This window comes from Sabethes cyaneus, chromosome 1 (genome assembly GCF_943734655.1).
Source record: "Sabethes cyaneus chromosome 1, idSabCyanKW18_F2, whole genome shotgun sequence".
In the NCBI taxonomy this organism is placed as follows: domain Eukaryota; kingdom Metazoa; phylum Arthropoda; class Insecta; order Diptera; family Culicidae; genus Sabethes; species Sabethes cyaneus.
The window spans coordinates 14,500,694-14,554,305 of record NC_071353.1 but is presented as its reverse complement, the minus strand read 5'-3'; the positions used below and the strand labels follow the sequence as shown (position 1 = coordinate 14,554,305).

Sequence of the window (53,612 nt, the reverse complement as noted above, 5' to 3'; positions counted from 1 at the left end):
CTGGAACTTGTGTGATCTGGTCGCCCTACTCTTTGTTATTGTTTTGGTGGTTTGATTCAGTTGGAAGTTGGAAGCAGCGAATATTTCATTCTCCGATCGGATTTCTATCATAATCGTTGAGAAAGCGCAATGTGAAACAGATTAAACACGCTAGATCAGGACAAGCAAATCGCGTTTATGCGCATTGTCTGCATAAGCAAATGATCCATTTGAACCATTTTTAATTTGCACGTTGTGCAAACCAACGGGGTGCAAATTAAAAAGTGTTCAGATTAAAAGCGGTCAAACGAACGGGGGTCCACGGTATACGAACTCATCAACCACTTCCAGTTCATCGCCGTCAATAGTCACTGTCCGTGGGAGGCAAACGTTACTTTCTCGGGAGCCTCTCACTACCATATATTTGGGTTTCGGCGCATTAATTTGTAACCCTATCCTCCTATCCTCCGTTTTTAGTCTGGAGTAGATGGCCTCCGCCGTTCCACGGTTTCTAGTAATAATGTCGAGGTCGTGTGCAAAGGCTAGGAGTTGGCTACTCTTGCTGAAGATCGTTCCTCTCGTTTCGATGCCCGCTCGCCGGATCACACCTCCAATAGCGATATTGAATAATATAGGCGAATAAACGCAAAACTAATGAAGCCCATGCGACTCCTACATTTGGCTGTCTGAACTAGGAAAATGATGATCAGTTACAAATTTTCGCTGGACGGATATACAAATCAAAACATTTTTCAATTAAATCTCAGTAAAATGAATATTACGAACATTGAATTTTCTGCAGCGGGTTAGAAATCTTATTAACCAGCTAGCGCACTGGTGGTTGCAAATGAAATGTGTACTTAGGACAAGTAAATTGAGATCCGGATTTAGTTTAGGTGTGTGTGGTTATGTTTATAGGTTCCAGACCGAAAAATTTAGATCCAGATATATTCATGAAAGTGTTCTATATATTGTTTAAGGTAATTTCAATGATTTTAAGCAAAATTATAACAATATTTCATACAAGGCATGTTGAATCAATGTCCTTATTGTTTAGTATTTATTATGTAATAAAATTATAAATGGTTTTAAATAAAATGCAGGCAAATAAAAATTATAGTAAGTATATATGTTATTTTCTAACCCAACCATAACATTTGATTGATTCCAAAGCGCGCAGTTTTAAAAAAAATTCAAATTCGCTTCTTATGATTTTAGTTTTCTATGTGTTTTGACAGCTCGAAATAAAAATATCATCATTTTTACCGCGGCGCCAACTACTTGTCGAATGAAGCTTTTGTTCACCTATACAGGACAGTCTATCAGGACTTGGACTTGGACTTGAGGACTTGAGAGTGTCCCCGAAACGCGCAAGTGGCACATCACTCGTTTCAGAGTAGATATGATCAGCCGCGTCAGTTTATCCGGAAAACCATACTCCACGGCCCCCATAAAGCCCGCCTTATACTGTCCTACGAAATCTCTTGCTATTGGGGATAGACGACGCAACAAAATCTGGGAGAGCACCTTGTAGGCGGCGTTGACCAGCGTAATGCCGCGGTAGTTACAGCAGTCTAGCTGGTCGCCCTTTTTTTAGATGGAACAGACTACGCCTTCCATCTACTCCTCCGGTAGTTTCTCTTCTTCCCAAATCCTTGATATCAGCCAGCGAAATGCCGTTGCTAGCGGTTCTAGGCCATTTTTGCAGAACTCAGCCGGGACTCGGTCCTTTCCGGCGGCTCTATTATTCTTCAGCAGACCGATTTCTCGCCGGATCTTTTCGAGATCGGGAGCCGGTACGCTGTTGTCGTTTGTAGGTACTCCGAGGTTAACTTCCATTGCGTCTCCTGCTGCTATATCGCCGTTGGGGTGCTCATCGAAGGACTGCTTTCACCTGTCGACCACCTCGCGTTCGTTTGTGATTAGATCCCCGAGGGCCTTGCGAGTTTGGTTCATTTTCTCGTGAAACTTGCGGGTGTCATTAGCCCGGAATAGTTGTTCAAGCTCCTCACGATCTTTCTCCTGCTTCTGGCGCTTTTTCCTCCTCATGATCGTAGTCAACTCATTCTTCGCTCGTCGATACTTTGCCAAATTCTCTCTAATGAATATGCTCAGATAGTTTTCCCAAGCTCTTTTTTTCCTTTTTATCGCTTCTTGGCATTCCCCGTCAAACCAATAATTTCGTGCACTCGAGGTCCACCACTCCACACCTAGCACCGCGGTTGCGGCCTTGTTGACGGCCGAGCGTATCCTACTCCATCCGTTTTCAAGGTTCGAAGCATCTAGCTCCACAGAGGAAGGCAGAGCTTCACCCAGTACGCGCGCGTAGTTTTCGGCAGATCGCGGGTTGTCTAGTTGCCGAATGTTTAGCCGAGGAAGGCGACTTTGTCGCGAGGTATAAACCACCCATAGTTTTGAGCGCACATGTACTCTGCTACTAGGTAGTGGTCCGAGTCAATATCCGCACTCCGTAGGGAGCGTACGTTGGTGATGTTCGAGAAAAACCGGCCCTCGATGAGAATATGGTCGATTTGGTTCGAGGTTCGTTGGTCAGGTGATCTTCAGGAGGCCTTGTGGATATCTATGTGGAGAAAGAAAGTGCTTTTGATCACCAAGTCTCGGGAAGCCACAAAGTTGATGCATCGCTGGCCGTTATCGTTCGTATCAGTGTGCAGGCTATGGAATCCGATCACTGGTCTATACATTGCTTCCCTGCCAACCTGGGCGTTCATATCCCCGATGACGATCTTGATGTCCTGTCGTGAGCAGCTGTCATACGTTGCCTCCAGCTGCGCATAGAACTCTTCCTTCTCGTCGTCGGGTCTACCTTTGTGTGGATAATGCCCGTTTATGATGATGTAGTTGAAAAACGGCCTTTTATCATCAACATGCACATCCTCTCGTTGATCGTTTTCCAGTCCATTACGCGATCCTGCATTTTGCCCAACACTACGAAGCCCGTTCCCAGCTCGTTGGTCGCTCCACCACTCTGGAAAAATTGTGCTTTGCCGCCGCGGATCCTCCACACCTTCTCGCCTTTGCAACAGATCTCCTGCAGTGCAACGATGCCAAAACTTTCGGGGTTCTAGCTGATCGAGCAGCACCCTGTCGCCACCAACGAAATTTAGCGATCTGCAGTTCCAAGTACCAAGTCTCCATTCCCAAGTAACAATTTCAGGCTGATCAAACGCTTTATAGCTGATTTTATTCAACCTGTGGCTGATCTATAGTTTAGGTTTAGAAATAAAAACCTTTTTTCAGCTCTTAAACATCTAAATCTGGTGATTTCATCACGCTTCAGGCTTATTGATAGCTGCTTTCGAAACTGCAATGAAGTTTAATAGAAACTTTTTTGCGCGTTTAAATAGCCAATTTGGGCATTGTTGTCAATTATGAGAAATACTTTTGCAATCTGCTTTTCCAGTCGCTTAATCAACGCCTCATCAACCTTTATGCAGCCAAAAAAAAATCTATTTTTAAATTTAAATAAATGGAACGCGACATTTTTATTTTGCCGTGAACATTGTCGAACGCGATATTTTTAATAATTTCGAATAACTTTAATTCGTATAAGAGGGCTAGCTAAATTAAAAATGCATGTCTTTTTTCCGGGAAATGAACCCGCCATCTTCTGATCCATAAGCGCTCACCATATGATCCGCTCCATTTGCATCTGCATCAGAACAGACAGTGAGAATATTTTTACACCTGAAGCCTAGCCCGCCGAGCGTGAAGCAGTCGATAATGTCGTAATACCAGAGACAGACATACAATTGTACCAGCGTTGTACCTGTACAATTGTATGTCTGTCACCGTGTACAACGATAGAATCACGCAAGCAAAGTGGTACAACGGTGGTTTCTGTACCTACCTCTTTCACCGTTGTACGAAGCTACAACTGCTCGATTTTTACTGCGCGCAGCGCCAATGACTACTAGTTGTGATAACAAAAACTAAGCAGAATTTAAAGTTAATTATTATTTTGCAAGATTTTGGCAAAGATTTAACGCTAAATGCTCGGCATCTTGAAATTTGTGTTTACATTTCGTGAATAGGAACAAAAACCAACGCTTAGACCATGCAATTAGAGAATATCAGTGATGAGCACAACCACGTACAACGTACAGCAGTATGTCTGTCACCCTTCCGTTGTACATGTACAACGCTGTACACGTACAACGCTGGTACAATTGTATGTCTGTCTAGGGTATTCTGACAGACTTTTGCTGTCAGTCGAATTGCGAAATTCTATGATCTGACAGTATGTGTGCTGTAAGCCGAAAGAAAACTTGGTAGAAGTTCGTAAAGCCACTTTAAAGGGGTTTGAAAGCTGTGAGCCTAATGAAAGCTTGCATTCTACACTTTAACACCTTTAAGCAGCCGTAAAACGGTTTCATGTTTATGGCTGTTTATAAACAGATTGTTTAGCAGAAAAATCCGCTACAACCTGAATTCGTTAATTGGGCCACGATTGCACTCCAGCTGATTCGCTAATTGGGCCGACTGACAGTTGTTAGAAATTTCTAAACTCGAAAATTCCATACAATTTTGACATTCAAGTTGTCATATAGCCCAATTAGCGAACACCCAATTAACGAACCGCCCAATTAACGAACCACCAATTAACGAAACTTTGCTGTATTAGGCTTGTTTATCAGCTTTTCGGAGAGAATTGGTTTGAAAAACTTAAAGTAGCTTAAATATCGCTTATTTAAACACCATTTGAGTGCTTATTTTATGTATTTTAAGCGATCAACGCTCTAAATCAACCCATAAACAGCCATTGCTCTTGCCATTCAGCTACCGTTGTTACTTGGGAATGTATGATGGGGGATGGGAAGGTTTTTAAACACCGAAAAATACCGGACGTCCTTTGTGAACGACGGTTGGCGGGATGCAACATTGATGTGAAGTGTTAAAAAATCGAGCCTTCGCTGTACTTTGACAGCGCTACGTCTATTCTGCAGTGTTGTTTTGTGTGTTATGTCGTTTTTAGGCTGAGTAGAAATTCAACAAACCGTAATTAAATGTGCTGTAATAAAACTGTGAAATCATTTGTGAATTAAGGCAGAAAAGTTAAATTGCTTGTATTTAAAGTTAATATCCTGCCAGATTCTAGCAGTTAAAATAAACGGACAAATTGACCTATAAAACTATGATTTCGGCGCTTCTGGGTATCAACAAGCCCCAATGACGTGGAAATATTTTGATTAACCACTCTGTGATCAGTGCAGTTTTATAAATACATCTGGTCTCTTTCAGTAATACCTAGTATTATATCAAACTAAAAAAAATGTTCGAGATAAGTGACACACAAAGTACGTGACAGACTACTATTTGCCGTTTGAGTACTACGATTTTTCATATTTGTTTCAGAAATCGGAGTTGGTCTGGCCGGTTTTGGAGTAGCCTTCCTATTTCTGGGAGTTTTGCTTCTGTTCGACAAGGGTCTGCTAGCCATAGGAAACGTAAATTGAATCATATTAGAATGACGGTAGAGATAACTGACACAAGCACAATTTTCAGATACTTTTCATCTGCGGACTTGCCTGCGTGATTGGGTTGGAGCGTACGTTCCGGTTTTTCTTTCAGAAGCACAAGGTAAAAGCTTCGATTGCGTTCTTCGGTGGCATCATGATAGTTTTGTTGGGCTTTCCGTTGATTGGAATGCTGATCGAAACGTATGGTTTCATATTGTTGTTCAGTGGCTTCTTCCCTGTGGCCATTAACTTCCTGCGAAGGGTGCCGGTGTTAGGCAGTTTTCTGAATATGCCCGGGGTCAGCAAGGTAAATAGCAAATAGCCATACATCTCTTTGCCAAAAGGTTATAAAAAAAACAACATACTATCAATTTTAGGTTGTGGATCGACTCGCAGGGGACTCGAATCGAACTACGGTATGATAGCTCTAAGTTCACTAGCATATGTAAGGTTATTTTTGTAAGGAAGGAATCCTCTGCCACCCCATGGGAGCGTGAATCTAACACGTCAATCACCTGCTGGAAAAAGTGTACGTTAACCTAACGAAATACTTCATTTGCAATGTGATGTAAATTACCAAAACCGAATTATCCTTGTTTCGTGCGGCTAGCAATCAATTTAGTGGTAATTCTGCATTTGTTTCTTCTGTTGTTATGTACAAAAAAAGCAAGGTTTCCCTTAAAACGCGATCAAAATTGTTTATGGAATGAAAGGTATTTTTTGATTGCATGAATTTTGATCTAGTTAATATGGCAACGGACACTCGCAATCGAGTGGAGGCGATTAAAATTTCGTAATAGTTTAACTCTGTTTGCGTTTCGTTCTACATAAACCTACTACTAAATGTGAAAAATTATTTTTCAGACAAGGGTATTGATTGGTTAGAAAGAACGCCCTGGTTGAAAGGTCTTATTACGATTGCTGTTTGCTCTTTTGAGGAGTTTCCAACGTGGTGTTTTAGTCTCTAGTGAAATATAGTGTTTGGTGTTGGGTCCAATCTGTTAATCTATTTAAAACGAATTCTTGCTAAATTTTCGTTGTTGTTAAGCTTTAAATAAGGGTCATTGATTTCTAGGATTTCCAAAGCAGTTTTTACATTCAAAACAAAAACTATGTTCAGGAAAATTTATCATTGTGTTCTAACAGATGCAAAGCACACAGGATAAAGTTTCGTAAACATACGTTTTGTTTTAAACATAAAAACTTGAAATTTCAAGAATCAATGACGCAAATTAAGTCAATTAAGTGGCGAAAAACTGGAGGTCACGCAGATAAAAATGCTTATCCATCACCACAAACTACCTATGCAAATGTGATTTATATATAGAAAGATTTTAGAATTTGTGATAATTATTTGTTTTTTTTTGTTTTCTAGGATGCATATTAAAATTCTTCCGGTAAAATGATTACAATACTGCATGGAAATAACTGATTTCATCGATATGTCAAATTTATTTTAATTAGTCGCTTGAAACAACATTTCAGTTCAGTTCAGGTTGTTCAATAAACAGCACGCGATACGAAAGTTTCTTTTTCGTTTTACTTGTTTATTTTTGAAACTAACTTTCTAATCGCAATAATAAATTGCATGTTCAGGTGCATTTTATGCACCACAAAAATCACTAGAATGGTCGTGACTTTTTTGTTTGTCAATATTTTCTAACCAAATCAGTGGGCTTTTCCATAAAAACTCTTCAAGTTTCATAAAATTCGATCGTGATCATATGCCACTTTATCGCGAACTTCCCCACAGACTCACAGTTCCCCCACTCCATCTCACTTCACTTACGAGCCATATTCTTAGTTTTTTTTCCATGTTGGGTATTTTTATCACTGCGACCAATTGTTTGATCTATTGTGATATTGCAAATTGCAATGAAAATTGTCCAATTGATTGCTCATAGAAGTGCTATTTTAGCTTAAATCGCTTCGGTCTCTTCGGCGCACTTATTGCTTGGAATGTAACGAAAAAGTGTGCCGAAGATACCGAAACGATTTAAGGTAAAATATCACTTTTATGCGCGATTACGCACTTTGGATGGTACAATTTTCCTTGCAATCAGCAATATATCCCCCGTTTTATTGCCGTTTTATGTTGTCAGGATGATGCACCACTATCAGAAGGATCAGAAGCGATCGTCATTGTTTGACTAATAGCATTTGTCCAGCCCGGTGATGCACTTCGGATAAAGTGCACTACTGCGCTGAGGGTTGTTCTCCAAATATTAGAGGGTTCTAACAGCCCTCTTCCGAAGAACCTTTTATTGAAAATTGCAGTACATCGGCATAACAGGTGTTTCGAGTCTTCTTTTTCTATGCCACAGAAGCGACATATATCATCTTGAAGTTTTTCCCATTAGCTTCAGATGATAGCGGTTCGGACAATGTCCTGTTTTAAGACCCGTGTAAATGCTTAGATCTTTCTTCGAAAGCTCCAGGATTTTGCGAGTCATTGAAACGTTTGGAGAGATGAACCATTTCGACTGCCTAGCATTGAAAGTGTTATTCCAATTTGATTCCACTTTCGTACTTTCCCATGCTTTTAGCTCCATTTTTAAAGCAGAAGCAGATAAGACACACACAGAAGGGCTCACGTCCTACAAATTGATAAGATGATCCGAGTCTTGCAAGCGCATCAGCTCTTTCATTTCCATCGATTCCACAATGACCTGGGACTGGGACCCAGTACAAGTTGACTTGGTTACGACAAGACAATTTTGGTTCGTAGGGCAGTATCAGGCAGGCGGGCTTTATAGGGCCCGTGCTACTCTGACTCAAATGTTTCCTAGGGGTCATATGGCGAGTTCCATCTTTGCTACAAACATTCTTTCACGCTCAGCTTATTAACAAACTGGCGAAGCTGTTTCACCTATCTATACTTACCTGCTGTACGGGCGAACTTTAACCAACTTCATGAGACCCATTATGATCAATGAGATTCACTCAGTGTCCAAATTTCAACGATTCGAATAATTCGCAATACAATAAAATTTAGCAATAAAAAATTCAAAAGACTTATAGAATCTAAACCGTCTAAATTTGAACAATGACGTCAGGTTAACATTAATCAATCTCGAAAAACTTTTTCGATTCGTTTTATTTTCCCTCGGGCTTTTCACAGATTTAAGTCATTCTGGCATTCGTACATTTGTATGTATTTTGGTATTCGCTGCACTTCACTTCGATCGTCACTCGTTTTGTACAATTACATATGGCACATTCTACATTCGGTGTTTATCGAACACACCAACAACTGCTGGTTTGATAGATAACATAAATGATCGCTTAAAGCTAACCCTATAAGGCAGGTTAGAGAGACATTGACAAAACTGGGGCTAGTTTCTTCGAGAACTAAGAAAGCCGTGCGTTCACATTTTTGTCCTATAAAAATAGCTAGTTCTCTAGACGCAGTACTAATACGTTGACGATTAGCATCTGGGATAAGGAAGAAGGACAGAAGGATGAGGCATCAAAGGAAAGGAACAAAAACCTCGTTAAAAGCAGGATGTTACATTGTAACTGATTGTCTCTAGAGGACCTTCTTGATTTCATCGTACAACACCAGTACGAAGGCACCACCGGTACCGCGAAGTACGTTGGAGAAGGCACCCTTGAAGAAGGCTCCGGTACCTTCCTGTTTGGCAATGGTGGCCCAGCAGTGTAGTGTGCTTTTGTAAATAATTTCGGACTTTGCTCTGCCGGACTGCATCATCATACGACGTCGGACCGTATCGAATGGATAAGAGACGATACCGGCTATGGTGGTGACGACCTGTGTGTAAGGGGAAAGTAGATACTTTAGTGCTTCTTTGAAAAAAATAACCGTGATTTCAATTACCTGAGCAATGGCCCAGCTGACATACCATGGAGTAGTCTTCGGGTTTGGCAACATGCCACGAGCAGTATCGTAAAAGCCGAAGTAAGCGGCACGGTAGATAATAATACCTGTAATAAGTCATGTCAAAGCATTATTCCGAACATTTGTCTGGGCTCAAATCTTACCCTGAACAGATACACCGAAGCCTCGATATAAACCGACAATACCGTCAGTTTTGAAGATCTTTCCAAGACAATCGCCTAGACCCTTGAACTCGCGCTCACCAGAACCCTTACCAACATCGGCGGCGAGACTGTCGGAATGAACAAATAATCAAACGTCAGTTTATCAAAAGAATTAGTAGGTTATTAATTCAGAGCTTACCGAGTACGGGCGAAATCGAGTGGATAGACGAAACACAGTGAGGTAGCTCCAGCCATACCACCGGAGGCGAGGTTACCGATGAAGTAACGCACGAACTGGGTGTTCTTGTCGACACCGCCCAGGAAGACCTGCTTGTACTTGTCCTTGAAGGCAAAGTTCAGTGCCTGCGTCGGGAAGTACCGGATAACGTTGGCCATGTTACCACGCCAGTAGGCGGTAATACCCTGCTCCTTGGGGATGCGCACGAAACAATCAACCATGCCCTTGTACCGATCGGCTTCGGCAATCTGCTTCGAGATGTGCTGCACCTGCAGCAGCAGCTTGACACGCTCGATCGGTGCCACGGCGGTCTTGGAAATGGCCGCCGAGATGCCACCGGCGGCGAAATCCTTCAGGAAGGCAACAGGATCCGCTAGTCCAGACATGTTGGTATTCTAACGTGGGACGTTTGGGTGAGTAGGCTATTGGCGGGGTTGGAGAGCAGACGATTAGACTTTTTTTATGCATGCGGACGAAGTATGTGATACTTTTCACAAGTCACGGTCTCAGAATTTCATGAAACACAGTCATAGTTTATAGATGGATCTTTATGAACGAAAACCAAATGTCACAAAATCGAGATCTCCTAGGGTTACGCACCCTCTTCGTCATACGTAAACACGATCCATACTTTATTGCAAGTTTTTATAAGAATTAATCCACAAGTACTCAAGTTTTTCACTCCAGATAAATCTGACACATCTTGCCTGTACATCCCAAGTAACATTTTGGGTTTTATTACACTCTCATGATGGCACTTAAGACCAAAATTAGTCATGAAGACCGTCATAAGAGTTTATTAAAGCTTACATTGTTGCTTGGGATGTACAACCATTAAACTCGAAAAAATATTTCGGAATTTATGTTTCTCAATGGAACAAAACATGCTCCAGCGGGAGTTCGTCATACGAAAACAGCATTTCGTCATAAGCAAGATTTCTTTCGTTTATCATCTATGCATGTATTCTTTGAGCCGTGTGCAAGAGCTACCCAACTACTATAAAAAAGTGGAAATAGTTTGAATCACAGCTCAAAATTTTAATATTTTCTTCGTCATACTCAAAGCTGGTAGAGCAAGAGCGCACTCATACTCAAAGCTGGTAGAGCAAGAGCTGGTAAGCAAGCAAGAGGGCTTCTATTTTTTGAACAAATAGTGAAAATGGTAATTTTCTAACACAATATTTTCCTCGATAGTGAAGAGACAATCCATAAATATCAATATCAGATTAGTTTGAATGTAATTCGCCTCAAAATTGGTTATATTGCGAAGACCAGCCGTATACGAACCCATCCAGCACTCTACCTTCTCAGCAAACTCTAAGGCAAGTTTTCCGTTTTTCTCGCACATCTTAGAACAAACATTTTCTAAGCAACCAAGAATAAATATTATCAGGAAAAAGTTTTCTTCAAAATTGTCCATGGTGATGGAAAACTCTAAAGAAAAATCGGAACAACTAAATTTTATATTTTTTTTTTCTTGTTCGTCAATTCATAATCTTTTACAGATAAAAATTTCACGATAATGTTTATTGTTGTTCCGGCGATGGCTGAAAAATTGACGACCATCGTTAATCGTTAATAGTTTTTCGGCCATAATTCAGGAACAAAAAGTAACACACAAAATTTTCACCAGTAAAAGATCGGTGAACAAGAAAAGTAACCTCCCAGTTGGCCCAGAGGTACGATACCTGTCGAACAAATCAATCGTTCTATGCTCGAATCTCGACTGAGAGACACTGTAAGAGTCAATTGTCCTGTACTCTAACAGCTGACTGCAAAGTCTGTCGAATAAAAACAGAAGGTCTAGGTGCGAATGCGGAATGTGAATTTGCTTTGCTCGGCTTTGAACAAGAAAAACAAATTTTATTTTATCTTACTCTTTCCATGAGGTAGAACATAACTTTTCTGTTTTCCATGCCGTAGAATATTTTATAAAAAACTTTATTTTGAAATGAGCAATGGAAAATTCTAAAACTTCCCTTGCCATTTTCTGGTAAAATAAATCTTTTAAATCTGGTTCCAATAAGTACGGATCGAAGTAGACTGCGACCACTAACAGGTGTAGAAAATTTTTCGAGTCAAATTTTTCCTGTAGCTAACTAAAACCTAACATTTGAAGTAAGTTTATAGTGCGAATTGTGTAAATAATAAAAATTTAAGAAGAAGACAGACTTTAAGAAGTTGACAGTTACTATTATATTCGGATTTATTTGAAAGATTACTAAATCTATTTGACCCGATCATCAAGATATTTTCCAGCGGCGAGATTTAATTTTTTTCACAAGCACAAGTATGATCAGTGAATCAGTGTTCGAAAAGCAAATTTAGGTACACTAAACCTATGTGAAAAATTTGCAGAAAAACTTTTCTTCCACACGAACATTATTGATGCTGAAGATTGAAATTCTCGCAAAAGCTTTTTTACAAAAAAAGCTCTTCAAATCGCACAACAAAATTTTTTTGACAGAGACGTGCAATTATTTTGATCATGCAAATCTTTGTTATGTAAATGATGTTTAGGTATGTTACTATTCTCAGGTAATTATAATTCCTCCAACTTGCTGATTTTTTTTATAGTCGACACTTGATTGTCACATTCAAAGAAACAGTTTCCCATCCATCTAATGCCTGATTGCAAATTTGAAAGCTATGACTACCGTCGTGTACAATTTTCTTCAGATCATAACTAGGATAATTAGGACTCATCCTAATTGTTCTTGTTCTTGATCTCCCAAATTTTTCTGTTTAGTTTTCAAATTATAGTAATTATTTTTCAATCATCATTATTATTTTTATCCAACAGTAACGTTGTGAAGAAAAAATAAAGTCATAGCCGTTACAGACTCCCAAATACACGTTTTTCTTTACACCGTTAAAAACTGCGGCCCATTTATTCTTTATTTTTCACAAAAAGCTTTCTTCTCAATAAACTTGACTGCCACGATCAACAACGATTAGGTAAATTAGGTTATGCAACTGCACAAATTTGCTCCCGATTATTATGCAACGACGCCCATTTCGCCACCATTGTGTCAAGTGCATCTTGTTACCTCAGCTGTACAACCTTCGTCTTCGTCGTTACGCAACCTGTCTAAGCCTGTTGCTTTTTATTCTCACGATAGTTGCCTATATTTTTCTGCACTTCCTTTCCAGAATGTAAAGAAAACTTATCACATTTCCATTCAGTGTAATCTGCCCACGCAAACAGTCTGTCACTTCTTATGTAATTTTATGCTTTATTTTTTTGGCGCGGAAAAGTGACTATTTCCGGCCTGAGAGCACACTACCACTCACGGTCAGGTCGCGGAGGGGGCTTACCTTGGCGAGTTGATTGGCTCGTTCCTATCAGCTGGGTGGAGTTGCTGTGAAGTGTTCAATCTGCGAGCTGACAAATTGCAGATTTATCCCGCAGGGGCTGTGAAAGCTGTGCTTCTGATGGTTCGATGTTTACTCGAAGACCGCGGGACAGTGAGTAACCGTTGATTGAGGATTTATGCACGGGGTAGTTTCGATGTAAGTTTACTCACGACCTTCGCCTAGATTTCGGCACGAAGGCCAGTGCGCCGATGCTGTGAGAGGAAACCCAGCAGACGAAGTTCACTATCGCCGCACGATCGCGATGCACCTTGGCGACGATCGTGCAGCAGATTCCGAGCGCATCTCGTGCGTTGTTCGTCGCGATCATATGAGCGACGATTGGCGGACGACAACAGCAACAGCTGCCTAGGACGTTGTTATGGTTTTGGCAGAGGTAAAGGGCACCGGGAAGGCCCGCCGAGGCGACGGTTTGTTTTGGAACGTTGTTGGCGTCCCATCGATTGACTATTTTTAAACTGATTGCTTGGGGAATAAGGCAGTAACGTAGTAAATTTGACCTTTGATAAACCTTGCACTTTATAAGCTAAGTCAGTTGGCGCTAGTGGCAAGGCAAATCAAGTACATAGTTATAAAACATACCAAGAAGCCGTGTCTTTCATATCATGAGAGCCCAAATACGCAACAAATATTTTCACTGGCCACAGCTTCCGGATTCCGGATCCCTCCTTTCTCTGACAATAGTTGTCGTTGGCATGACATTAACCTGGAAAACTCGTTTCTGTGTACTGCACCGCTATTTATAAAATCAATTTCAAGTATAGAACTTGACATGCGCCAGTTGCCTTGTACCACCGTGAACTAAATCGACAGTTTACGGTATGTATCAACGATAGAATGGTTCAAAATGTGGATTTTGCTAAACTATTGCATTTGTACTCGCCCGATGAGGATGATCATGGAAAAAATGTAATGAGCTGTAAACTACTTTTTGAAATTGTTTTGACTAGGTTGCACTGACTAGCACTGTGAAGCGCACTAATCGCGCAACGTTACGTTTGTAAACGGATGATCGGGGCCGGATTGGCGTGTTCATAAGGAAAGTGCAAGTTGCCAAGTTGAATGCATTATGAGGCTGCATTGTGCGCGATCGATGCAGTCATCCGCGATCGCGGTCAAATAAATTTAGATCTCTCGTCCGTTAGTTGCCCGTTTCTGCTTTTATGGCAGGAAAGTACCGGTTGCCACGGGTTGTAAGCTTAAAATCGAATGCCGATCCCTGTCAAGGACATTTTAACTTGGTCAACTTTTTTCCTATCATGGAATCGTTTAAATTATGCTGATTTTAAGTGTTTAAACAAAATATTCTTTTTCAAAATTTTTAATTAAAGACAACATTGCGATGCTATCTAGCGAATAATGTGTATATATGTGTGGAACTACCACCTATCTTAGCGAAACAACTGTGTATAGCCATGGGCCTATCTTGACAGACAGGCAATTGTACACGCTTAAAAAATTTAACCCGCGAATGAATAAGATTAACTCAGAAATGAGTGACTTTCAACTCAAAAATGAGTAAAAACCGACTCACTATGACAAAAACTGGAACAACCCAAAAATTTGAGTAATGGCAATTTCTAAATTCTGAGTAGTTTAGGTCGACCTCATAACTGAGTTAAATTTACTCGTAATTTGTGTAAGTACTACCCAGTTTTGGGTGAAATGGCACTCATTTTTGAGTAAATATTGCTCATTAATGAGCTTCTACGGTGGAACTCATAAAAGGAGTAAGAGCTACTCAAAATAGTGTGTAAAATATACGCATGTTTTGAGCTGTTCCACTTTTCGTGAAAGTGGGTCAAATTTTTTAAGCGTGTAGAAACTTCAAGTTTACCAGCTCCTGTATGAAGGGCCAAAAGGGAATTGGTCGACAAGCAGTATCAGTTACACGTATCAGGGATGTTTGCAAATGTCCTCCCAAGAACAAGATCGCATGAATCAACCATTAAGCAAGCCCTCCAATGTTGGACGATGGTGAGCGCATTACTTCTATACTAGGCCCGAGGTCTAATCTTATATCGGAGCCACCCAGAGTCATTTGTGCCTGCTGAGACAGCTAACGACATGCCAGTAAAACTCAGTAGCGAATTGACGCTGGAGATTCCAAGATCAGACAACGTCAAATGATTGGTCATATAGTCACGTAGTAGTCTAATTATCAATGTTGTATAAAATGGTAAACGTTTGAAGCTAATAGTTAAAGATATATGTTTTTTATACCTGTTATTCGGGTATTCATAGTCCGTGCCTCTTATCTTTTCATGATGGATTTTACCCTATTTTAATAGGAGTTCCCAAAATTTTAAATAGATTTGATACATAATTATTGCAATAAGTTATTTTGTCTATTGCTCTTATTTATTTTTACCCTCGCTAACGAACATCAGGGCTGGCAAAGGGTGAACATGTGCATTCCATAACCTCTGTTCATTAACTCCTATTCCTACCTCCTGGGGTACGCAACTTCGGTTGTCGTATGCTAACAGGAAAGGGAGCACGGTGGCTCCCGCCCACATTAAGATGGCAGCCCCATCAGCGGGATAAGGACCTTAGGTTAACAGCCTACTGTACCAGAACATACAAAAAGTTACCGAAAATGAAAGAAGAAATCTCTCCGGATTATTGGCAACGACCTTTAGCATGAAAACACGGATACGAATCGGAACATGGAATATACTGACCCTTGCCCAGCAGGGCAAGCTGGCTCAACTTGCAAGGGAAGCTAGCCGCCTGAAGCTTGAAATCCTGGGGCTGAGCGAGGTCCGCTGGCCGGGTACTGGCGAACACAGGACATCATCCGGGCAAGTCTTGCTCTACTCTGGCATACGAGGTGAAAATGCTACTCGAGAAAGAGGAGTTGGATTCCTACCGAGCCCAGGGGCACATGCGGCCCTGATGAAGTGGGAACCAATAAATGAGCGAATAATCGTTGCCAGATTCAGAACACGGGTTAGGAACCTTACGGCAATCCAGTGCTATGCGCCAACAGATGCTGCCGACCTGCAGAATAAGGAGAGTTTTTACAGCCAGCTGAACAGCGTGGTTGAGAAAATCCCGAAGGGGGACATCCAAATTCACATGGGCGACTTCAACGCGAAGATTGGCTCAAACAACGCGGACCTTGAACGCGTCATGGGACGCCATGGCCTAGGAGAGATGAGCGAAAACGGGGAGCTGTTTACAGAATTCTGTGGTAATAACGACATGGTCATTGGTGGATCGCTCTTCCCCCATAGACCAGTACATAAAGTCACGTGGGTTTCCCGCGACGGCCGAACAGAAAACCAAATCGACCACATCTGCATCAGCCGGAAATGGAGAAGGAGCCTTCTTGATGTACGCAACAAACGCAGCGCTGACATTGCATCCGACCATCGCCTTGTTATCGCTGAGATACGTCTGCGCGTCGCACGTGTCCAACGACGGGAGGAGAAAGTTGGGTGCCGCTACGACGTTCGCCGATTGGAGATTCCTGAGGTGAAAAAGGCCTTTGTTGAACAACTTGAATCTCGAGCCTCGGAGTTGCCACCTGGTGGAACCGTCGAAGAGCAATGGACCGGCATCAAGAACGCCTTCATCACGACCAGTGATGAAACCCTCGGCAAAGCGCGCAGTGGGCGGAGGGAGTGGATTTCGGATGAAACTTGGAGGAAGATCGACGAGCGAAGAGAGGCGAAAGCCGGCATTGAACGAGCGCGGACCAGATCGGCTAAGACAGCTGCCCGTCAACGATACGCCGAACTGGAGAGGGCTGTTAAACGTGCTTATAGGCGGGACAAGAGAGCCTGGACTAACTCCCTAGCCGAACAAGAAACCGCCGCCGCCAATGGTGATATCCGTTTGTTGTACGATATTTCTCGCCGCCTTAGTGGTGCCACGATGAATACAAAGATGCCGCTAAAGGACAGAGCTGGTCAGCTATTGACTGACCTTACAGAACAGCTTAAGCGATGGACTGAACATTTTGAACAACTCTTCCGAGTTTCAAATGTCAGAGACCAACAAAACCAGCAGCGTACGACGCCTACAGTTCGTCGAATAAATCGCGTGAACTCGGAGGCGCCATCGCTGGATGAAATTGTAGCAGCCATCAAGGGTATGAAATCCAATAGAGCGCCAGGGATAGATCGTATTTCAGCCGAAATGCTCAAAGCTGACCCTTCTTTGTCAGCCCAGATGATGCATCAGCTTTTCAGCAATATTTGGGAAACCGCAACTTTTCCGGTGGACTGGATGCAGGGCATATTGGTCAAAGTCCCTAAGAAAGGAGACCTAACGGAATGCGGTAACTGGCGTGGCATCACGTTGCTCTGTATTACTCTCAAAGTACTCTGTAAGGTAATCCTCAACCGGATCCAGGAGAAGATCGACGCTACTCTCCGGCGGCAGCAAGCTGGATTCCGTGCTGGCCGATCATGTGTAGACCATATCACAACGCTCCGCATTATATTGGAGCAGATCAACGAATTCCAGGACTCTCTTCTGCTGGTGTTCGTTGACTTCGAAAAGGCGTTCGACCGACTCAATCACGAAAACATCTGGGGCGCACTTAGGCGTAGAGGAGTTCCAGATAAGCTAGTCCATCTCATCGAGGCTCAGTACGAGGCGTTCTCGTGCAAGATTTTGCACGACGGCATCTTGTCCGACCCCATAAGGGTTACTGCTGGCGTGAGACAGGGCTGCATTTTATCACCGCTTCTGTTTCTCATCGTTATGGATGAGATATTAGTTGGAGCAACTGACAGTAGACCAAATCGAGGATTGCCTTGGAATCCTCTAACGATGGAGCAGCTAAATGACCTCGACCTAGCCGACGACATTTTCTTGCTCGCACAACGCCGAAACGATATGCAGAGCAAGTTAGATGACCTCTCCGAGAGCTCCCAGGCAGCAGGTCTCACAGTCAATGTAGCGAAAACTAAGTCTATGGCAGTGAACACTGACAATTCCACCAACTTTACAGTAGCAGGACAACAAGTTGAGCAGGTAGCCGTCTTTCAATATCTTGGTAGCCAAACAACGCCCGATGGTGGTACCAAGACTGATATAGCCACACGGATCAGGAAGGCCAGGGGTGCCTTTGCAGGTCTGCGAAACATTTGGCGCTCAAACCAGATCACTCTACGTACGAAAACCCGAATCTTTAATTCAAACGTTAAATCCGTACTGCTGTATGCCTGCGAAACGTGGTGCGTCTCAGCGGAGGCAACGCAAAAACTGCAGGTATTCATTAACCGGTGCCTGCGATATATTATTCGTGCCTAGTGGCCTGATAATTGGATATCCAATGAGAAACTCCATCGTCGGTGTCATCAACGGCCAATAGCCACAGAAATTCGTGAACGTAGGTGGAAGTGGATCGGACACATCTTGAGGAAAGGAGCGAACGAGGTTTGCAGAGAAGCACTCGACTGGAATCCACAAGGACAGCGTAGAAGAGGCAGACCCAGAGGCTCATGGCGACGGAGCTTATCCAACGACATCCGGGCTGTAGACGAGAACCTGTCCTGGCGACAGGTAAAAGCCATGGCGGGTAACCGTCAGCAGTGGAGATCTCTGATTTCATCCCTTTGTTCTGCCGGACCGGCGGACATGGACACATAAGTAAGTAAGTAAGTAACGAACATCAGATTATGGAGCGTATTCATACAAGCAAATATCGCATAACTTTTCAACAGGTTCAATGTTACAAGTGATATAAATGCACTTGAATGCATCTCGTCGTTGTTGTCGTCAGCAGCTTCCCGGGGTGGCTCGTGCTGTTTCAACTAGTCGCCTCCATTCAACTCGATCTTGGGCCACTCGTCGCCAATTTCCCAATCGTCTCAAAAGTCGCAAATTACTTTTGACATGGTCGAGCCATCTTGCACGTTGAGCTCCCATGTTCCTAGTGCCGGTGGGGTTGTTGAAGAAAACTATTTTCGTGACACTGTCGTCCGGCATCTTTACGGCGTGTCCGGTCCACTGTAACCTACTGACTTTTGCTAAACGTACGATGGGAATCTCTCCCAGCAGTGCCTATAGCTCGTGATTCATACGCCTCCGCCACCCTCCGTTTTCAGTTTGTACTCCGCAGAGCCGTCCGTTCGAACATGGCAAATGCGGGTATGTCCACCGTGAGCAGCGCCATGAATTCATGTCCATAAAGAACTACCGGTCTAATAATGGTATAACACATTGTCCGCTTTGTACAACGGCGTTTGCTTCTTGATATGATCGTACCGTTTTGCGTAAGACAAGGTAGGACCGATTTCCCGCTTGTATGCGCCGCACCGTGGGATGAAACCCAAAACTAGGTGGACAAAAGTAATTACGCTAAAACCGTTAGCCTTATGTATATAGTAGCTTCAGAGAAAATTTGTTATTTCAACTCCAGCATTTTTTTGTGTATATGGCATTAGGGTGGCCATCATAGTAGGCGAGTGCAAAACTTAAACTTTTTTATAGTTTAAGTTAGCTGAATAAAATGTTTAGCAAAGTTGAAGAACATTAAATTTTGTGTAACTTTGCTAAAGAAATGAAAGCCCTATCTTTAATGGTTGATAGGCTAGAGCAATTTTAATTTTTTTGGTCGGAGTGGACCTAAAAAAACCGTTTTTTTTTCTTAATATCTCCTTTCGTGTTCATTTCTCACAAATCAAGCATTCTGAGCACTTTCACATCCATTGAAAACGCACATTTTGTTTGAAGAAATGAAGTCTCTATCTCCTTCGGTTCTGAAGCTACAGACATTTTTTCTAAAAAAATATGCTTTTTTCAAATGTTAATAACGTAAAAACTGCTCAAAAGCAGCAAATCAAATTTTGAATAGATGTTTAGTAATATGTTGCCCACCGAAAATAATTGAGATCGCATCGGTCCAGGTCGGCCCTTTTTTGCTAGACCGTATTGAATAATGAGCTCATTACAGCTGATTAAAATATATATACAAACATTTAGACTTATTTTCGTTTTTTAATCCATTCTAAAAAAAAGCAAAGCAAAGCAAAGCCTAGGTGCTACATTCCGTTATCGAAACTTGACCTTCTGTTTCTGTACGACAGACTTCGCAGCCAGCTGTTATAGTGCAGGACAATTGCAGGGCCAGTTGCTACGATCCTATTGACTCTAACAGTCTCTCCCAGCCAAGATTCGAACATACGACCAGCATCATACCATCATCATACCATTGGGACAGCATCATACCTCGAGACCAACTGGGAGGCTAATCCATTCTATTAACGTTAAAATTGTGATTTAGGTAAGTAAATCGGTAATTTTTGCTTCATTATTCAATACGGTCTAGCATTTTTTTTTAGAAAAATGGTCTGTAGCTTCAGAACCGAAGGAGATAGCGAATTAATTTCTTCAAACAAAATGTGCGTTTTCTATGGATGTGAAAGTGTTCAGAAGGCTTGATTTGTGAGAAATGAACACGAAAGCAGATATTAAGCAAAAACGGATTTTTTAGGTCCACTTCGACCAAAAAACTTTAAATTGCTCCAGCCTATCAACCATAAAAGATAGGGCTTTCATTTCTTTAGCAAAGTTACTCAAAATATAATGTTCTTCAACTTTGCTAAACATTTTATTCAGCTAACTTAAACCATAATAAAGTTTATGTTTTGCACTCGCCTACTATGATGACAACCCTAATGCCATATACACAAAAAAAGCTGGAGTTGAAATAAAAAATTTTCTATGAAGGTACTATATACCTAAGGCTAACGGTTTTAGCGTAATTACTTTTGTCCACCTAGTCTCGGGCGCACAGTGCGCCGCTGGATCTCCTTATTAGCGGTGTTATCCTCGGTGATCAGCGATCTCAAATACTCGAACTCATCTACCACTTCTAGTACGTCGCCGTCAATAGTTACCGTCCGTAAGAAGCAAGCGTTCGTTTTATTTGAGCCTCTTCCTTTCATGCATTTGGTCTTCGACGCATTCATTTTTAGCCCAACCCTTCTACACTCCGATTTCAGTTTAGCGTAGATTGTCCCGCCGTTGCAGCGTTCCTGGCAAGGCATCTGCAAAACCTACGAGTTGGCTAGCCTTGATGAAAATCGTGCTTCTCGTTTCGATGCTCGCTCGTGGGATCACCCCTTCAAGAGCGTTGTTTAACAGCATGCAAGGTAAACAGTCACCTTGTCTCAACTCTCACTGCGTCTCAAAGGAACTCGACAGTGTCCCCGAGATGCGCACGAAACACATCACTTGATCGAATGTAGCTCTGATCAGTCGCATCAGTTTATCCGGAAAACCGTGTTCGTGCATTATGTGCCTTAGTTGATCTCGATCGACTGTATCATATGCTGCTTTAAAATCAATAAAGTTGTGATGCGTGTGCACGTTGTTCTCCCGACAGTTCTGCAAGATCTGCCGGATAGTAAAAATTTGGTCCGGAGTTACGCGTGTTCCCATGAAGCCCGCATGGTAATTCTCTAGAAAAACCCTGTGCTATCGTTGAGAGCCGGCGTAACAGGATCTGGGAGAGTACCTGGTAAGTGGTGTTTACCAGCGTTATGATGCGATAGTTGCACTGGTCGAGTCTTTTTGGAGACAAACCACTTCCTCCATCCATTCCTCTGGTAGCTTCTCCTCCTCATAAATCTTGGAACCCGGTGTGCAGCCATTGCCAGTGTTTCTCGGCCATGTTTATAAAGCTCTGTTGGTCTTAAAGAAACAAGATTGCTCGTTCGACTTCTTGAAGATCAGGTGTTGGGACATTATCATTTTCCATGGGCATTCCTAGGTTGACCGTTCCGTTCCGCCTCCTTCTGCAACTTCACCATTGAGGTGTTTGTCGAAGAACTGAATGCATCTGCATTGCATGAATCGGTCGCTGGCAGCATTAGCTAGCTAATCCTTAAGGGGACATAGTACTTTTTACACCATACTTTTTGACTTATTTCAAAAATTTTTTTCTCGATAATGCGAAAAGCCAATCGAATCAGGTTTTTTGCATTCAAAACATTGCATTTTATACTAATTCATATGGGAACCTCTGACTCTGACCTCTGACTTCCCCTTTCCCATACGACTCCTTGAAGAACTTCATTAAAAAAACATGAATTGCGGTACCATGGATTGGCGCTGGGGGGCTTATCCGAATTGAAAAATTCCAAAACTACATGAAAGTATATTAAATTATCTCGTGTTTGACCCCTGCTTTTTTTAAAATTCGAACGCATAGCAAAATGGCGGACATTCAAACATAAAAGTACGGTTTTTAGTCGAAAAAATTGACTTTAAACATTTTTAAAAAATACAAAAATTGCAATATCGAAAAAAGGATGGGTCAAACACTAGATAATTTTGTTGGCTTTCAAACAAAAAAAAAAAAGAATCATGAGAATTGCTTGAGCCGTTCATGGGATATTTATGGTACCGACTTTGAAAACCTGGTTTCGAGAAAAACGGCGCTGAAGTTTTTATTCGCTGTGTAATCGCTCCAGACATGCGCGGTACAAATAGCTGTAACTTTGTCAATTTTTGGAATTCATCGAAATGACTTGAAACACATATGGTCAAAATGTCAATCTTTCGAAATAATCAATAAAAAAAATTTCCGTTTTTACAAATTGAAAAAGTACTATGGCCCCTTAAGAAATCTTGCGTGGAAATGTGTTTTTCGTCGCAGTGCAGTAATAATCAGACAAGAGGGATATTGAAGAGGATCCCCCATTGTTAGTTTGCACCTTTGGAAAAGTTACGCGAAAAATTCCGATGAATTTATATTGATAAAATGAAAGCCAAGGCGGCTGGTAAAAAAGTTCCCCTTTTTGCCCATGAGACTACAGTGCACCGGTGTTGCCAAATTTTGGCTCAGAGTTGTTCACATTTTGTGGATTTTGGTTGTATTCTACATTCATGAATAATTTGCTAGAAACGAAGTTTTGAACGGATAAAAAATCAAGGTAAGCTCTATATCACAAGTACGTAACAATTTAAATCTTATTGTACTTTTTAAATGGCTTCAACACCAGGTTATTCAATAAATTAATAACATCTTACAGTGCATTGGTTTTTCCACTCTCTGTTGAAATTACAAATTTGATCCGTTTTTGCGCACTATGTCTAAATATTAGTCGGGTCACTTATTCCTTACTCTTTTTGGTCATCTAGAAATTAGAGTACCTCATTTGAGTGGCTTCATGGCAATCCCCTTATCGGCACTGGACTGATCGCCTCAATATTGAGACCATAGCTCTATCGAGAACGTATAGGCGATTGTAGATGAAAGAATATGAATAGAATATGATCTAAGATGAAGGATTTGCCAAAAAATGTTGAAAACTCAACATGATTTGCTGAGCAATACCAAAAGACGCAGTTGCTTTGTCCAATAGAAATGTTTTTTTTTTGTATTTTGAAGGATCACCACGAGGCGCGGACGTTAAAAGCGAACGACCGACGAGCTCTTCCTCTCGGTGTCTTCGACCAAGATCCTGCGATTAATTCTTGGCGGCATATTAGAACACGGAATGTAGCGTAGGCGGATGAGCCACGAAATTTACCAAATATGCAAAGATGCGGATATTGTGAAGCGAATAAATCACGGCATGCTGCAGTAGGTTAGACACGTAGTAAGGATGCCGGATGAGAGATCAGCGAAAACAATATTCAGCAGAGAACCCGACAGAGGCCGTCGACTTCGAAGCAGACCCTGTACCCGTTGAATGAGTGCTGTTGACGAGGATGCTAGAACAGCGGGTGTTAGTGATGACTGGAGAGTAGCAGCCCAACTTCAAGAAGGGTGAAGACAACTTCTAAATTCGGCCCAGATTGGATAAGCGGATTGTTGCCGAAAAAGTAAACGTAAGTACCTAATAAATTGTTTTCAAATGTTTCACCCAATAATGAAGCTGACGTAATTCAAAATCTTTACAAAACCTGCGCATTTTTTATTATTATGGATCTTTGTTGTCACTAAGTGTTCTGGCAAACGTAGCTGACGTTATTTGCACAAAACAGAGAAAATTTTATACTGCTCCATTTACCAAGAATTGTTTCCTTAGAGCTTATACTGCAAGTATAAAACACTTAGATTATACAGGTTAACAATGAATCCCTTCGCAATATTCACCAATAAAATCACCGCATAGCCCATCAACAATAACACTGATTCCCGTCATCGCACCAAAATCATACCTAAGCAAATTTCCGCTTGTTGCGCACCAAAACATACCATTGAAAAATCCCTTTTTACTACGGCTATTTCGCATCAAAGAAAGGTGTCGTATCACACAGTAAACAGCTCACCGTCGCGTCGCGTCAGTTCCACAATCACATCATGCTTAGGTACTCAATGGGGGCAATTATTGCAGCGTGGACGAGTCCCTCGAAAGCAGGAATCCCTTTTCGTCACCGCGACCGGCTTGATTTCTACCGTTTACGTTGTTGCCACACAACCACCACCGCCACCGCCACCGGCGGTGTACCAACAAAGAGGAGGAAGGAATAATTTCCGACTTTCATGTGAATGGGTAGATTCTAGAGGCTCGGCGAGACGACTGGCTCTAGTTCAATTCCAGCAGTCGAAATGTACTATTTAAAGTGCTCGTCAACGCTTCACTGCCCATTAATAGACGGTCGGACATCCTCGCCGTGTGTGCTCCTACTGCTTACATTCCGGTCGCGTGTGAAAAGTTCTCCGTATAAGAACGCTGCTGTAGGTATCAGTTACTGCTGGCGGTAGTAAAGTGTGCAACAGCTAAGTTTGATTCAACAACCAACTGGTAAGAAGTAGCTAAATCAAAATGATAGATTTCGATTGGTTTGCGATGAGTGTCTTGGATTCCCGGATTTTTTAAAATCACTTGCAATAGTTTTGATGTGATTTTGATGCGTAAAGTGATAGTGTTGCAAGATGAAGCCACAGTGTTCAAAATACTGAAATTTAGTGCGTTTTTAATCAAAATTATACGGATGTGTTCTGTTCATAAATTAATACTTTAGTAAAAGATTTGGGACACTGTAAGTCCAGAAATAAAGTTTTGAATTTGATATTCTAATAACCACCCAAATATAACAGATTATTTTTTTAAACTCTTTTAAACTCACAAGTCAATCATAAGGGTTGATTGCGAAATGAAATCAGAAGCCTAAAATCTAAAATGGTTAACACTCATAGATATTGCTTAAAATGGCTTAGGCTGAAATCTATACCTATAAAGAAGGATTTCTGTCTGTCTGTCTGTCTGTCTGTCTGTCTGTCTGTCTGTCTGTCTGTCTGTCTGTCTGTCCTGTGTTCCTTATAGAATCAAAAACTACTGAACCAATCGGCGTGAAAATTTGCATGTAGAGGTTTTTGGGGCCAGGAAAGGTTTTAGTGATGGTTAGAGACCCCTCCCCCCACTAAGAGGGGGGGCTCCCATACAAATGAAACACAAATTTCTGCATAACTCGAGAACTAATCAAGCAAATAGAACCAAATTTGGCATGTGGGTGTTTTCGGTGACAAGAATTTATTCTAGGGTAATTTGAGACCCCTCCCGTCTTTATAAGGGGAATTATAACTCCTCTCCCCTTTAAGAGGGGGGGGGGGGGGATTTCCATACAAATTTCCTCATAACTCGAGAACTAATCAAGCGAATGGAACCAAATTTGGCATGTGAAAGTTTTCGAGGGCAAGAAAATTTTCTATGTTGAATTAGGACCCCTCCTCACTTTAAGAGGGGGGGCTCCTGTACAAATGAAATACCAATTTCCTCATAACTCGAGAACTAATCAAGCAAATGCAACCAAATTTGGCATGTGAAGGTTTTCGAGAGCAAGAAAATTTTCTATGGTGAATTAGGACCCCTCCCCACTTTAAGAGGAGGGGCTCCTGTACAAATGAAATACAAATTTCCTCATAACTCGAGAACTAATCAAGCGAATTGAACCAAATTTGGCATATGTATGTTTTTGGAGACAATTTTTTTTTCAATGATAAATTGGGACCCCTCCCCACTTTAGAGGGGGGGTCCTATACAAACGAAATACAAATTTCCTCATAACTCGAGAACTAATCCAGCAAATGGAACCAAATTTGGCGTGTAGGTGTTTTTGGAGGCAAGAATTTTTTCTGTGATGAATTAGGACCTCTTCCCACATTAGGAGGGGGGGCTCCAATACAAATGAAATACAAATTTCCTCATAACTCGAGAACTAATCAAGCAAATAGAACCAAATTCGGCATGTGGAGGTTTTTGGAGGCAAAAATATTTTCTGCGGTGAATTAGGATCCTTCCACACTTCAAGAGGGGGGGTTTCTACACAAATGAAATACAAATTTCCTCATAATTCGAGAACTAATCAAGCAAATGGAACCATATTTGGCATGTGGGTGTTTTTGGAGGCAACCATTTTTCCCATTATGAATTAGGACTTCTTACCTTTTTAGGAGGGGCGGGGGGCTCCCATTCAAACGAAATACAAATTTGCTCATAACTTTAGAACTAATCAAGCAAATGGAACCAAATTTGGCATGTGAGAGTTTTAGATGGCAGAATTTTTTTTCTGTGGTGTATTACGACCCCTTTCCCTTTTAAGAGGGTGGGCTCCCATACAAATGAAATACAAATTTCCTTATAATTTGAGTACTAATCAGGCAAATGGAACCAAATTTAGCATGTAGGAGATTTTTGAGTCTTGAATTTATTTTATGATAGTTAGAGACCTCTCACCCCTGTGGTAGGGGGATATGGACTCTCATACAAATAAAACAGAAATTTTTGCGAAACTCAAAAGCTAATCCAACTCGAGAAATTCGAGACTCTTCCATAAAACATTAATCAATAACAAGACCACAAAAACTATCTATAGTAACACTAGATCATTCAGGACGAGCCGGTCGCGAGTGTTGCCGGTGACCCGCCGTCGGAAGCGCCGCCCACCGCGGGGGGCTTGCAAAACTCGAGATAGTGACAAAGATCATCCGAGATTCATGATTTATGTACAACACAGGTTAATTTGTGGCAATACGAAGTTTGTCGGGTCAGCTAGTATAACATAAAATAATACGACAAATTAATTTCGACAAGAAGTTAAGTTAAGTTTTTGTCAATTTCTGAACGATTTGTAATAGACTTCGATAGTAAATTGTCTTTTCGTTGTCGACGGTAACATTAGAATGACTTCTCTATAAAGTTATTTATTTGCATAAACTATTGAAGCACATCTTCCGGAACTAAAATAGATGGTGGTTACAATATAATTGAGAAAAATCCCCATCTCTTCAGTTGCTACCTACAATTTTGGACTCGGAAGGACCGGCACGTACTCGCCATACTTACAAGCCGTAATTAATAGTAATGGGTTTAAAACGTCCAAGGTAAAGAAAAGCCCCGAACCAAGCAAAACATTAAAATGCTTGTGTTCGAACAGTTCGGAGCTGCAGAGCGTGCGTTAACAAAAATAAATGCATATTTAATTATGCAAACGACGAAAGTCCTATTTGGACGTTTAATCGAACAGATTATTTACATGATTACATCTGACTAATCAATACGCAAAGTGGCGTTCGTCTTGTTAGCGATCTGACCCTGCTGTTCTGGCTGGCTGGTCGAAAGGCAGAAGGGCGAGTTTTTGGCTCATCGTGAGATTAATCCTTGCTGAAATACCACTTCTACCGTCGTCGATGCGTGTTGGAGAGTCGCTTTAAGCCAGAGGCCTTAGATTGCCCATATTAACCGCATCGCGAGATCGGGAAGCTTATCCATATGCAGTTCTCCTCGTTTCCAGATGACAACTTCAAGATGAGACATGGAGCAGTACCTAGCAAACAACCCAAGAAACATTTTTGTGGTACAGCAGCTTATCAAGCGCTTGTTCCATTGGTTTTAGCTATACAATAGTTGAATAAACTGCTCTTAAACAAAAATGTTTGTTGGGAATGACATGCTGTCGAGGTTGTACGTCCATCAGTACGCCAGAACCGATTTTTAGAGATTGTTGGTTTCCTCAGTAATGTTCCGATTTTGTCAGCTCTCGATTTTGTCTACCCCCGATTTTATCCCGATTTGGTTAGCCTATAAGTTTTGTTGAACTTTTGTGCTTCGAAACATGATTTGAAAAACTTTTCAGCCTACTTGAAACTATTCTGATTCTCTGGGGAGAGTTTGTGAATAAAATGATGCCTTTTTGTGAGTAATTCGGGGTCGAAATTAGGCTATTTTTATAGTAAAAGTTCCATAGTTCCTAAGCAAGCAAAGATAGAGGTATACCATATTCAGCAATGTTGTGTATTTTTACTATTTGTACAACTTTGTAAAACATGAAAAAGTCATACAACAATTACAAAAACAGATAAAATATAAAAACTGATTTGAACGATTTTTCATTTATGAGAAATAGGATTTTTCAATCGTTGCTGAAGAGATAGAAGGTTACTGTCTTCAGCAAAATTTTTTGCAATAATATACTGTAAAACTTTGCAAAACACATCAATGTGTTATATTGAAATTGAAGAAGAATAAAGTTTTTATAGCACTTTTTGGGCGATTAATCAAAATTTGAATTCCACTAGACAATAGAACCTTTAATTTTAAGAAACTCTTCCAAAGGTTCCATAAACCTAAAATAGCATGTTGCGGAGTAACTTATATTTGTAGGGTTTTATACTGCAGGGTTTTTACATTTGTACGGTTTTATATTGAACACTCAAGCGTCGCGGTGTAGCCATGTTGTGAAATAAGCTTTTTTTGAAAAACTAGTGGTTTTTCGTATCCTGGGTAGAATATCAACTGTCCTTTAAGAACAGAGCGACCAATTTAAGACACAAACACAATGCATACGGATTTTAATACGTTGCGGTAATTTAATAGTTTTTCCAGTTTGGGTCTTTACTGCAGTCAAGGTACTCCGGTATCATCTTCGTCCGACCCTGTAAAACTTAATTGAATTCCTTCATTGCATTCATCTCTAGACACGCGTCGCATTGCTCAAGGTTTGTGGTCCTCTTCCGCAACTTGCACCGTTGAGAACAAATGTTATTAAAAAATTCGCTGTGAAAAAGACTCGCTGTACAGCTCCAGATCTTGCAGCATTTTCATACAGCTTCATTTACATGAATTAGAGGAAATATGCATGTTGCACTTTGACAAAGTTAAATTCAAGTTGTACTTAAAATTCGCTTTGAAATTAGACATAAAAATGGACTTAAATAATAATTTGAAGTTTTTATTTGATTGGAATTTGAAATTAAATTGGTATTGGAAAGTTGGAATTGAACATAAAATTGGACTTGAAACTAAGCTCTAAATTGGAATTGAAATAGGAAGTAAATTGGATTTGAGATTAGATTTGAAAGTTGGAATTCAAATTGCACTGGAATTTGGAGTTGAAAACAGAGTTTAAATTTGACTTAAAATTAGAATTAAATTAGACTTAAAATTAGGTTTGAAATCAATTAGACAATTGGACTTGAAATTAAACTTAACATTCGACTTAAAATTAAACTTGAATTTGGACACGGACACGAAATTAGACACGATGTATTACTTGAAATTAGGAATGACGTATTTCAGCTTAATCTCTGACATGTTTTTGTTTTATCTTCTTTTTTGTTCCGTTTGCTCGTAGTTTGTGTTCTCATTTTTCTTCGTTTTCCGCGTTTTCTCTCATTTTTCCTTTTTTGTTCCGTATTTTCTATTTCATTGTTAGATTTTTCTTCGTTTCCAGACCCATTTTTTCCTGTTTTCAGTCCTGCTTTTCCTCTTGTTTTTAACCCATTTTTCAATTTTCTTCCCGTTTTCCGTTTTTTTTTGTTACCAGTCTTCGTCTTTCACTAACTCTTTTTATCTCTTTTCCTTCTCGTTTATCATCTTCGTCTTTTCAATTTTTTCTCTTTCATATGCCCCGTTTTGTCTTCTTACCTGTCACGTCTTTTCTATTTTTGGTTCCTTTTTCCCTTTCTATCTCTTTTCTGTTTTCTTTTTTATCACCCGTTTTTTGTTTTCTCATTTTTCGGTACCACATTTCTATCTCATTCTCATTTTGTCCCATCTTTTTCTTTATATATCCTGGTTGACTTCTTTTTCTCGTTTTCCTCGTTTCCTCTCTCGGTTTTCTTTTTTCTCTCTCGCTATTCTTCTTCTACATTTCTTTTGTTTTTTCTTCCATTTTCCCTTTCTTGTCTCATTTTCCCCTTTTTTCTTCTTCGTTTTCCCACGCTTACCTTTCTGTCCCGTTTTCCCTGTATTTGTCTCGTTTTCCCTCCTGTTTCCTCTTATTTTTCCTTTTTTACCCACTGTTTACTCTTTTTCTTCTTTTCCTGACTCGTTTTTTCCCTTTTCCTTTGTTCATTTCTTTTCTGTTCTGTTTTTCGTTCTTTTTGTTTCATTTTCCCTAATTTTAAAACCGATCTTTCCACTTTTCCAGTTTCGTTTTTTGCTTTGGTACCCGTTGGCTCCTTTCCTATTTTTTCATTTTCGTCAGAATCGTCCTTCTGACTCTGATCTGATCTGATTACGTCCTGCTTTCCCTCCCTACTGTCACGTTCTGTTTTTCGTTTTATCCCGTTTGCCTTCCATTTTCATTTTTGACGTAGGACTACGTCTTTGTTTACTATATTGGGTAGCACTTTGGGAAAACGAAAATAGAAGTGTAACTAATATCTTTTGGATATGGTCCAAGGTCCCCAACAAGGAAAAAAAAATATCTTTTGGAACGGTAGTTCTTTTACAATTGACGAAGGGACGGTAGAAGAAAGTAATGAAAATTTTTAATAGTGAAGGAGAAAGAGCGGAAAAGTGATAGACAGGGGGGGGGTTATTGTTAAGCTTACCAAAATAGTCGTTGTGACTCCTACCTTTTGTCCAATGCTGGAGGGTGCATGTGTCGAACCAAGCTACAATCAGACATTATAACCGGTTTTTTCTCTGTTTTAATTTTAGCTGTTGTCGTTTCTTAATTTTTCTCTCTTTTCCTTTGCCTCCTTTTCTATTTCGTTTTTTCTCCTTTTTTGCTCCGTTGTTTTTCATTTTCTATCCTGTTTTACTCACCTTTTTCTCGTTTTCCTCAATTTCTTTATCGTTTTTCCTTCTTGTCTCTCATTTCGCTTCTTTTCTCTTCCGTTCGCGTTCTTTTCTGTACAGTCTCCTCGTTTTTGCTTCAATTTTTTCTCTTTTGACATCCCGTTAGTCCTCCCTTTCTGTCAATTTTTTTGTCAAAGCCAATGTTATTTTTCTTTTTCTCTCTCGCGTTTTTTCTCTTTATCTATTTCGTTTGTATAGTCACCTTTTTCCTCGCCTTTTTTGTCACCTTTTTCCTCGCATTCTTTTCCATTTTTTTTTCAGGAGCCAACTTTCCATTGATGTTTTCTTCCATCATTTAGCTTAAGGGATTTTAGCTTTTCCAATTTAAAAAAATCGAAATTTTTTTTATTGATTATTTCGAAAGATTAACATTTTGACCACACGTGTTTCAAGTCATTTCGATGAATTCCAAAAATTGACAAAGTTACAGCTATTTGTACCGCGCATGTCTGGAGCGATTACACACGGAATAAAAACTTCAACGTCGTTTTTCTCGAAACCAGGTTTTGAAAGTCGGTACCATAAATATCTCAAGAACGGCTCAAGCAATTCTCATGATTCTTTTTTCGTTTTAAAGCCAACAAAATTATCTAGTGTTTGACCCATTCTTTTTTTGATATTACAATTTTTGTATTTTTAGAAATGTTTAAAGTCAATTTTTTCGATGTTCGAACGCATAACAAAATGGCGGACATTCAAACATAAAAGTAACGTTTTTATACTTTTATGTTAGAATGTCCATCATTTTGTTATGCGTTCGAATTTAAAAAAAAGGCTGGGTCAAACACGAGATAATTTAATATACTTTCATGTCGTTTTGGAATTTTTCAATTCGAATAAGACCCCCAGCGCCAATCCATGGTACCGCAAATCATGTTTTTTTCGAATGATCATGTTCAAGGAGCCGTAGGGGAGAGGAGAAGAGGTTCACATATGCAAACAAAATTGTAAATATTAGTATAAAGTGCAATGTTTTGAATGCAAAAAACCCGAATCGATTCGCTTTTCGCGTTATCGAGAAAAAAATATTTGAAATAAGGCAAAAAATATGGTGTAAAAAGTACTATGCCCCTTTAAAACTGGATTCAAACTTTGGAATGAATTCGAATTGGTTTTAAACTGGACTTCAAACTGAATTTGAAATCGGACTTGAAGTTGAACTTTAAAGGATGATTGTATATGAAATCTAATTCGGACTTAATTTGAAATCAATATTCAAATTAAAATTGAAATTAGACTTGACAATGGACATGAAATTAGCTTTGAAATTGAAGTTAACCCTTTAAAGACCATGGCAATTACGCGTAGAATAAACAAAAATAAACAATAAAACATAATGTTCACATACGAGAGAACCCATTAATATTTTTTTGTTGAAAAAATAACTGAAAAACTTAAAAAAATTGATGGCAATATAGTTGCCACTGCCCGTTAAGCCCAAAGAACATTTTCTGAAATATTCGTACCAATTTCTAGGATAAATCTCTATAATCTATGACAATAAGCCGTAATTAGAATGTTACCATAAAAAAAAGTTACCAATTTAATGGTTTTTCTACGAGTTTAAACCAAATTTTCTGCTGACGCTCAATAGTCAAGATTTGTTTCTATAAAAATGGTTCCTAAATCACCATTTCAGAGATCGAAAAACATTAAAATTGTTGTCAAATATTGTCAGAACCTATTGAGTACCGTCTGCTGGGGGGGATTGCGCCAAAAAAGCCTAGGTTTCTGCTCTTTTGCTCGTTATACACACAATGACACAATTTAGCGATTAAGTCGATTCAAAGCCTGTCAATATTGATGATGATGATGAACATAGATAATATTGTAATTACATGAACTTTGGCACAATCTCGCCCCTTCTAGGGGGTGACATTGTGCCAAAATCATAATGTTAGGTTAAATACCTAATAAATAAGAAGACTTATAAGTTATTCCATGCCAACTGACCGAGAAAAAGTTCAAACGCCCAGTAAACCATTTAGTTTGTATATCTCGATTGCAACTGAGGTATACGAAATCATATCTGAACGAAAAAGTTATATTTCACGCCATATAAGAACATATATGTACCAAAGTGGAGGCGATATACGTGCGAAAATTTTGACAACTATTTGTAATTCTATTTTGCGCAGTTTTCATAACACGCAACTAAATATTCCTGAATATATGATATAGATATAATCAAATATTGCAATTGTCTATCCTGCTTTATAATTCACAGTCATGAATTGTATATGAAGACACGCACGACTGCAAAACAACTTATTGTTCACTTCGATTTGACATACTCTAATCATTATACAATTCCAATGTGAAATTGACATAAAAACGATTTAATGTGAACTTTTTATTACGATTTTGTATTATCTGGGCGTGTAATCGACCTTCACGGATTTGAACCAAATTTTGCCAGATTGTTCGTTTTCGGTCAGAAAGTAAAAATCCGAAATTTGGTACGGATCGAACATTCCCTCGATTAATGGAAGCGCCTCCATTTTTAAGGAAAATACCCGATTTTGTCAAAACCTGTTTTTTTTTCTTTTACTTATATCTTTGGAAATAGTAAGTTTAGAAAGACATTTTTTCACATTTTTATAGGAAACTAGCTGACCCGACAAACTTCGTATTGCCACAAATTAACCTGTGTTGTACATAAATCATGAATCTCGGATGATCTTTGTCACTATCTCGAGTTTTGCAAGCCCCCCAGTGGGCGGCGCTTCCGACGGCGGGTCACCGGCAACACTCGCGACCGGCTCGTTCTGAATGATCTAGTGTTACTATAGATAGTTTTTGTGGTCTTGTTATTGATTAATGTTTTATGGAAGAGTCTCGAATTTCTCGAGTTGGATTAGTTTTTGAGTTTCGCAAAAATTTCTGTTTTATTTGTATAAGAGTCCATATCCCCCTACCACAGGGGTGAGAGGTCTCTAACTATCATAAAATAAATTCAAGACTCAAAAATCTCCTACATGCTAAATTTGGTTCCATTTGCTTGATTAGTACTCAAATTATAAGGAAATTTGTATTTCATTTGTATGGGAGCCTCCCCCCCCCCTCCTAAAAAGGTAAGAAGTCCTAATTCATAATGGGAAAAATGGTTGCCTCCAAAAACACCCACATGCCAAATATGGTTCCATTTGCTTGATTAGTTCTCGAATTATGAGGAAATTGGTATTTCATTTGTGTAGAAGCCCCCCCTCTTGAAGTGTGGAAGGATCCTAATTCACCGTAGAAAATATTTTTGCCTCCAAAAACCTCCACATGCCTAATTTGGTTCTATTTGCTTGATTAGTTCTCGAGTTATGGGGAAATTTGTATTTCATTTGTATTGGAGCCCCCCCTCCTAATGTGGGAAGAGGTCCTAATTCATCACAGAAAAAATTCTTGCCTCCAAAAACACCTACACACCAAATTTGGTTCCATTTGCTTGATTAGTTCTCGAGTTATGAGGAAATTTGTATTTCGTTTGTATAGGACCCCCCTCCTAAAGTGGGGAGGGGTCCCAATTCATCATTGAAAAAAAAAATTGTCTCCAAAAACACACACATGCCAAATTTGGTTCAATTCGCTTGATTAGTTCTCGAGTTATGAGGAAATTTGTATTTCATTTGTACAGGAGCCCCTCCTCTTAAAGTGGGGAGGGGTCCTAATTCACCATAGAAAATTTTCTTGCTCTCGAAAACCTTCACATGCCAAATTTGGTTGCATTTGCTTGATTAGTTCTCGAGTTATGAGGAAATTTGTATGGAAGTCCCCCCTCTTAAAGGGGAGAGGAGTTATAATTCCTCTTATAAAGAGGGGAGGGGTCTCAATTCACCATAGAATAAATTCTTGTCACCAAAAAAAACACCCACATGCCAAATGTTGTTCTATTTGCTTGATTAGTTCTCGAGTTAGGAGGAAATTTGTATTTCATTTGTACAGGAGCCCCCCCTCTTAGAGTGGGGAGGGGTCCTAATTCACCGTAGAAAATTTTCTTGCCCTCGAAAACCTTCACATGCCAAAGTTGGTTCCATTTGCTTGATTAGTTCTCGAGTTATGAGGAAATTTGTATGGAAGCCCCCCTCTTAAAGGGGAGAGGAGTTACAATTCCCCTTATAAAGAGGGAGGGGTCTCAATTTACCATAGAATAAATTCTTGTCACCGAAAACACCCACATGCCACATTTGGTTCTATTTGCTTGATTAGTTCTCAAGTTATGAAGAAATTTGTATTTCATTTGTATAGGAGCCCCCCCTCCTAAAGTGGGGAGAGGTTCTTATTCATCATAGAAAACATTTTTGCCTCCAAAAACACCTACATGCCAAATTTGGTTCCATTTGCTGGATTAGCTCTCGAGTTATAAGGAAATTTGTATTTCGTTTGTATAGGAGCCCCCCCCCCCCCCTCTTAAAGTGGGGAGGGGTCCCAATTCATCATAGAAAAAAATTTTGTCTTCAAAAACACACACATGCCAAATTTGGTTCCATTTGCTTGATTAGTTCTCGAGTTATGAGGAAATTGGTATTTCATTTGTACAGGAGCCCCCCCTCTTAAAGTGAGGAGGGGTCCTAATTCAACATAGAAAATTTTCTTGCCCTCGAAAACCTTCACATGCCAAATTTGGTTCCATTTGCTTGATTAGTTCTCGAGTTATGAGGAAATTTGTATGGAAACCCCCCCTCTTAAAGGGGAGAGGAGTTATAATTCCCCTTATAAAGAGGGGAGGGGTCTCAAATTACCCTAGAATAAATTCTTGTCACCGAAAACACCCACATGCCAAATTTGGTTCTATTTGCTTGATTAGTTCTCGAGTTATGCAGAAATTTGTGTTTCATTTGTATGGGAGCCCCCCCTCTTAGTGGGGGGAGGGGTCTCTAACCATCACTAAAACCTTTCCTGGCCCCAAAAACCTCTACATGCAAATTTTCACGCCGATTGGTTCAGTAGTTTTTGATTCTATAAGGAACACAGGACAGACAGACAGACAGACAGACAGACAGACAGACAGAAATCCTTCTTTATAGGTATAGATCATCCAAGGAAGATATTATTTTTGAGCACTAATATTCCCTTAATCAATGTAACTATTTATGCGGGAAAAGTTGAAAAGCTGGCAACACTGTTAAGAAAAACTTTGCTATACATGGTGCCAGGTAGCTTAGTGCAAATATTTCAGAGGGTGATAAAGGATCATATTTGACGAAAAAAATCCTTCTACGCATATGGCCAAATCTCAATCGTTACAGAGTTATTGAACATTTTCAGCTTTCGGTTCTGTTTACCTTAAATTAGGTCTGGTACATAAACTACGCTAGCTAGCTTAATTCTGTCACTTTCATTCGAAAGCTGTGAAAATTTTGTATTGAAAATTGCGTTTAAATCACCCACTATATGAGATTTAGTAACTTTTAAGAAGCAAAAAGCTGAGTGTTTCTCAAGGCATTTTTATCAAATTTTTCCTAAAAAATGTGTAATAAAACTGATTGCTGTTATTTACCAATTTAAAGCTCTAGTACCGTTCTACAATTAGTTCTTTGACTAATACTAATTCAACACCAAAAACCATACGTTTAAAATAAAATTGCAACGAAACTAAAAGAGATAGAAGTTTTACGTCAAAGAACAAATTGTAGAACGGTACTAGAGCTTCAAATTGGTGAATGACAGTAATCAGTTTTATCACACATTTTTAGGAGAAATTCGATAAAAATGTCTTGAGAAACACTTATTTCAAAGCTTTTTGCTTCTAAAAAGTTGCTCAGCTTCAGAATGAAAGTAACAGAATTGAGCTAGCTAGCATAGTTTTTGTACCAGAGCTAATTTAAGGTAAACAGAACCGAAAACGAAAAATGTTCAATAACTCTGTAACGATTGAGATTTTGCCATATGCGTAGAAGGACTTTTTTCGTCAAATATGAGCCTTTATCACCCCCTGAAACATTTGCACTAAGCTACCTAACACCCTGTATTTAGAAACTAAGCTTAAATCAGTTACAGAAATTATTTTGTTTTGTAATTTCAAAGAGTGGGGCACGTGCCCAAGTGTGTCCCAGCCTGGGCACGCCCGGTGACTCTGAAACAAAACGCGTAAAATGTGATTCAATTTTCAAACTTACTCATCAATCATTCCACAAGTTCAGCCAGCAATGGGTAAGTTTCTAGGAAAGTACCTGTGATTGATTTGTTAAACATACGTAGATATTTTTCCACTGCAATAAAATACAAAAAGACCCTTTACATGTTGACACATCTATAAAAATTTGACCAAATACACAAACCAAACAAACCATACACAGTATAAACTAGTTTCTTGACATTGCATTAATAAGTTGCAAACAATTTTAATGTGAGTAACTATGAAAAAAATCAGGAGCGTAATAGAATAACAAGCATAACTAATTAATAAATCTTCATTCTGTGCGGGTAACAAATATCCGTAACAGAAAATTTAACTAATGTTACCCAATGGCACAAAGCAACAGCCGGCTGCTAGAGTATATAGGACAACTAGCGGGAGCCGTGCTGCCGGTGGTGCTGTGTGTATTCCCAATTACCCACCTAAACCCAAACAACGCCAATGCAATGTACCGGTACCGGTAACTCAGAACGTGTGCAAGCTTAAGCCTAGGGGAGAACGTGTTGTTAAAACAATGTCATACCACGCTTAGACGCACCAACCGAACGATCTAGCTAACGGCAAAAGCACTCCACGCCTGACAGTTGCTTTGATTTGAACTTGTAAATAATCGTGGCAAAGTGGTTTATTTCTTGTTTTTCCAGTTGTGGCTTGGCGGTACTTCGACCCTGTACTATATCGGTGTTTGATAATAATTGGTGTACCGCTGCAAGTTCAAAGGTGTTACAGCCACCGATCCAATTGAAAAAATCGAAGAGACAGTGGGCTATCGTCATGCCAAAAATCGCTGAAAATATATTTTAAAAGAACTATAAGTCAACTAAAGTACAACACATGCTGCAAGCACAAGAACCGTGCAACCATGAACTTGACATTGCAGGTTTATTACTGTTGATCGATCCATCGAGCGATGTTGAGGGTGCATTTAACACTTTGTTATGTTCAACGATTAGTGAACAAATTAATTATCTTCACTAGTGCTTTTACTCAATGAACCGTGCAAAATGTAAGCTCCACACTCCACACCCATTCATCCCTATTTAGTGTGCATGCTTCGGGCGCCATGAACAAACGCGACGATAGACACCTTAAATACCTGCGTGCCTAATAGCGGCTATAATCTAGGTATCTTCGTACATTCAAGTAGGAAACAACGGCACGTGATCTAGATTTGTACATTAACGAATTAGTCGGTCATTGCATTTGCTGCATTTGCCTTCTAGCCACAGACGGTGGCTTCTGCTGCCCAAGAAGGCTCCCACGCTTCAGTTCATCAGTAGACGTCCGGTAGTTTACGAAGCAAGACACACGCTGCCAGTAGCACATAGTTAGTTAGTTCGTTACTAAGTTAGAAAGTGAACAGTTTACACCGCAAAATTTACCTTTTTGGTGAAAATAAACTAACGTTGGCGAAATATTCGCTGCTATGTTTGACTTTTCAGAGATGAAATTACCCACTAGGATACAGCATCAGTGGATTCTACTCAACTACTTGGTGTTCCTGCCATGGATTTCCTGCCAAAGTAAGTACCTTTCTACCTCTCATTGCTGTTAACTGGTTCAATTAAATGGTTGAGTTGGGTACTCCAGTTGGGTACTGTGTCATTGCAATACATTACATACAGGGTCAGCTCGTCGAGACCAAACTGATGATCGTGATGATTACGTTAATGTGGTTTTAACGAGGCAAGACAGCCACAGGTACACTGAGAATAAAATTGGATTTGAATCGAACAAAAACAAATGCTTGTTGCACGAATTCTTTCATTGTTTTTACGAGTAGATTCGTACATCGAACCTGAAATCCCAAGTTACGTTAATACGTGATATGAAAATTTAATTCATTTCGAATCTAATTTTTCGCACTTTTTTCCTAAAAAAATCACGAAATAATGTTTTTAGTGTGGCTATAACCGCATTTATTCGCTCAACCATTTACGCTGCCTCCGAATGACAGCGCCGTAGCGTGCGGTTGGACAGACTGGCCCCCACCAAGGGCCCTAGCTCTTGGGGGCGCCAAAAGGGCTGGTATTCAGTAAAGCATTAGCAATAACATATGCCATTAAAAAATGGAGTGATTTAGGGAATTTTGCATGCCACGTTTACAGTTGATTTGCATGCAACAGCCATGGCAAAACTTGTTAAACAACTGCGCTTGATGCTGCCAGCTCCACCCCGTGGCGCGCATCGTATCCGCTGAATAGAGCCAATCTGGCATTTACAACATCCTCTCCCGCGAGAAAGCCGAAAGCGTTGAACGGAAGCCTGGTTTCAGACGTTCCGCAGTACTGCGCGATCGTAACGTGCAGCAGAAGCTGAAACTGAAGACTGAAAGCAAGGTGGTCTCATCGTTGCGCACCTTTGGCCGGGAGATCAGAACATCCAGCTAAACTGTGAAGAAGTACTTGACCAAAATTGACATTTTTATGTGGATGTGCCAATCGAGGTTGACCGTTTCTGAGTAGCAGGTGCTGGTGGAAAAAATCTTTTCGGCGAAGCACCGATGTCGTAGTCATAATGGGCGACGAAAACTACTTGACGCTGGATTACAATGACTGGCAGCGGACGTCCTTCACCAAGGAGGCAAATGATGACATCAAGTATATCTTCCGCCCCAAGTTCCCGAAAAAGATCCTTCTGTAGATGACGATCAGCGAGAAGAAATGTGCAAGCCACTGTTCTTTCATTCGGGGTTTAAAGTGAACGAGAAGATACGAACATACGAATAGTACGAAGCACCACCGGATTGCCGCCTTCATCAAGAAGTATCGCGTGAAGGATGTGGTCTTCTGGCCGGAACTGGTCTCGGTCCATTATTCTAAGAGATGACTGGAGGCGATGAACCGGCTGAAGGAAAAGCACGAGAGAGTTGAATAATATACTGACGTTTATTTCTTGATCGGTCGTAGCGATGCACAGAGGGATGGCTTCAAAAAAAAGCGGACATCAGCTTTTGCGTAGAAACTACTAAGTTTTCTGTATTTGGGTCTTCACAAAAGTTTCTTCATTTTTGAAGTACTCTTTTGTTATACCAAAAAAATTGTATTAAGGGAGTGGGTCAAAAAATAATCAAGGAGGCTTTATTTTAAAAGAGCGCAGGTATGCGCAGCCAATCTCAGCCACTTTACGTACTGCAATATAGTGAGTTTCATTTCATATGTATGTCATGGTGGATCACGGTAGAACATTTGAGAAAACTGTAAATAAAGCCCCTGACTAAAAACTGATTGAAAATTATACAAAAGCTGGAATAACTCGAAAACCAAGAACGGTAGAGCTGCACTTTTTTCAGCAAAAAGGTAAATTTTCATAGTTTGTTAAACTTCGTGAAACATCAAAACTGCGTAGAAGTCGAAATAACCAGAAAAATTTCGAAAAACTGGCATTAAGGGGATACATTAGTTTGAAGCATTATTACTTTTTTCCCTTAAAATAACATTTTGTACAACTTTTTCTTGGGTTTTGTTTATTTTTGACTTTAAATAAAAATGTTAAATTGATTATTTATTGACCCACCCCCTTAATCCAATTTTTTTGGTATAACAAAATAGTACTTCAAAAATCAAGAAACTTTTGTGAAGTCATAAATGCAGAAAACTTAGTAGGTTCTACGCAAAAGCTGATGTCCGCTTGTTTTTGAAGCCGTCCCACTGTGCGACGGTTCCGATGAACCGTTGTAAAGCCATTTGGCAGGGCATCAAACTCGAAATATTGTTATATAAGGTTAAATGAACATAGGATTTCAGGAAAATTTGTTTCATTGAATTATCTTTTGTGTTTTTTTTCATCACCATTAGAAATTAGTCCATTTTCCGATGTAAACGTTAAGTGCAGCAAAGTATTGGATGAGGGGCGAATACGACATAATGATAAACCTGAAGAAAACACTGATTTAGGAAACGAGGGGGCGCTAAATTGGGCTTCCGCCAAGGGTGCCACAATGTATTTTGTATTTGCATGTAAATAACTATAAAATTCCCTCTCGAGACGCCGCGGTTACCAATGGCTCCAATGCACGGACCGAACGGGAGCAGAGCGATCGCGTAACGCTTGGGAGTTCGGGTGAAGCCTGTAAGACGGAGTTGCCAGCGGACGGCAACTGGATCGAGACTTTGGTAATCTAGCAAGCAAGGCAATCGGATGCGCCGAAAAGCTCGCTTCTCGAGTTAGTTTTTACATACGGTTTCCACGTGGCGGTAAAAGGGAATTGAAGATTCCATAGTTTGTGGATGGAGAAGTATGTGCGTGGTCCGGGAAAAGTCCCCGCCACATAAGTTTCCAGCAATTAAAAATATTCGTGCCAAGAAAATCGTGTGAACGTGTTCAAACCCGATAGAGTATAATCCGCCAATCCGTGCCACAATATCCGTCCGCGCAGGTGTGAGATTAATGTGCCGGAAAGTAGCGCCAGAATACACGGTTGTGCATTATTCACCAGTGCCTGTGAAGTGTTAAAAATCACCCTCCCGTCGAGTATCGATCCGCTAAGCGTCCGGAGAAAGTTGTTTCGTTTGAATTCAACCAGTTAGGCAGCCCTCTGGGATACGCTAAGTCTGCACTGCTCTAATCTAACTGTAAGTGAACCCGTACTTATACGGGAGAAAAAGCGCTACCTGGAAGAGCAGGAATATGCAGAGTTGGAGCAGCTCCATCGTTCTCAGGAAACACGAAAGTTCTGCCAGAAACTGAACGTATCCCGCAAAGGCTTTGTGCCGCCAGCCAAAATGTGCCGGGATTAAAATTGCAGTATTCAGGCGTGAAATCAAATTAAAAAGAAAACTTTCCAATTAAATTCTACTACGTATATTTATTCTTGACAGATACGTATTTCGCCTACGACTTGCAGGCTTCATCAGTGTCTGTTTTCGAACGGACGGACTGTTTTCAGACGGATGATCGTGAGGTGACCGATAGGTGAAAGCAGTACTTCGATGAACACCTGAATGGCGCACTGGCGGAGAACCATGACAGCGGGGAGAGCGATTTCGAGGAAGAGGTGCCAACCCCAACGATAGGCGAAGTTATGGAGGCCATAATGTAGCTAAAGAACAATAAATTAGCTGGGAAAGATGGCATCGGAGCGGAGCTTATTAAAATGGGACCAGAAAAGCTGGCTATTCGTATGCACCGGCTGATTGTTAGAATCCGAGGATACGGAAAAACTACCGGAGGAGTGGATAGATGGATTTATCTGCCCGATCTACAAAAAGGGCGACAAGTTAGACTGTGAGAACTATCGAGCGTTCACCGTACTCAATGCCGTCTACAAAGTGCTGTCCCAAATCATTTTCCCATTGCGAACAGATTTGTGGAAATTTATCGTCAAAGGTCGGTCGCAACGAATTAAATATTTACATTGCGGTAGATCCTCCAAAACGCGGGGTACGTTCTTCAACAAATCTAGTCAATTCGTCTGGTTTGTCGATGACATGGATATTATCGACAGAACATTTGTGGCGGTGATTGAACAGTACACCAGACTAAAGCGCAAAGCCGACACCACTTGGGCAGTAGAAAATTGATCGACGGCGATAAGTCTGAGGTAGTTGACGAATTTGTCAACTGGTCACTGGTAATGGCGGACAATGATACCAGCCGTGAGATTCGGATGCGTATTATCAGCGTAAGCCGTGCTTACTATGGGCTTCACAAGCAATTGCGGTCGAGCAGACTAAGTCCCTGCGAGTGCTCGGAGTTTTTGAATGATGAGCGGTAAGAACGCGGGATTCGCCTGTTGGATTCTCATGCTAGAGTCCTGGGGTCACATTGCGATTCTCGTTTTGGTTCGTTTCGACCACGTTAAACGAATGGGCGAAACAAACCAAAATCACTCGAAACGACAATCGCAATGTCACCCCTGGTTCTACAAGCAAGGTATTCTGTACGAATCTTATACAGAACTCCACCACACAATTCCAATGCGAGGAATCCCGGAGATTCTGCGGGAATCTTTTTGGCTCGTTTGGGACGTCAGTGCGACGAAAGCAGTTTTCTTCAACAACTCCACCGGCACCAAGAAAAGGGAGTTCAGCATGCCAGATGGCTTGACAAGATGGTCGAAAGTGATTTGCGGCTTCTGAACCTACAGTTTTGTTACAAAGTTAAGGCTCGATTTCTAATTTCAATGCCTTGTTGGTGCTTCCTGCTCGTGTCGTCAACCGTGACCGGAGATCTCAATTATTTGAACTCATCAATCACTCCGAGTTCTCGCCATCATTGGTGGAAAGCAAAAAAACATTAGTAGAGTAGTAGTAGCATGTAGAGCATGTGTTTATTATATATTTGGTTTTACTATCTATACTATTAGTGTTGGCACAGTAGAAAAATGACTTCGGACCTCTTTATAGTCAACTCGGTGATGAGATTATGTTTGAGTCGCTTTTAAGCTGTAATTATTTATTTCGCATTTAGTTATAAGTTTTAGTAAAAAAAGGGGTCAGTCCCGGCGTAGTGGTTAGCATTCACGCCTCTCACGCCGAGGACCCGGGTTCAAATCCCAGCCCCGCAGAAGTCACGAATGACCTAAGCTGGTTAAAATGACTATAATCTTACAAAAAAAAAGTTTTAGTAAAGAGTGTGCATAACTAATTTTAATTTTCATATGACTTACATTTTTAGTCCTATAATTTGTGTTCGTACTGTCCAACTATTATGAATGATCAACAATTATTAATAGAATTTAACAAATAAACCTAGACAGATGGGATTTCTGCGGGGAGGCTGCCCCCCGCAGTGGCCGGCGCTTCCGACGGCGGGTCACCGGCGAACACTCGCCGTTGCCTACGGCCGGCCCACCCTGAATCATCTAGGAATGCGACCATTAGGTCGTCAAATAATGTTTGAGAAATTATGCCAAATGGCGTAATGCCAAATGGCATTATGCCAAATGGCCCCTTATGATTATGCCAAATGGATTATGCCAATTGGCGTTATGCCAAATGACTTTATGCCAAATGGGCGGCCCCCTTCAAGATCACCTTTTGATCCACTCTTTATAACAATTTTGTTAATCTGCTTCTTTAATTTACAGGATTAAACATCAACCGAAACCGGGACGAGGACTTTCCACGGGCTCAACCCTTACAGCGACGATCGGCTTCGTTTCGTGACGAAGATTTTCCACTCAGCCGGACTACCTACCGTACTAGCACTGTTCGTGGTATCGTTTTTCCTTCGCAAGCACATCGATTCGAAGTGAGCTCCAATCCGGACTTTTACTTTGACTACTCGCGGGACCAGCGTCCCGCCGGTATAGGGCGCAGTCAGTCAGTAAACTTAGGACGATCTACCAAAGCTCCTGTTTCTGCTAGAGCAGAAGAATTCTCATATCAGGAGAAGGATAAAAATGGTCCCTCGAAATGGTACCGAACTGCTCCGCAGTGCGGAGGTCGGTACCAAAGCCCCATAATGCTGAACACGGACAGCGCTCTGGTTGTGCGAAATAAACGCCCACTGCAATTGGTCGGCCAGACAAATCTTCCGCAATCCATACGGTTACAGAATGATGGTCATTCGGCCAAATTTACTTACATTTGGAACTCTAATGAACGTCCGTACCTGCGAGGAGGACCCCTGAAAACTAAATATAACTTTGAGCAGTTCCATTTCCATTGGGGCTCAAACAGTACGGTTGGGTCTGAACACGTGCTGGATTCGCTACGATTCCCGATGGAGCTTCATTTAGTGTTCTACAATGCCATGTACGACTCCTTCGACGATGCTCGAAATGAAGTGGACGGTCTAGCGGTGGTTGGTTTGTTCTACGAGATCTACGATGATTACAATGAACCGCTCAATACTTGGACCCGGTTTCTGAAAGAAGTCATAAACCCGGAGACGGAGTTCAACATTCAATTCATCGATACGTTCCCGTTGTACGATCTGATTGGTGACGTCGAGTGGTCCTACTTTTCCTACGAAGGTAGTCTAACGACTCCGCCCTGTCTGGAGACGGTAACGTGGATTGTGGCAACGAAACCATTGCTTATCACACCGAAGGAAATCAAGGAGTTTCGACGGCTGAAGTCCCGCAGTGGCATGATGGTTAATAATTTCCGACCGGTGCAGAAACTGTACAACCGTAGGGTGTTCCTATACTAGCAAGTGCAACAAGCAAAGAAGAGTCAGTGGTATTAGCTTTCCTCAAGAAGAACAGTAAGTAAAAAGAGGCCAGTTTTATTTTATTATTACCTAAAATAGATCTCAAAGTAACGAATGTTCTTTTGTGTTATAAACTAATTGAATAACGGTTTAAGAGCTGTGGTTGCATTCCAAAGAAAAGCAAAGTAAACCAAAAGTTATTTGAACATTCCCGCTTTAATGTAGTGATTTAAAACAATAGTACATGTTCGTTATAATAAGTGATAATATAATCTAAAAGACTTATATGTTATTTCAAAAAATAAATAAATGAATAAATCTTTTGCATTTTGAAAATATGAATATTCGTTAGTTTTAAAGCTTCGAAAAAACTAACTTTAAAAGTGTAGAATTCAGCTCATGCTAATAAATTGAGTAGTTGCCGATATAATTCCTTTAAAAACTCGAAATTAAGCATGAATCGTGCTTAGCTATGACGAAGAGGAACAGCCATCCTATTTGTACCTAAATCTAGCAGAAAACTCTTATTGGTTCTATTGCCAAAGCTACAGTTCATCTATACCTATAAAGAAGGATTTCTGTCTGTCTGTCTGTCCGTATGTTCCTTATAGAATCGAAAACTACTGAACCAATCGGCATGAAAATATGCATGTAGAGGTTTTTTGGGGCCAGGAAAGGTTTTGGTGATAGTTAGAAACCCCTCCCCCCACTAAGAGGGGGGGCTCCCATACAAATGAAACACAAATTTCTGCATAACTCGACAACTAATCAAGCAAATAGAACAAAATTTGGCATGTGGGTGTTTTCGGTGACAAGAATTTATTCTATGGTAAATTGAGACCCCTACCCTCTTTATAAGGAGAATTATAACTCCTTTCCTCTTTAAAAGGGGGGCTTCCATACAAATTTCCTCATAACTCGAGAACTAATCAAGCAAATGGAACCAAATTTGGCATGTGGGTGTTTTTGGAGACAAAATTTTTTTCTATGATGAATTGGGACCCCTCCCCGTTTTAGGAGGGGGGGATCCTATACACATGAAATACAAATTTCCTCATAACTGAAGAACTAATCAAGCAAATGGAACAATATTTGGCATGTGAAAGTTTTCGAGGGCAAGAATATTTTCTATGGTGAATAAGGACCCCTCCCCACTTTAAAAGGGGGGGGGCTCCTATACAAACGAAATACAAATTTCCTCATAACTCGAGAACTAATCAAGCAAATGGAACAAAATTTGGCACGTGGGTGTTTTCAGAGACAAAATTTTTTTCTATGATGAACTGGGACCCCTCCTCACTTTAGGAGGGGGGGCTCCTATACAAATGACATACAAATTTTCTCATTACTCGAGAGCTAATCAAGCAAATGAAACCAAATTTGGCATGAGAAAGTTTTCGAGGGCAAGAATATTTTCTATGGTGAATTAGGACCCCTCCCAACTTTAAGAGGGGGTGCTTCTACACAAATGAAATACAAATTTCCTCATAATTCGAGAACTAATCAAGCAAATGGAACCATATTTGGCATGTGGGTGTTTTTGGAGGCAACCATTTTTTCTGATGAATTAGGACCCCTTACCTTTTTAAGAGGGGGGGGGGGGGCTCTCATACAAACGTAATACAAATTTCCTCATAACTCTAGAACTGATCAAGCAAATGGAACCAAATTTATCATGTGGGTGTTTTTGTAGGCAAAAATATTTTCTATGGTATATTTTCTATGGATTTCCCCACTTTAAGAGGGGGGGGGGGGCTCCTATACAAATGAAAAACAAATTTCCTCATAACTCGAGAACTAATCAAGCAAATGGAACCAAATTTGACATGTAAGTGGTTTTGGGCGCAACATTTTTTTCTATGGTGAATTGAGACTCCCCTTTAAGAGGGTGGGCTTCCATACAAATGAAATGCAAATTTCCTCTTATCTCGAGAACTAATCAATCAAATGGAACCAAATTTGGCATGTGGGAGATTTTGGAGTCTTGAATTTACTTTACGATAGTTAGAGACCTCTCACCCCTGTGGTAGGGGGATATGGACTCTCATACAAATAAAATAGAAATTTTTGCGAAACTCAAAAACTAATCGAACTCGAGAAATTCGAGACTCTTCCACAAAACATTAGTCAATACAAGACCACAAAAACTATCTATAGTAACACTAGATCATTCAGGACGAGACGGTCGCGAGTGTTGCCGGTGACCCGCCGTCGGAAGCGCCGCCCACTGGGGGGCTTGCAAAATTCGAGATTGTGACAAAGATCATCCGAGTTTCATGATTTATGTACAACACAGGTTAATTTGTGGCAATACGAAGTTTGTCGGGTCAGCTAGTTAGCTTATAAAACAAAAATCAAACAAAGTTGAAATTGCTCCAAAGCGTGTATTTGAATGTTAGCGAAGATATATCATCAATGTGTTTTAATTATCGGTACCGGTATGCCATAGCATTAAACCTGAATGAATTCTGCTCTACAAACCCAACTTAATGGAAATTTTCCGCATTGTTCTATAATTATAGAAATAATAAACCCAGTTTCAGGAGGGCCTCGTCCAACTGCCCTCAGCGAAGCCCAACCGAGCCAGCCAGTAGTAATTGACAACTACGGTGAGAAATGGTTTCCAGCGTAGTTTTTCATTATAGAAACAAAACGTGTGATATTGGTGCTGAAGAGGCGGAGCCAATATTTCGCTATCAGTTTTCTAGGGAAAACTAATTGGAGTTTATCGTGTTCCTCCTTAGGAACTTTTCTTTTGCGGCATGCCGCACCGTAAAAAACATTTCGAATAAAAAGGTACGGCCGGAGAAATGTTAATTGCAGTGTCATACGGTTACTATGAAACTTCGAGTGTTGATTCTCTTGTTGTTTGGGCTGGGTCTGGGCTGGTGTCAGAATTCCAGTAAGTTATTTACTATTATTACGTGCTAGTAGGCCATGCATCAAATACTTGCGCTTAAATTTTAGCGACTGACAACGGTGACGTCTGCCCCGGTCGAATGCAGAGTCCGATAGAAATATCGACCATGAGGACTACGCCGGCTATGGAAAGAAGACCTTTGGAGCTGATAAATTATCAGGAAGATCCTTCTCAGGTGACGGTAACCAATGACGGGCATACATGTAAGATCTGACCTGAAGAAGAGCTACGCAGAATTACTTTCTTCGTCTTTCTAGCCGTTTATTCGTTTGAATTTCCCAATGGTCAAGTGGTAACTGAGCGTGGCGGGCCACTCAAGGACGTGTATCAGTTCGCAAGTCTACACTTCCACTGGGGAGCCAATTCGGCACGTGGGTCCGAACACGTGCTCGACGGACGGCGATATGCGATGGAAATGCATTTGGTATTCTTCAACCAAAAGTACGGGTCTTTCCTGGAAGCTCGGAACCAATCAGATGGCCTTTCCGTGCTGGGAATTTTTTTAACAAACTCCACCACTGAACCGAACTACGGCTGGATTGATGCGCTGAACGAGGTTCAAACGGCGGGAACTAGCTACACCTTACCAGATCCAACCGTGTTCAACATCAAGGGAGTTATCGGATCTAGACGACGACCCTATTTCTCGTACCCTGGAAGTTTGACTACTCCACCTTGCTTCGAATCGGTTACCTGGATTGTCCAGCGGAAGACGCTTCCAATTTCCGAGAGACAGCTGAACGTTTTTCGATCACTGCGCGATGCCAATGGCAATCCACTGGTGGATAACTATCGAGAAGTGCAACCCCTCAACGGAAGAACAGTATATTATTATCGTTAGGACAGGGTGTAACGCAAAAAACGGTATTGAAAATAATGTCGCGATGAATTTTAGGTATGTCTTACAAATAAGCATGTAATAAAATATAATTTCAGTGTATAGTTTATGGCAAAACCGAAGAAAGACACGTTGAAGCCGTGTCTGAAATTTCCCTACTACATTTGCTTTATGCATGTCTTACAGGCAAGATTCTTAATGGGCCCCAGAAATTGTGCTGCTGATCAGCGCAAGGTAACGGAATATGAATGTCACAGGGTTGATTGAAATGGCTTTCTGAACTTACCTATCGATTTAGTAAATTCACTTCATTTTGAAATTTTCACGCAACAACGAATGTTTCTGAACTTGCGCAGGTCTATTACCAGTCGATGCAATGTTTTATAACTTTTGAAGCCTACGTCAACGGCTGCTGCAATGTGCGATATTACTACATTTGCAGATGATGGAATTGGAAATGCATAACCATGCAAAACTATAAAAAACTCCCAAAACACATGATTATTAATTCCGAAGAAAGTGAATTTCTATGAAAACAACCGTGCGCCCGTTGGCAGCCAGCACCTAGCAGCATTGCGCTGCGAATCCAACCCCACACTGGGACACAGAACTTGGTAAAGCATCCGGGTTTCCTCGAGAATTCAACCAAAGCTGTTGGATCCGCTTCCAGAACGCTCGGCCATACATGTATGTAGCCGCCAGCCGGTTAAATTACCGGACAATATAAAAGCTAGTGAGGCAGATACGAACTGGTCCAGTGTCCACCGTGTTGCGCCGTCAGTATCAACGGTTCAGATAATTTCAACAAGCGCCGTGACCCGCCAGAGGCTTAAACAAGCACGGTGTTTGTTGGGTTTTGGCGTGTTTGCTGCCGTAGACAGTTGGCCGTTGTTCAAGATCAAGTTCGCGCGAAGTGTGGGCGTGAGAAAGAAATGCTGCACGCTGCTGCGGTGTGACTTATCAAGTTGAGTGCACGATAAAGGAGAAAATAATTGCTTGTGGTGTGCTACCGGTACCTGGCAAGCCGTGTGCTACCCTGCCTAACCTATATTTGTCGGAGCAGCCACACAACTGCCTGTGAAGTGATTGAGAGAAAACGATAGAATCTAAATCGATTAAATTATTCATGAGTTGTATGCGACGGAAGGTGGATAGATAAATTACGCTATCTGAGAAAAATTGTGATTGCATTGGAGGAAAATTAGACGCAAATATGAGTTTTACTGCATGCCGGTGGGTGCTAATTATATTTTCCGTCGGGACAGCATTGACAAATAGTGATTGTAAGTATATGGTGTCGTGTACGTCTATAAATTGCAGTATAATTGGAAATGATTGAGCACGATCTAATTTTAGCATAACAAACAGAATCCTTTAGAAATTATTCTTTTTTTTTTAAATTTCTATGTAATTTTAATGGAATTTCTGTTCATATTCTCACTTCATGGTGATTTAGTCCCGGTTCCATTTTAGAAATTATATTATGTGTAATCAATCCGCAGTCTTGAGCTGTCACCTTGGCATGTTTTAAACGGGACACCTATATCTAGTCATTGCTTGATATATTTTGATCATTCGGCTGTCTCCTTGAGCGCTGCAACATTTCGCAATCCCAGATTTGCTGACTGGGACCTCGTTGAGAAGGAACTTGCGACGAGATTTCAAGGATACGAACCGATGATTGACTCATCAATCGACTAGGACGTGGCTGTAGATGTCGCAGAATCTTTAATTGCGAAAACTTTTGAGGTAGCTTGCCCGCTGACGACGACTAGAAGATCGCCTCACGGAACTAAAGAAACGATGCAGGAGAGCTTGTGATAGCGGACTGGCAGCCGAAAGGCCCACCGGGCCTATCAGATTGAGGGCCCAATCTGCAATATTCTCATGAAAACTGCATCTTCTCAAAAGATATCACAGCGTTACAAGTACCGTAAATCAAATAATTGTAATAAGTTATTTATGTAATTTGCCTTATCTCCTAAGACATCGCCAAATAGCAAAGCAGGTAAATTTACTAAATTAACTAAAGATTGTGCCTGCATGTTGCTATCTGCTCGGTTGATAATACCCTGTAGCGCTATGTTGAATAGCAAGCACGTTGATAAAGCCACCTGCGAGGTACGGAAGAACTCCGCAATCCACCTGAAATCCGCACACAGTACTCACTGCGTACCGTTTAGCATAGTTTTAATTGTTTTAAACAGCTATCCGGAAAGACTGTCGTAGTCTGTCATGACTTTCCCTAGCTCTTTACGGCCGATGATATCATACGCAGCCTTGAAATCAATGAAATAATTGTGCGTAGAAACTCTGTGTTAATGTATTCTTTAGAGGATTGGCAGTAGCATAAATATTTTATCCATCATTGATTGTCCTTCAACGAACCCGGGAGAGCACTTTGTATGCGGCATTCATAACGGTGATTGTACGAAATTGTTCTCACAGTCCAACTTGTTGCCTTTCTTGTAGATTCGGCAGATAAATCCACTCCTCCGGTAGCTGATCAGTATAAAAAAATTACAATCAGCTGGTGCAGACAACTGGCCAGTTCTCCCGAGCCATCTTATTAAACTCCGCTTCGGTATCCTCGGTCCCCGAGATAAGGACACCTTTTAATTCTTAAAGTTGACCACCGACATTTCAATAGAACCCAAGTCCAACTTGTGAACAAACCGAGTGAGGATTCTTTTTTGTATGCTAGCCCGTTTGTTTACTAGTTGAAGTTGGAGTTTGACCCTATTGAAATGTAGTCGTCAGTTGTATTTGAGTTCGAATCATGGCTTCGGGATAGTGTCATAGAAACTGTCGCATAACCAGTGGTGTGAGCTGAAGACATCCCAACGGTATTTCAAATGCAGTTTTATTTATTGATGTTGCAGTTGAAAACTGTAAAAAATCGACGTGCGAGATTCGGTTTTATTCTTGTTCTGTGTGTCGCAACTACGTCGCATGTGGTGCGCTGTGCTCGTACATTTATACAGCGCACCACGTGCGACGTAGTTGCGACACACAGAACAAGAATAAAATCGAAAGTCGCACGTCGATTATTACGGTTTTCAACTGCAACAGTAATATCACTACCTAACCCGACAAACTTCGTATTGCCGCAAATTAAACTGTGTTGTACATAAATCATGAATCTCGAATTATCTTTGTCACAATCTCAAGTTTTGCAAGTTTCTGAGGAGTTCAACATTAGATGATTCATTTTGGCAGTTACGTAACTATGAAAGCATGGGCATTTTAATATACAAATTTGCAATTTTCTCTCACCGTAAGGTAGTAAACAACTCCTCCCATTGCTTAGCCAGAAACCGTGTGATAAAGCGGAGCGAAAGCCTGCAAATTATTTTTAGTTGTTGAAATTGGCTTCAAAAATCGGAGGGAAAAAATAATTAGTGGGGTGTCGAATTTATTTTTTATTAAAATCAATTGTCTGTGGGCTCTACAGCCTTAAGAACTCGAAAAATGGCTCCATACACTCATGTTAACGCGTCTAACACCAGGCAGAAATGGAAATTCAAACAAAAGAATATGCAAAAATCGCCTTTTCTTCTTTCTTTTCGTAGGTTTTTACATGGAAAACAATAACATATATATGAAAAGCAAGAACAGATTTGGTTTTCATGTTTAAACTTTAGGTAAAAATGCGTTAGTTTTGCTCGATTAAAAAATTCTTTTTCCGTTCAGTTGCCCAACACTGAAAGGACAAAAACTTGATAAAATATTTGTAGTAGCCTTACTGACTAATGTTTTATGGAAGAGTCTAAAATTTCTTGAGTTTGATTTGTTTTTGAGTTACGCAAAAAAATCAGTTTTATTTGTATGAGAGCCCTTATCCCTCTTCTTAACACGAAGGTCAAATTTCATTTACACTACATCGTCAGCTGTAAATATGCTATGATTTTAAATATGCCCGCAAGCTCTTTATCCAGCTTGACATGCGGTCAGGCATATATTAATATTTTTTTGAAACGATGATTCTACAATTGCATTTCAACCTCATGACTAAAATCACGAGTTTGGTCAATTTCATAGGAACGGAAGCCTTTCTCCGAAGACCCGCGCTGAGAAACGCGAACTAACACGCTTACGGACGAACAACGTCACACGCAGTACCTTGCAAGTCGTAAGGGCCTGCATAGTGTCGTCGTCCTGAAAGTAAAAACAACTTAGATTAAAACTTCTCGGTCGGTGGTTTCTTCAGTAGGTGGAGGAAGAGGCACAATTTGTGTCTAAAAATAGCCCAACCCATGTCACTACGGTTAATAAGGGGGGTTGTGCAGACTTCTTTTGTCCAGCGCCTCTATGGTTCAAAGGTACACGGGTACCAGCGAGCCACACTCCCTGGCAGGTGTTGTGGGTTCAAATCCGGTTATAATCTCTGATTATAGCTTGGTTCGACCCATGCACCTTTCAGCATTGGACAAAAGATAGGAGTCACAACGACAACTTGTTAAGCGTAGCTACCTATTACTCCCTCCCCCCCTTTCTTTCCACTCTTTCCCCTCCATTCCCAAAAAATCCTTCTTCATTACTTTCCCTTAC

General features: G+C 40.6%; 3 protein-coding genes across 5 annotated transcripts; 2 read left to right on the top strand and 1 right to left on the bottom strand.

The window, feature by feature from the left end:
* The first annotated feature begins 4,955 nt into the window (after positions 1–4,955).
* On the top strand, positions 4,956–6,984 carry LOC128741723 (vesicle transport protein GOT1B). The gene is made up of 5 exons (XM_053837714.1): positions 4,956–5,297; positions 5,356–5,447; positions 5,506–5,766; positions 5,837–5,875; positions 6,835–6,984. Exons 1-5 carry the CDS (start codon positions 5,273–5,275, stop codon positions 6,844–6,846), a joined length of 429 nt encoding a protein of 142 aa, XP_053693689.1. The 5' UTR covers positions 4,956–5,272; the 3' UTR covers positions 6,847–6,984.
* A 1,566-nt stretch (positions 6,985–8,550) lies between these two features.
* LOC128732764 (ADP,ATP carrier protein 2) lies at positions 8,551–13,469 on the bottom strand. 3 transcript variants are annotated; one of them, XM_053826118.1, is made up of 5 exons: positions 13,018–13,469; positions 9,661–10,121; positions 9,462–9,589; positions 9,298–9,404; positions 8,551–9,231 (listed from the first exon to the last, which is right to left on the bottom strand). In XM_053826118.1, exons 2-5 carry the CDS (start codon positions 10,083–10,085, stop codon positions 8,989–8,991), a joined length of 903 nt encoding a protein of 300 aa, XP_053682093.1. In that variant the 5' UTR covers positions 10,086–10,121; positions 13,018–13,469; the 3' UTR covers positions 8,551–8,988. The 3 variants fall into 3 exon arrangements, with proteins under 3 accessions (XP_053682093.1, XP_053682092.1, XP_053682091.1); XM_053826117.1 differs by lacking the exon at positions 13,018–13,469 and adding an exon at positions 12,750–12,926; XM_053826116.1 differs by lacking the exon at positions 13,018–13,469 and adding an exon at positions 12,568–12,719.
* Positions 13,470–24,649: 11,180 nt separating this feature from the next.
* LOC128745420 (uncharacterized) lies at positions 24,650–49,064 on the top strand. Its single transcript, XM_053842495.1, has 7 exons — positions 24,650–24,794; positions 38,646–38,726; positions 44,234–45,302; positions 45,461–45,488; positions 48,127–48,205; positions 48,271–48,426; positions 48,481–49,064. Exons 2-7 carry the CDS (start codon positions 38,648–38,650, stop codon positions 49,062–49,064), a joined length of 1,995 nt encoding a protein of 664 aa, XP_053698470.1. The 5' UTR covers positions 24,650–24,794; positions 38,646–38,647.
* Positions 49,065–53,612: the final 4,548 nt, after the last annotated feature.

What these genes read in the sequence shown, in the direction of transcription:
- LOC128741723 (XM_053837714.1), top strand. Translation starts at nt 5,273, where the DNA reads ATGTTCGAGATAAGTGACACACAAA. An exon ending in CGAGATAAGTGACACACAAA is followed by an intron (nt 5,298 to 5,355) that starts GTACGTGACAGA and finishes TATTTGTTTCAG; the next exon opens with AAATCGGAGTTGGTCTGGCC. An exon ending in GTCTGCTAGCCATAGGAAAC is followed by an intron (nt 5,448 to 5,505) that starts GTAAATTGAATC and finishes CACAATTTTCAG; the next exon opens with ATACTTTTCATCTGCGGACT.
- LOC128745420 (XM_053842495.1), top strand. Translation starts at nt 38,648, where the DNA reads ATGAAATTACCCACTAGGATACAGCATCAGTGGATTCTACTCAACTAC. An exon ending in GCCATGGATTTCCTGCCAAA is followed by an intron (nt 38,727 to 44,233) that starts GTAAGTACCTTT and finishes TTTAATTTACAG; the next exon opens with GATTAAACATCAACCGAAAC. An exon ending in CGTAGGGTGTTCCTATACTA is followed by an intron (nt 45,303 to 45,460) that starts GCAAGTGCAACA and finishes ACGGTTTAAGAG; the next exon opens with CTGTGGTTGCATTCCAAAGA.
- LOC128732764 (XM_053826118.1), bottom strand. Translation starts at nt 10,085, where the DNA reads ATGTCTGGACTAGCGGATCCTGTTGCCTTCCTGAAGGATTTCGCCGCC. An exon ending in CTCGATTTCGCCCGTACTCG is followed by an intron (nt 9,590 to 9,660) that starts GTAAGCTCTGAA and finishes TCATTCCGACAG; the next exon opens with TCTCGCCGCCGATGTTGGTA. An exon ending in TCAGCTGGGCCATTGCTCAG is followed by an intron (nt 9,232 to 9,297) that starts GTAATTGAAATC and finishes CCTTACACACAG; the next exon opens with GTCGTCACCACCATAGCCGG.